Source organism: Lactuca sativa, chromosome 7, assembly GCF_002870075.4.
Source record: "Lactuca sativa cultivar Salinas chromosome 7, Lsat_Salinas_v11, whole genome shotgun sequence".
Classification (NCBI taxonomy): domain Eukaryota; kingdom Viridiplantae; phylum Streptophyta; class Magnoliopsida; order Asterales; family Asteraceae; genus Lactuca; species Lactuca sativa.
In genome coordinates this window covers 116,259,730-116,331,818 of record NC_056629.2, presented here as the reverse complement: position 1 = coordinate 116,331,818, position 72,089 = coordinate 116,259,730, and the positions used below count along the sequence as shown (strand labels likewise).

The following is a 72,089-nucleotide window of genomic DNA, read 5'->3' as shown; positions in this document are numbered from 1 at the left end:
GAGAAAGTCGTTCGTACTAACTTCCATCCGACCCGACTCTCATGATCTTCGTGCATCAAAGCTTAAAAAGTTTTCCCATGTATCTCTCGTCCGAGTGATCACCAAGAAACGAGAAGTCTACAATCCTTTCCCAATGCTGTTTCCAAAGAATTCTTAAGAATTCTTTCTGAACGCGTAGTCCAGTCTCGCATCGACCTAATCCCGGGAACTTCCTCGTAGCCAAACCTCAGTGAGCACGATGTGTGCAAGTCAGCAATCAGGGCTTGATACGATCACTACGAGGTAGTAGTGGCGCCCTTCGGTCGAACCATTTTCGTGGTCATGTAGATAAGCAAAACAGTCATACTCGTAAACCTTTCCAAAAGCTAAAACAATAAAGAATTAGTCGACACCGGGAACACCCATGGAAACCTGTCAAATTCTTGGGTTCCGCCGACTATAATCGTAGACTCATGTAGAAGTTTCTCTTAGAACCATCGGAACCTTAGTTACTCTGCCATGTGAAAGCGTACCCACTTGTTGGAAGTTCTACCCTAGAAAGACATAGTACGTCTTGGGAAGTGCGGAAAACTTAACTTATGAAACCTTAGACTCTTCGAGATCCTCGTTAGGAATCGATTCCATAGCCCTCTCCGAGCTATCTTCAGGACTCAGTAGCAACCATCTGGTATTCCGCATCTTTATTCGTAAGGCTTGCCGACCTGACGAAACCCTAGTAAATTCCTTTGAGGAGATGAAAACCAATGAAAATCGGAACCTTCGTGTATGAATCAATTGAGATCGTAGATTGAGAGGTTAACCATGCGTAACAAAGCCACATCCTGATAGTGAGGGTTCGCAAAAATGTCAAGCGGAGACCCGATTTCACTTAGGAGCTTGAAGACCCGAAGCAGTAGATTCATCCTTATATCTCTTTTCACTTCGTGATCTGTGTTCGAATCTTTGAATTTCGGGACTAAATTCCCTCTAACGGGGGGATAATGTAACAACCCGAAATTCACATCCTTAAATATAACCCTTCTCGCGACTCATTCTGATCATCCAATCGCCGTTTCCGATTTCGTTTCCGTTTCCGACCTTTTATTAAGTCGTTAATGTGGGTTTTATTTTATGACTTAATAAGTGTCTTAATACCCTTAGAACTCATTCTAACGTCTCATATTAATGATCGGAACATTTCTAGAATCAACCATATCGGGTTATGGCAAAGTGGCCGGGTGCGACCTAAAGCCCCGTCTAACGCCGGTATCGGGTAGAATTCTACCGTGTCCCGAACTTGGACACTATTTAAAGTGATCCAAGTCTCCATTTTGAAGCTTTTGCTTCATTTTACAACTTTCACTCCAACCTCTCTCCTCAATCTAGATTTAAGGGTAAAAATCTCAAGTTTAAGGCTTCAAATCACCAAGGTACCTTCCCTAATTTGTTATGCAACCTCTCTAGCCTTCAAATTCGAGTTCAAACCATGGATTAGGACCATTACCATGATTTTACGTCCCTAGAACAGTCCTAGGACGTAAACTCATATAAAGGGGGTTTTTGGAGCAACAAAACCCTTCCAAACCTCAATTGGACCTTGTATATAGCTAGATGACTTTATGAAATGGAATTAGAATGCCTCAAACCATGATTTAAAGCTTTATATATGAGTTTATGGCCCTGGAAGGTGTCTAGGCCGTAAACACATATTTAAAGGGGTTTTAAGCCTTTTAACCCTTCCAAGACACAAACAAGACTTAGATATGACTTTTAGAATATTGGAAATGGACCTAGAACACTTTAAACATAAATTTTGAAGGGTTTGTGTGAGTTTACGGCCAAGGCTTGTTCTTGGGCCATAAACTCCATATACAAGGGTGTAAACTCATTTTCAAGGTGTTAGAAAGCCATCCAACACCACCAAAAGCCTTGGAATAAATCATAGGACCAACCAAAAATAGTTTAAGGGCTTTAAACACATCAAAACTCTTCATTTGAGAGTTTACGGCCATAGAACATGCTCCATGGCCGTAAACTCCTAAAAGTGTGTCATTTAGTGTCCAAAAATCATTTCAAGGCTTGTAGGAATTTTTAGAATCACATGTGATTAATTTTGGGACCTTAAAAACAATTATTCAAGGAGATATGAGAGTTTACGTCCATAGGCCCCATGCCAAGGCCGTAAACTCCCTAAAGGGTTGTATTTGGTGATTTTAATTCAATCCAAGCCTTAGGTAAAATTATTCCAAGCATTTCCAAGTGTTAATATCCATTTGTGACCCATTAAACACCATAAACCACCCCACCATGAGTTTACGGCCGTAAACTCATGGGGAATGGGTGTTTAGGCCGTAAACTTCATTAGGGAGTTTACTCTTGGGGAGTAAACTCAAATTCCAAGTCCCTCGCTTCAATTCCCGTCCGTAGATGTCACCCGGATCACTCCAAACACCTGTTTTAAGGTGTTTTCGTCCGTTGGAGTGTAACTTCATATCTAATTAGAGTTTATGAATTTAATTAGATATATTTGTATTCCATTTCATATTACATAGGAACCTCGCGTGTTATCAGGCCTCGATTCGACGTTTAGCACCCGAAATCGACACACTTTCGCGTCCGGTGAGTTCATACCCCTACCCCTTTTTCAATGGTTTTTCAATGTTTTCAGGGGGGGAATACAAGCAAAAGTACAAGAATATCTTGTACTTAAACTTATGATTTCAGTCAAATGGTTTCATAATTGTACATTTTAAGAATTGAAAACCTTTTAACAAACTGTTTTAACTTACAGAGTTGTTTGTTTTAACCCGATTTTCAATTCTTATTACACTTTGTTATATTGTATACTTTACATTTGATTGTTCACATTTAAACTGATAGAACACATAAACCATTGTAATGTCTGTAATAAAACACTAAGGTTCGAGTGTAAAAGACAGACACCATTAGAAAACATAAAACATTTGTACGTCCTTAACAATACACCTAGGTTCGAGTGTGATAGATAAATACCATCATAACACACAAATCACTGTAATGTCCTTAATAATACACCTAGGATCGAGTGTAAAAGGACAGTCATCATTAGATAACACCTAGGCTCGAGTGTAAAGGACAGGTACGTAGAACATATCTAGTCGTAAATACTACTTTCCTAGTCGAAAAGTAAAGAGTAATCTTAAAGATTGGAGACACGTCCTTGTAACACTTCCATGGCACGAGATAGTGGAGGACTAACCCTGTAACTAGAACCTCCGTTCGTAGGAGAGCGTGGCTTGAGTGTATAGATCTATACGGGACTGACAATCCCACACCTAGTTGCTAGCTACAGCCGAACCGAAAGGTTCAAGGGTGACGAAAGTCATAAAAAGGATACTGGCCATGGTCCGAGTCATATCCAGTCTGAGTATGGTTAAGGACTCGCAATCAGGATTATTAACACTTCACGAGTTTTTATTAGTTTTATGTATGTAATAAAACTAATGTACGATCAAGGATGTCAGGCACACATACACAGTCAGGAAAATATGGGGTTTTCCTGTGGAGAACACTGAACATAACCAGAACCAGTAAAGATCAACACAGACACAGTCAGGAAAACATGGGGTTTTCCTGGGGAGAACACTGAACATAACCATAACCGGTAAAGATACATACACACACAGTCAGGGAAACATGGGGTTTTCCTGGGAAGGACACCGAACATAATCAGAATTGATAATAGTTCACACACACACAGTTAGGAGAACATGGGGTTCTTCCTGAGTCACAGTAGTACGTAACTAGAAAAGTGTAACAAGTTAAACAACTGAACTACAATTCACAAGAACAATCATATTTTCATTGTACATCGTTTACTTTACTTTCGGATTTGGAAACTAACTTTACATAAGAAAATATGGGATTTTCTTGGATAACCACTTTTTCAGGAAACCAAAGGAACTCGTACATTTTCAGAAAAACTAACCGCTTATGAACTCACCAGCTTTATGTTGATTTTCAAACCGCTTGTATTCTCAGTTTCACATTAGACAGGTACCCGACGATCTCTTTTGGCGAAGACGGAGTTCTCAGAAGACTCGTTTCGTGTTGTTTATATATACTATGTATCACATGTATAACTTTTGCTTTTGAAACAAATGTAAAACTTTCATATATGTAATGTAATGGTTGATTTACTTTACTTACTATGTACAATGGATTTGATACTCAATGTGGAGTCAACCCCGGAAATGTTTCCGCCTTCGGTTTTCGGGGTGTGACAAAAGAAAGAGGAGAAAGAGAACAAAGTGAAAGATGAAGCTTACTATTCGGAAAAGATTGAAGAGTTGCGTGCAAAGACAAAAGGAATGTCACTAGTTGCGAAGGGTGAGTCTGATGAGGAAGAGAGTGAAACATATCAGATCTGGTCTTCAGGATCTGATGACGAAGAAATGACGCATCCAACTCATGGAGCTATGTTCGCAAGCTTTGAAGACAATTGCGAAGAGGATGTTTCAGGTCGGTGCTTCGTATCCAAATCCACAGACAAATCTCCAATGACCACCAAGGTACGTGCTATTCTTGAATCTTTTAATATTCCTTTATCTGCTTATGATGTTGAAATTACTTCATTTGATGATACTATGGCTTATTTTGATTCTGTTATTCTGTCTGCTAGTACTGAAGCTCAAAATTTAAATATGCAACTAGGTGAGACACGAAGAGAATTAGAAATAAAAAGAAGCAGAGTAGACAAACTTGAACTACAAATCAAAAATGTAAATTGTGATAGGGACAATCTTGCAAATGAAGTTAGGTTGTTACTGGCACAAAGAAACATATATTGTAATTTTGCTAAGCGTTTGTATGCAAAATTAACAGTTTTACATCATTCATCTGACATTAGCAAAGAATAACATAGGAAACTTTTACCTTTTCTTGAATATGATCATAAAAAAGTTGATGTTGTGTCTTATGATTGCGAAAACACAATTGCTCAATTTGACAAAATACCTGATGATAGATTCGCATATGGTATTGTCAAAATTGATGACTTTTTGAATGCTGATGAATTGGTTAGTATTGTCAATGAAAGTTTGACAAAGAATGAACAAGTGAAAATTTTAAAGAAAAATGAAACTTCAACTCTTGATTCTCAACATAATTATGCTGATGTCATTGACAATTCAGATAATTTAAGTGAAATCAGTGAGATTGAAGAGAAAGAAAAGGTTGATTGTTCTCAATTGTCTATCATTAATATCACATCTAAGATCAAAGGTAAAGAAATTATAGTTGATTCGATAGTCAAAGATGAAATTGAAAAACCCTCTACTTCGCAACATTGTAATTTTGATAATGTGGAAGTTGAAAGCTGGAAGTCTGATGACACTGGTGAAAACAAAGAAGATGTGAAGGATTCACATGAAATACCTCCACGAGTTGTGGTTGATCAAGTGTTTGGAGATACAAAAGAATTCGACAAAATTCTAAGTGACAAAGGTGCACATTATTTGGAAACTAACACTGTGGTTTATCCAAATTTTATATGCACTGATAACACCATTTTTCCAAATCAAGTTTTTGTCACTACTGGGAATGCTGAGAAAATTAACCTTGAATTCAACAAAATGGTTGAAAAAGATAATCAAAGGTCAACTACTGAAGGTTTCTTCGCAAATCAAAACATAGTAGAAAACAATTTAACTCAAAATTCTTATGTTTTTCAAAGACAAAAATCATCACAAAAATGGGTGGTTAAAGGTGAAAAACCAAACAAAGTTTTTGAAACAGTTGAAAAACCAAAGGTTGAAGTGAAATTAAATTCTCATGAATTCAAATTGATGGTTGGAAATTATTAAACAGAAAATAATGTCTCAAAAAGAAAAGCAAGAAAAGCAATCTTTTGGCAAGTTGTGTCCAATGATAAATCAAAAGTTGAAAAAGAACAAATTTCAAAGTCAAAATCATCAAAATTTCAAAGCATAAATAAACAAAAGGATACAAGTTTTCATAAACCAATAAATTCTGCTGACAAAATTCCAATAAAAAATAATTATAAATTTGTTTGCAAATATGACAACAATCGAAAATTTGAGACTTTGCAAAAATTTGTGAAAAATCAAAAGTTTCATAATGTTGGCAAATTCACGAATAATTCATCAACTTTGAATGTCACAACTCAAACAAAAATGAAGTTTTCACCTAAACAACCAAATTTTCCAAATCCTTCAGTCTCAAAACCTACCAAAGTTTCGTATACAAAAGGAAAATTTGATGTATGTATGATCAATCGTTGGCTTGGAGGGAAAGGAAAACAATATCAAAATGGGAAGTTTTCAGAGCAACAAATAAAGAATGCATATGACAAGTTCGCAAATAACTCTTCCACTGGTAGTTCATCATCTTATGATTCGCAAGTTCTGGTACAAAAATGGAAACCAGTTATCAAAGTTGCGAATGTCGTGAAAGATGAGATGAAACTCAATGAAAATCCAAAACTGTTGAACAACTATATTTCAATATCTCGATCTGATGATGTTGATATAATTGATAGTGTCACAGACAAAGTGAAAACATGGTTTTTAAAATCAACGAATTTGTTCAAAAATACATTAATAAGTCTTGGGTTCATAATTTTTTTCAATAAATGTAGGTGATGTGTGACGAGCAATATGATGCGAAATGGTATATTGATAGTGGTTGCTCTCGTCACATGACTGGAAGAAAGGAAAACTTGCGAGATTATCGAAGTTTGGAAAATGCAGGAGTAGTCAAATTCGGAAATAATCACAAGTGTCAAGTGAAAGGCTATGGGAAAGTCACAAATGGACAATTCACTGTTAACAAGGTTGCTTATGTTGAAGGTCTTCAACATAACTTGATTAGTGTTTCACAACTTGTTGTGGGTACTGGAAATCAAGTTATGCTTAATGAAGAAGGAAGTATCATTTCAAATGTGAAGACAAATGAAGTACTTCTCAAATCCAAAAGATATTGTGACATGTTTACACTAGACATCAAACCAATCATGGGCAAACCTGCAGTGTGTTTACTATCAAAAGCTTCTAATGATGTTAGCTGGCTTTGGCATCGAAAACTTTCGCATTTGAACTTTCGCAATATTAACAAACTTGTCACTGAAGATTTAGTTCGAGGTTTACCTATACTAAAATTTGACAATGATACTTTGTGTGCAGCTTGCGAACAAGGAAAACAACATAGAAAAGGTCATCCAATTGTGATAGATTCAAAAATCGTGGAACCATTGGAACTTCTTCACACTGACTTATGTGGACCGTCGACTATTACTACAATCAATAAAAAGCGGTACATTTTAGTTATTGTTGATGATTTTTCTCAATTCACATGGGTATTTTTTCTCAGGTTAAAATCTGAAGTTGCTCAGACGATGATTGATTTTATCAAAAAGATTGAGATTAGTCTTAAAAAGAGTGTTCGCAAAATTAAAAGTGATAATGGTTCTGAGTTTAAAAATCAAACAATTGATTCATTTCTCACAGGCAAAGGAATTTCGCATAATTTCTCATCACCATATACTCCACAACAAAATGGTGTTGTTGAAATAAGAAATCGATCTCTATGCGAAGCAGCCAGAACCATGTTAACATATGCGAATCTACCTCAATATCTTTGGGCTGAAGCAGTTTCTACTGCATGCTTTACTCAGAATCGATCATTCATTCATCGAAAATTCAATGTTACCCCCATATGAAATAATAAAAAATAGAAAACCTAATGTCAAATTCTTTCATGTTTTTGGTTGCAGGTGCTTTATAATGAATCTCAAAGATACTTTGTCCAAGTTCCAAGCTAAAGCTGATGAAGGCATATTCTTAGGATATTCGCACAATTCAGTTGCAAACAGAGTGCTCAACAAACGAACTAGAAAAGTTGAAGAAACTTTCAATTTAACATTCGATGATTACTATCTTAAACAAACAGATAGTAAATTTGAAAATAAATCAATTCTTGTTGATTCAAATACTCAAATTGATAATTCTGAAATAAATGATTTTGATTATGACTTAATTTTCGGAATACCTGACAGGGAAATTGATGCGGAAACTAATGCTCCTGATAATCAAACATCAGAATCCTCAAAACATACTGATAATTCAACAATCACTACAAGGTCAATATCTTGCGAAAGTGTGCCTGAAGTTCGTATGGAGAGGGAGCATACGATTGACAATAAACACAGACAGCAAACTTTCGAGGGGGAGAATGAGAATATGAATCATCAAGTTGAGGCGGAGCATTTGCAAATTCAACAGGATCATCATTTTGAGGGGGAGAATCAAGATGAAAATCCTGATGAGGAGCAGCATGATGCAACAGAACAAATTAATCTTGATGAAAATGATGAATTTCATGAATTAAATGATAATTTTTCTGTTGCAGGATCTGAAAATGAAGATATGTATGAAGATGCACCATTGGAATTTGATCCTAATTTTCCACCACTTGAGAAATGGACAAGGAATCATCCAAAAGAACAGGTAATTGGGAATCCACAAGATGGTATGTTGACAAGAGCTCAAATTCGTGCGAAAAAATGAGGTACTGAATGCGAACCAAGAACTGTGTATGCTTAATGTCTTTATTTCGAAAATAGAGCCAAAGACAGTAAAGGATGCTATGGAACACTCAGATTGGGTTCTTGCTATGCAATCTGAACTGGCTGAATTTGAACGAAACAAGGTTTGGAGATTAATTCCTAAACCTTCTGATGTTTCAATTGTCGGATTAAAATGGATTTTTAAAAATAAAACCGACAAAGATGGCAATATTATTCGCAATAAAGCTAGACTAGTTGTTAAAGGCTATTCGCAACAAGAAGGAATAGACTATGAAGAAACATTTGCTCCTGTTGCAAGACTCGAAGCAGTTCGCATATTTTTAGCTTATGCAGCTCACAAAGACTTTGATGTTTTTCAAATGGATGTTAAGTGTGCATTCTTAAATGGAGAACTTGAAGAAACAGTTTATGTTGAACAACCACCAGGATTTATAAATGAGGAACATCCAGATCATGTGTACATTCTAGACAAAGCAATGTATGGGTTAAAACAAGCACCAAGAGCCTGGTACGCAACACTTACAAATTTCTTAAAACAATCTAAATTTAAACATGGATCAGTTGACCCCACTTTGTTTCGCAAGAAAGTTGGGAATCATCTTATGCTTGTTCAAATTTATGTTGATGATATTATTTTTGGCTCAACTGACCCAGCATTGTCAATTAAATTTGAAAATCTAATGAAGAGTCAATTTGAAATGAGTATGATGGGAAAAATTAATAATTTTCTTGGATTGAATATAAGACAGAACAGGGATGGAATTTTAATCAATCAAGAAAAATACACGAAGAACTTGCTTGAAAAGTTTGGAATGACCAACAGCACGAAACTGATGGCAGTGGGAACAAGAGTACCAATGGCAGTGGGAACAAGACTAACTCCTTCGTTAGATGCTCCTGCTGTTGATTTAACATTTTATCGAAGCATGATAGGGTCTTTATTGTACTTAACTACAAGTAGACCTGATATTATGTTTTCGGTATGTAATTGTGCTAGATATCAAGCTAATCCCAAAGAACCTCATTTGACTGCAGTGAAAAATATTTTTCGCTATCTTAAGGGGACAATTTCGTTAGGACTTTGGTATCCTTCGAAATCGGGATTTTTCATTCAAGCTTTTTCAGATTCTGATATACGAGGATGTACATTGGATAGGAAAAGTACAAGTGGTGGATTTCAACTTTTGGATGGAAAGTTGGTAAGTTGGCAATCGAAGAAGCAAACTTATGTTGCTATATCAACTGCTGAGGCTGAATACATTGCAGCTGCTGCTTGCACTTCGCAAATCATTTGGATTCAGAGTCAACTTCGTGATTATGCTATCAATATGAAAAAGATTCCTTTGTATTGTGATTCTCAAAGTGCGATTCGCATTTGTCATAATCCAGTACAACACTCAAAGACAAAACACATTGCTCTTCGATATCATTTTATCAAAGATCATGTGGAAGATGGGAATATTGAAATTCATTTTGTTAAAACCACTGAACAACTTGCTGATATTTTTACTAAACCTCTTGATGAAAAATCATTTGTAAGAATTTTAGCAGGTTTGGGAATGATTGATGCGAATTCAATTCCAAAATCAATAATTCAAGAATGAAAGGTCCATTCATGTCACACCCCAAAACCACGAACGGCGGAAACGTTCAGGGGTGGAGGGCGTCATGTACAGTATCACAACAGTGTAATATAATAAACAAGCAACAACATCATCCATTGCATTATAAATAAAGTTTTATACATGTGTGTTCTTTCATTGTAATAAGACACCAAAAATATACAATCAAAATAAAAGACGAGACTTGACTGCTCCGTCTTCTCAAAACCTGTCCTCCGTACCTGTCTACTAGCGACCTGAGAACACAAGTTATTTTGAAAGAGAGTATCAGCTTTAAAGTTGGTGAGTTCATAAGTATATAAGTGTCATTGCTTTGTTTGTGAAAATCTGCTATGAATGCCATGTAAACCTTTAAGTGAAAATGTTGAGGTAAGTATGAAATCCCTAGAAAAACCCTTATTTTCTATAAGTATGAAATGTAGTCTTCTACCAAGACTCGAATGTTTTGTATGTATGAAGTGTAGTCTTCTACCAAGACACGAATGTTTTGTATGAATGAAGGGTAGTCTTCTACCAAGACTCGAATGTTTTGTATGAATGAAGTGTAGTCTTCTACCAAGACTCGAATGTTTTGTATGAATGAAGTGTAGTCTTCTACCAAGACTCGAATGTTTTGTATGAATGAAGTGTAGTCTTCTACCAAGACTCGAATGTTTTGTATGAATGAAGTGTAGTCTTCTACCAATACTCGAATGTTTTGTATGAATGAAGTATAGTTTTTCCTTTCTATTGACTAGTACTAAAGCACTTAGTCTAACTCCTCGTTTATGTGAAAGTAATCACAAAATAAAGTAAACAGGGAAAATATAATCATGTAAGTGTTATTGTCTTGGATTACCAAGACAAACACGACATCGCTGAAGCGAAAGATAGACCCTAAGGAACATCCGAAGAGTGTCCCCTCATCCTCTGTAGCAGCAGCAGGATGGAAGGAGGGTTATTCCCTGTATCGATCTCTTGATGAAGATCGTCAACCTAATGATCCTCCGAAGATTCACATCTCATCCACTGTTGCAACAGTGGACAGAGGGATAGTTAGTCCCGTCACTGACTACAAATCAAGTGACTACCTTAGACATCCGTAGACGTCATCGACCACTGGTGCTAATCAGTGAGGTTCGGAATGGTAAGTCCCGCCGAAACATCCCATTGAACGGGGATAGGAAAGACAATTTACACAGTAAATACTAATAAATCATCCTCTTAGATCTAAGTTCAAGTATCCAAGGTAAGTAAATACAGGATAATGCACCTATGAAGAAGTGTCCCTGTATGGTATTCATGTAAGTATGTTCATGTAACAGGTAAGTATATGTAAACATATTCATGTATCATATAATCCTAAGTACGTGTACTCATGGATCATGTAAGGCATTAGTATAGACTCATGAATGAACTGACTCTTGTTTGATATCTTCTGACTATCCCTATGATAGCTAACTGGAAAGTATGTGGTTGTTCAAGTAGGTTTATGCACCCTCGCAACGCCAGGGTGCGGGAAACTGAACGAAGGATGAAAACTATAATCTCTAACATATAAATGAACATATACGTATAAGTATAGTTTGATTCAAAAAGGTAAAATATACTGGTTTTGCAAGATATCTAGGAGTTTTGAACAATAATTTAAAGTGACTTGAAGTCATTATACATTTCAAAACTAATACTTCTGTTATCCAAGTATTTTAAGATAGAAAACCATTTCATGTGACTCCCTTTGAAATATGTGAAATCTACTGAGTGAAAACACAGTTATAAAATACATAAAATTGATTTAATAACTTATTGTTTTCTACTTGTATTCCCCCCCCCCCCATTAAAGCATTTAAAATCCTTTAAAACATTGATTAAGGGGTATGAACTCACCTGTAGTTGGTGATTGGAATGAACTGAACGGTATCGGATGGCTAGGTGTCAAGCGAGGACTTGTGCACACACTATGATCCTAATGAACATATAATCACACATATATGTACTCAATTAGACTCAAAAGACTAATTGATAATGTTTAAGACATCCTAGACATAGATAACACTTTATATAAGTGTTTTAAGCCGTAAGGACTTCATCTAAGCTATTGTGGGACAGGGTACTTGAGTTTAGGGTTTCCAAAGGACCCTACAAGAGAGTTTACTCTCCTTAAACCATCACACATGGAGTTTATGGTTGTAAACTCTTGATTTTACGTCCGTAAACTCCCAACCATGTGTGTTTGGTGTGTTTTGAAGTCCCATATGCTTTCTAGAATTATTCTAACCTAGTGGCTATGTTCTTGGAAGGGTTTAAGGTCTAGAAGTACTCCAAATAGGAGTTTACGGCCTCAAGGACATTTCCCCTTGGAGTTTACGGCCGTAAACTCCCTTGGGGTGTTTCCTTTGTTGCTTTCAAGCCTCTTGTACTAGTGGGATGTGTTCTAGACTTTTAATCCTAGCATGTGAAGGCCTTAGGCACACCTTAGTGCCCTTTTTAGGAGTTTACGGCCCAAGAACCATGTCTTGGCCGTAAACTCACTTGTTTAGGTGATTTTGGTGTGGTTTGGTCCTTCCATTTAGTGGGTACATTTTCTTGTAAAGGTCTAGGCCCTTAGGTGTCATGAAAACACCCTTTGTGACCATTTACATGGAGTTTACGGCCTAGGAGAGTTTTGGGCCGTAAACTCACTTTAATTTGTGTCATTTGATGTGTTTAAGACCTTAAGCTACTTGGGGAAATAACCTAGATGCAAGTCTTAAAGTCCTTAAGTCCTCGAATCACCATTTAAGGCTAGGAAATGGAGTTTACGGCCTAAGAGAGTTTTGGGCCGTAAACTCCCAATCTTGGGTGGTTTTTGTGTGTGTTTTCATGTCCCTAACATGTATACCTAATGTTCTAAGGCCTTATCCTAGCACCAATGTCAGTTTTGGCTTTGTTTCGAGAGTTTACTGCCCAAGAACACCTTGGGGAGTAAACTCCTAGATCTCATGATTTAGCCATCTAAATCATGTTTTAAGCATCTAATATGTATTCTAACACTACTAGAAAGAGTTACTCACAATCTGGGATAAAAACCCGAAGATCTGTCAGAGAGAAAATGGCTTTTCTCTAGCTGGGATTTTGAATAATGAATTAATTTAATTCAGAAAACTATTTATAGTCCTAAAATATTTTGACAGAAAATATTTTTATTCACGAACTTGGACTGTAACATTATGAAACTTGAAATGTCCAAATTTCACAAACTCAGGAGCATCCACTCTCCTGATATCTCCTAAAGTGTAAGCCCTAATGTACACAAACTTGTTCAGAAAAGTCCGAAAATTACTGAAATTGGTTTGGCTTCTATTGAATAGATATTGTTCGTACAAATGGAAATTTCGGGTTGTCACAATTCAATAGCTCTGAGTCGGAATCGTTCAGAAGTTACTGTTCATTCATAGGCTTCGCATCCACATTTCTTCGCATTCACACACATGATAACTAAGGTTGAGTTTAACGTTCCTTTTTGTGTTTTAACATTTTTTTATTTTGATTCTTTTCATTTTCGAAAAATCAAAAATCCAAAAAGATTTTATTTTGTTATGTTTTTATTTTTGAAAAATTCAAAACTCACAAAAATATTTTTTTGTTTGTTCTTTAAGCATTGTGTGTTTTGAGTTTAGTCCAGGGCTTAATGCGAAGAGGTCATGCTTATATGTTTCTATGGGAAGGTATCATTTCTTTCAACTTTGTACTAGTTAGGATGTCCCTAGAAGCATGCTGCAGCATGTTGACTCAAGCCTCATATGACTCTATGTGAGAGAAAAGAAAGCCTTAATGAAATTATCACATGAAAATTTCTTCCCAACAAGGCTTGTATTCGCATTAGTCAAGAGAGCTACCTTACTCTTCTCATATGAGTTAAGAGTTTTCTGTTTGGTCCACAAATAACAGAGGTACATTCGATCTTATAACCAATCTTTTTCATCACAAAATTCTTCACACAAATCACACACAAAGATGTATGTCCGAGAGGTCTCTAATCAAACCCATCGAGACTTAGATATACAAAAATTTTGTGTTTATGATCTGACATCATGAATCCGTGATGAAAGTGAAACCCAAACATCCTACACTTTAAGGAATTGACGGGGAACATTGTTCAAGAAATTGACGAAACTTTTGTTTCTGTACCACAATTCGAAACTCAAAATCATATTCACTTCGCATGCATGGTCTTGATCAAACATTCGCAACCCAAGATGTTTGTTACCCAACAAGATCCAGTACAACAATTTTTTTTGAATATGATTTCAGTGTGAGTTTCATTCGCATATCCTAGTCATGATAAATATTTTCAAAAGCAGACTTGTCACTGACTACACTGGTCATACAAGTAATTTCAGTTACAATTTCTCACTTATGTTAAGGTTGATATGTAATGAAGTTTTAAACCAACCTAACACTCACTTTTTAAAAGAAGCCCTTTGATACTTATCAAAAAGTATTTGATTGTAATTCACAGGAACATACACAAGTTGTTGATCATCTCTCGTGATGATTAATGAAGCAACCTTTGTCTGGGGTTTTACTACCTTTGTGTCAAATTGTATTTTTGACATCACAAAATTCCAAAAAAAAAAATTAACTTGTTTCTCATCTTATTTCTTTGACTCACATGCACTCACGAAATCCTTGAGGTTCTAAGTAATACCAACTTAGGCTGAAGATTTCGCAAGTCTGGCATATGACTTCGCTTCTCATCCCAAAAGCAAAAGAGCCTAGCCTCCATGCGAAGGGTCATAACGGTTACAATTCCATAAAGCAGATATGACAGGCTATGTATACGTAACGTATGGTATTCTGCCCCATTTTCTAGGAGAAGTGACTATTGCTTTTTGATGCATGGTTACCTTTTGCAGTAATGGTCCGATTTTCAAGGTGCCACATCGGATATCATTAAATGCATCCCGCTTTAATTTCAAATTGATTCGGGTTACCTATAAAAGGGGGTTCAAGATCATTGTATACGGTTACGCGAACAAACAAACACACTCCTAAATTTCTTCATCTTCTTCATCTTCATCTTTTTCAAACCCTAAAAATGGCTGGTACTCAATCCAACACTGATGAAGTTCTCTCACAATCTCTCATGAAGATCCAAAGCACCAACTATCAAGTCGATCCTAATGTCTCATCCTACCCATAAGGATTGAAGATGTTGATAGTTGCACTAAAAAGATCTCCACTGTCCACCGCCATGTTTAGTTCTTTCTCAGTTCCGATGACATGGTTGTCCATGGCAGCATTAACGGCATCCTACAACTATGCCACTGACGTGATTACATTCAACCTGATGAACAACAAAAGGGTTCGACTTACGAAGAAAATGTTCATTGAGTTCTTGAACATTCCCAATAAACCTCCATTTTTCAAACCCATCAATTCCCAAATCATTTTCATGTTTAATGAAATGGGACATCAACCATCTCTTGAGAAGATCAGTGATTTCAGGAAGTCTGGTTTGCCCTGCATATGGAACTTTCTCTTTGGTATTTTTCTAAGATGCTTAACAGGGAAAAATGTTGGTCTTGACAGGGGTCGTATGGAAGTTTATGCGATGGTAATGAGTCTCTACTATGATATCAATGTTGACTATGGCACTCAATTGTGGAAGGAGTTTGTCAAAAGTCTGGAAAACATCAATGCTGAGAAGGGATCGTGTGCTCGTTACTGGAGTTTAATTCTTCAAAAGGTGTATGAAAAAGAAGGAATCTAGGTTCCTGATGATGGAGAGGTTGCAGAATTTTCATTATACCAATTTCCAAAAGTGGTTGAAGATGATGAAAATATCTTCACAAACATAGCATGCATTCCGGATGCGATGCTTCGCAAAGTGCCCTCCACACACAAAGTCTTAGTGCGCTACATGCAAACATTTGATCTAGCTGTGCAGACTGGAATCTTGTTGGAAGTCACTGCCGAAACCTCCAAGAAGAAGAAGAATACTAAGAAGGAAGAGAAAGTTCAATCTTCAAAACAAACTCAAGTCGAAGAGGTTGAGAAAGAAGAAACTTCGACAAAATCGAAGAAGGAGATTATACCCTCCAAATCTGGGGTACTGAAGAAGATTCGCAAATCTTCTCCCATTCACAAAACCGAAGTAAGCAGTAAGGGGTGACATTTCGCAGTGTTCCATCTCTTGTATCTCTAGGATCAAAGAGGAAAAGAGCTCAGGATGTTGCGAAACATATGCAACAAACACTTTTAAAGAAACGAAAGGTTATCATTCGCAATGAGTCTTCTGATGAAGAAATTGTTCTAGAGACTCCACCTGTTTCTACACCGGTAACCGATTCTCTTCCACTCGTTTCAATTACACCTACTTCGCAAATTTCTACCACACAATCCATTCTACTTGAAATAGTCACTACCAAATCAGGTTCTGAGGAGGTACCTATTTCTGATAAGGTTGTCAACGTATCTGATATGGGGGCACCTATCACAAGTGTTGAAACCAACCTGCCCATTAGCCTATCTGCTACATATCCTATTTCATTTGTGATAGTCTCTACTTTCTCACCACCGTTTTCACTTCCAACTCCTACACTTTCTACCTCATCCATTTTTGACCATCCTCTACAACATCCATTCACAACCTTATTTCCATCACAATCACCCGAAACTCCTCAACCTTCGCAACCCATGTCCGATGATGAAACCGAAGGAGGAGGTTTTGGAGGAATGTTTGAGGCTTTACACTTCGATTCAGAGGAGGAGGAGATACCTGATCATATGCTTATGTCAGGAAAGCAATTCAAAATCCTGAATCGAAAGTTGAATGCCATTATTCAGTCACAAGCTGATTCTGGTACAAAGTCTTCTATATCATGATTGGAGGTTGAAGCTATGATCAAAGCTGCTAAAAAGAGAATACTTGAAAAAGTTGATCACTCAGACAAGAACAATGAGCTTCGCATTAAAGCTCAAGGGAGTTCGTTCAATGAAGTTGTCAATGAGTTGAAAACTGTTACAAAAGAACGTCATGTTCTTTTTGTGCAGGATGTCAAGAAGGTCAGGGAGGATGTGAATCTTAAAGTTGAAGAATTGAAGAATGAAATTGCAAAAGAACTTCAAGCAATTAATTCTCAACATTTGGAGGTCCAACAGAAGGTTGATGTAGTTGCTACCGATCTTCACAAACTACTTGCTGATTCTCAATCTCCTGCTCTGATTCTCGAAGCCAACCAAAAAGAAAACAAGGAGAAATTTGATCAGTTGATTCAGTTGGTGACTGAGTTGAAAACTTTGGTTTCGCAACCTACATCTCAGACCATTCTCACTCCTGAATTCTTGTCTCTCAAATTCAATACTTTGGAACAAGCAATTCAGAAGGCACTTGCTCCTATTACGAACTTTACCTCTTTACTACCGAAGAATGCCCCACCTGCTTTCACAGGGGTTCAAGGGGGAGAGAAGAATACAAGTAAAGAGGATGATGCGAAGACTGTGGGGAAGGTGATATCCACTCAACTCAAAACTACTTTGCCAGTATTCACGAAGCCAATTTCTTCAACTATAACAACAACAAGACCAGTTACCAAAGGTATTACAATTGGGTCAAAAGAAGGAGGAAGCTCAAGTGCGAAACCTTCAACAGATGATGTGGGCAAAGGCAAAGGGATAGCGTATGAAAAATCAAAAGAGGAAAAGAAAGCAGAAGCAGAGGCTGAGATGGAAAAGTTGAGACAGGTTCAGAGCATCATGAGGCAGAGGGCAAGTGATCCATCAACGATGAATAAGGGAGATCCTGTGAAGTTATATTCATATGAAACAATTGAATCCAAAGTGTTGGGAAATCACTTGTATGAGTTCGAGAAAAAGCCAAGGAAGAGTTATGATGTTGCGAACTCAGATAGAAGCCAACTTGATTTTCCAATAAACGAAATGATGTTTATTACGGCGCAGTACAAAATAAGTGAAAAGTTTGATAATGTTGATGAATACACTTATTTGAAGATAAGATTTCATGTTGTACTAGCGAAGGATCAAGAGGAGGTGTGGTCATTAATGAAGATCAAGAAAGTTTTAACAATTAAGAAGGATGTGATGTTCGAAGACATGCTTCAGAACTTTCGATATTTTGTGGTTCGATCAGACAACAAGGCATTCGACTTCACTATTGCTGATTTTCCCTTAATGAATCTTAATGATCTCATTCAAGTGGCATCCATTCTCAAAGACATGCAAGAAAACAAGCTGAAAGGACATGATACTGATGTGTTTAGATTTGGTTTTGCACATATCAAAATTTTCATAGATAACTATTATGATTGTTTGGCATTGACTGATGAAGAACTTGCAGCGGGTCTTGGAAGAAAAGTTACTGTTGCTTGGGAATCAACCTTACCTCAAATAGAGTTAAGGAAGTATGTTGATGGAGAAATCTTCCTGAAACCTTTTGGAATGGTTTTCGCAGGAAAGGATACGAAAGGGAAGCCCAATAAATTTTTGTTCAAGGTCTCGGAAATTGAAAGATATACTTCTTCGCAATATACGAATTTTATTGTTCGTATGAATAACTGCAAGAAGAACAATGAAGGAGACAAGAAGGAGCTTAAGAAGATAATTACTTGGTATTCTGAAATTCAAAGAACAATGCACTCAGCTATTCAACATCTTACGAACTGAATAGTTTCGACTGTTTACAAAGGGGGAGAATGTAGAGTCTAAGTGTTGTAAAAGTCGAAATGTTTTGTTTCTTTGTTTTCGCATGTTAGTTATTTTACTAAGTCATATTTTGTGCGAAGCGTATTGGTCTAGACTTAGTATATTTTTTGTACACTCAGGTTTCCTATAAATAGGGACTAAGGTTAGAAGTAGAAAGAATTTTTTTTAAGAGCTTTTAAACTCGAGTATTCTTTCTGTTTAAAGCATTGTAATCAGTCTTCATCAATATAAGATCTGATTAATATTTACTCGTTGTGTTCTTACTTTTCAATCATTTCAATCATAATTGCTATCATAATCTCGATAACAATTCTCTTCAATGTTGTTGTTCTCGTTCGTGCAGCCTTCTTTTCTCCAATTCGTTGTCTGTCACTCCACCGGTATCACCAATTGGTAGCATCATCGCCGCTAGCGCCGAATGTTAGCCCCGCCACTGCCTCTGCTTCATGTCACTGCCCTTTCATCGTCCCTCCGATCGTCGTCCTCCACCAAGGTTGAGGTTGCAGCTGCATTGTAGGTGTTTCCGCATGTGTGTGTGCGTGTTTCAATATATGCCGGTGTGTGTATGTGTGTTTGTTTGCCGGAAATCAAATAGGAACCCACGATGGTTGCCAACCATGGTGGTTGTCGCCGTCCTACTGCCACCAGCCACCACCTCGGGTGGTTGTATGCGTGAGTGTGTGTGTGTGTGTGTGTGTGTTGGATTAACGTTTCATGTGAATCGGAATGCTTTAGATATTATATTGGCTTAACAATTTATAACTCTTGCCATTAAAAGTGGTGGTTGTCGCCTCCCATCGCCAACCACCACTCCCCGAGGTGGCAGTGGGTCGTGCCTGACTTGCTAAACATTAAAATTCCTATGCATCTAACTTTAGTCCGAGTGGTATGTTTTGGGGTTGGAAACCCTAATTAGAGTTTAGAAAACCCTAATGTCAAGAAAACCCTAGTTTTGGAATTTTGTCGGGACCTATGTTGAACTGTTAATTGAACTTTCATTATACTAAGTAATGCCCTACGATTAACTTAATGCATTATTGGACTTAATGAATTAAGTCCTTAAGGGGTTAAGTTTGGAACACTAACCCTAGTTATGATTTTATGTGGAAAACCCTAGAATCGGGAGCTCTATTTTGGACAATGATCGGGCGCGTATTTAGGCTATTGTTTGGATTATTATTATACCCGAGAGTGACTAAGTCAGACCTTAATCAGTCCTACCCTTAGGTGATTAAGTTCTTAATGGGTTAAATGTCCTTACTTAACCCTAATCGTCATTTTATGTGGAACCCTAATCGTCATTTCATGTGAGGTAGTCACTATTGCAGGTGACTATGACCTGTGATCGGGTCTAGACTCAAGTATATTCCTATAGTTGATTGGAAGTAAGTTGAAGATGGTAGAGTTCTTTGTTGCTACAGTGGTTACCTACACGCATATCGAGGTGAGTTTCGCCTCATTGTAACCGTAGGTCGAAGGCACCAATGTTGTCCCACTAGTCTTGGTTATCTGTTAGTAAAGGGATGCCTTAGGGACTGTATATAGTCATGTAGGGTGGACTGAGGACTCTTGATCTAAGATCTCTTACATGTTCCTTGTTTGGTTGTGGTTCTAGAGAATGATCACATGTCCGAGTGACTATCTCACCTCTGAGTATATACGGCGATGCATTCCTTGGATTGTTGATATTTAGTATGTTGCTATGTTGTAGTGACCTATTAGATCTGTGTTCTAGTATCGAGTATGATACTATGTTGTAGTGATATGTTAGATCTGTCTCCTAGTATTAAGTATGTTGCTTTGTTATAATAATCTGTAGAATTGTATGTTATATGTGCTTGTTGATTATCATCTATGGAGTGCCCTTAAGGACTATCTGTGGTCATGTAGGATAGTCTGAGAACTCTTGGTCTAGTCTCTCTTGCATGTTTCTTGTTTGGTTGTGGCTTTAGAGTAGGATCATCTGTTCGAGTGGCTATCTCACCCATGGTTACTTATGGTTACGCATTCTATAGAGGTTAGCTGGTAGCATGACTGTATGTTGTGAGAGTATTAGTAGGAGGTAGTAAGTTGTATGATTGTTGTTTTCATGTATTATGTGCCTACTTAATCCTGATTGTTTATATGTCGACATTTCGTCTTTGGTTTGGGTTGAGGCGGTCCTTTTTTGTGTCATTTGAGTGGCTATCTCACCCCTGGTTACTTATGGTTACGCATTCTATAGAGGTTAGCTGGTAGCATGATTGTATATTGTGAGAGGACTAGTAGGCGGTAGTAAGTTGTATGATTGTTGTTTTCATGTATTATGTGCCTACTTAATCCAGATTGTTTATATGTCGACATGTCGTGTTTGGTTTGGGTTGAGGCAGTCCTTCTTTGTGTCGTAGCTCAAGATACCAGGTGTGGTTCGGCTATAAGCTGAAGGCACGGAGGCTTGGGAAGAGCGATTGGGGTTAGGCGATAGGCCAACAAACCCTGGGTATTCCACCCCGATGGTTGATTGGACCTACTATATATTGGCATTCCAACCTGGTGTATTCCATCCCGGTGATGACTGGACCCAGAGGTTAACTGGGCCCGAGGTATTCCAACCCGATGGTTGACTGGACTTGACATGTTTGATTATATATGTTATTCATTTGTCTATTGTTTCAGGTATCATCGGTGGCTATGGGAAGGTGAAGGCGGGATTATACACACTCATCAACAGCATTGAGGATTTCGCATTTTCTATGATACTCTGACTTTTAACAAATGTAATTTGGAATAAACGGTTTTCTTAATAATGGATTTATAAATTGGAAAGTTTTACCTTAATAAAAATGAAAAATTTTGGTTGTGAAAATGGGACGTTACACGGACCCTCAATCTACGACAACCATCAATCCACCCTTTTTAAGCTTTGCCAAACATTCGTTGTCCACGCGTACAGAGTTTGAACGACTTAGTAATTGTGTAATCAAACTACCTCCTGATGCATTACTAAATTGTTTCCACTCCATATTACGATCTAATATATAACATGAACTAGCCATCCTTCAACCCATTAATATTAACCAAGCCACCGCCCTCGCGAAGCTAATCAAGTACAAAAGCAACAACATATGTTTTAGTCCATGATACACTAGTAGTCCCCGACCCTTCAACTTTTCTATTTTCATCCCTATAACCACCACTCCAACTCCATCACCATCAACCGAACTATTATCGACATCAACCAAAACACCAACAACCTTACCATTCACAAAACTCTCCCAGAAGCATTGCAAAAAAGTTGTGTCATCGGCTTATGCTTTCGATGCCCGGAGAAATTTCACTGAGGAACAAATGTAACCCTCCATAGTTCCTTTTAATTGTAGATAATGAAGGCAACAACTATACATCAGATGAGACACTTCTAAGCACCACAAATCTACCTTTGAACTCCACCTTCACAATTGGAAAAAAATACTAGTTATCACCAAACTACCAACCCACCGTAATTCTTATCCATATCGTCGACGGCTCTATTAGGGCTAGAATCTCCCAAATCCCTCCTAGTAACAAAGATTATACAAGATGTAGAACCCATTTGACGATTGGTTAGTGAGGGATGTGAATAATCAAGAAGTTTTTTATGTACAAATGATTAAGAAGTGAGTCTAACTAATGTCTACGTACAAAACAAATTACCACATCTCCACTTTATATACTAGGGGATATATTTTCATACAGTAAACTATTCCTTTCTAACTATCACTCAACATTATAGAGCATTCCTACTCCAACAATCTCCCTGAATGCTAGGAAATGATAAGGGTAATAAGCAATGATAAAATGTGGAACATCCGATAGGCAGGCTCGCTGAGATATCTCGGAAAAACTAAAGTTGTTGTGGTCTAGGGATCTGGGCAATAGAATCTCGGAAATCGTAAGTCTATTAAGCATTATTGCTTATGCTTCTCTGATGTTGAAGAATAAATCCTAATATTTTTACCGATCAATAATCCAAGTTGATCAAGTTTCAAGATCCCATAATTAAATCACACAAAGGCTTCAACATTCTAATCTCGAATCATAATGCACCAAAATCTTCAAAAGAATTACATGTTGAAAGTGTGAAGAATCCTAAAGTAAAGCTCGAATAATGAATAATATGGATCTTGAAGAGAGGTCAATGCCAAAAATCAGTGTAATGTCGCATCACCAAAAAAATCTTTGTCTTTTAAATATCAAAAATCCAAACTAGAACAATCATAAAATCTTATATGGATGCTAACACAAATGAGACATCCAAAGATTTCTTGTAACAAATCAAAGTAGAAAATACCTAAAAAAATTGAATCCAGAACTGGAGTCTTTTCCAATATTTCCCCCGAGTATTTATCAACTCATAAGGTGTAAAATCATACTTCAATTAGCACGAATATTACCATATATATAGATAATAGACCAAGACTGGTTAGACTAACTGAATACTAATTGATCTCCTTTCCTAAATTTCTTCAAAAATCTAAACTCTAAAAGTCACAGTTGATGGCAAATGATTCTCACCATATTTTTTTTTATCAAAATGCAATAAAGATAGAAAAAATTTCATGAAATCGGGCATGAGAATCTCTCGGATCTGATGGATCATCGCACGCTCCCCTTTGATGTGAGCTTGTATCCATAAAAACAATGATATTATTTTCAGGTCATAGGTAGATTGGTGATGTTTTTGTTGAACTGAACAAACACCGAAAAATAAATCTGATAAACCGTTGCTGAAAATTCATAATGTTAAACTGAAGAGTTGTTGATAAACCAAAATGTAGACCCTGTCTTCTGAAGCACGGGCATTGATTCGTCAATCAGAGTCGGAATAAACAGGTCTAGACCTCTAATCCGAAGATCTTTGGTCTGGAAGTGGTCATGAGGCCTTATTTAACCAGACATAAGGTAAAAAATGCAAACCTTAGAAAGATCAAACATCGTAAGCATGCTGTTGATCAAACAAGTTCCAAACAAACCAAAGGATATGAAGGTTCTGAGGAACATAAGTATGAGGTTGCAAATACGGATTGCCCGGTAGAAAGAATAACACAAAATAATTTCTATAACATTTATGACTTCACTTCAAATCAACAAGAAGATAGAAGTCTTGAATCAGAATTTGTAGCTTGAATAAATCTCTAAATAACTCTTGATTAGAGAAATAATTTTGAAGTCTTGATGTGTTCTTCAATAAGATGCTGCTAATTAGTAGATGTTGTGGGTGAAATTGGTGTTAAAAAAAACAAATGGTTTTAAATAAAAGGGTTAAATGGTTGAAAAAAAATCGGTTGGGCCCGTTATAACGACTTCTCGATACTGCAAATCCCAGTCCAACATCAAGGTCAAACTATCATCTTGTCCGGAGAACCATTGGCTTCACAAGCAATATCTAGCACCGTTCATCTACTCATACAAAAACAAGTGATTGCATCCATGCACACTTTACTATTCGAACCTCAACCACGACCCTCCAACCCAAACACGACACGATTTTCACTCCTAGTATTTATTGATATAGGCATCCCTATACCCACCAACCCGAACACAATATGATTGTCACCCCTAGTATTGATAGCTACAAAGACCAAGTCCAAGATACAAGACCTCTTCTCCGAGTGATACTCTTTCCAGGCACAATAATAGGGCCACTAGCCTTAGTTTCCTTTGTTTACTTTTCAGTTAAGCTATTTCTTGTTGCTTAATTCTAGGATATCCAGTTATTTTCCTTAAGTATTTAACAATGTAATTGTTTTGAAGAAAGTATGCAGAAAATTGCTCCACTCAAAGACCCAGTCAATATGAAGATTAACGGCTACAAAGACCAAGTCCAAGATAGAGGACCTCTCCTCCACGAGTACTCTTTCCAGGCACAATAATAGGGCCAGTAGCCTTGGTTTCTTTTGTTTAATTCCAGTTTAGCTGTTTTTTGTTCCTTAATTCTAAGATATTCATTTATTTTTCTTAAGTAGATAATAATGTAATTGTTTTAAAGAAAGTACACGGAAAAATTGCCTCACATCTATTTCCTTCATGTTTAACTTTTGCTTGGAGATTGACCATCTCAAATAGGTCGTATCACATGCTATGCTAGTGGTACTATCCTCAAGTTTGGATCGTATTGGATATTCTATAATGTTTGGATTTTTATCCAAAACAAAGAATCTATGGGAAGAAAGCAGACACTTGGGAGTTGAGACAACATAGAGAAGGATGGGAAATGTAGCGTTTGTTGTGTAGCTTAGACATAACACGTGTTACAAAGTTAAACATGATACTCCATAATCTTTTATCCAACTTAATATAGAGGGAAATGGTCCATGTCTGAAGCCTTGAGCCTTTAGATTGAAAGAAAGAGCCCAAGGTTGCATGAAGTTGGAAGTATGAACGGCTAATTGGCTATCATCATCATTCATCAATACTCAACAAAAGACAAATCAACGGTTTGTTTATCCGTAGATACATTCACGCCTATAAACCGTAATGCTTTCCTCGGTAGATAGGTAGGAAGGTATTAATTACCACTTAAATAATTACACAAAAAAAAACCCCGAGTGAAAGGAATGAAGCACAAAATATAAAACATATATATAGATCTATATTATATTTATCAGCTGCAGCAAGTTTCGGTTGGTGCTGTAATCATCATCATGTACTTCAGTTCCAAAGGCAGATATCTTTATAGAAAGATGAACAAAAATAAAATAAGTTTATCTTTATCCACCACCAAAAAAGCCTCTATGACTGACTATCTTAGTCCTCGATTTCTTGAACCCACGCTAGATCTGTCATCATTCATCATTCATCAATCATCAATCAAATCAAGGTCAGGAGTCAGGACATATAACTGCCATCAACCAACCAACACTACAAATTCAACACTCTTTTCTAAATTATCTATACTACATTATAAAGTAAATCTTACTATTTCTAAAAATAGATTCAATATAATAATAATATTTTTTTAAGACATTCAAGTCATTAAGCTAATAGTACAAGTAAGCATTAATAAAATAATAATATTTTTAAGTTGTACAAATATATAAGCTTAAAGTATAATTATCTCTTATTAAAATAATAATTAAAAGTTAAACTAACTATATTTTGAAATCTTATCCAGGGAGATTTTAAAAGCACCAATAAAAAGTCAAAATCACCCATTCAAATACACTTTTCAAAACTATTTTCCCGTTTATTTTAGAGTAAATTATAGAAATGACCCTTAAGCTTTGGTCTGATTAAAGTTTTGGTCCCAAAGTTAAAAAGTTAATAAGTTTTGGTCCCTAAGTTAAAAAATTAATAAGTTTTGGTCCCTAAGTTAAAAAATTAATAGGTTGTATCCTTGTGGTTTATATATATAGCAGTTTTGGTCCTTTAGGATAAAAAAACTAACTTAATCTTTCTTTTTTTTTTTCATTTTCTTTTAACAATTTATTATTATTATTATTATTATTATTTTTTAAGATTAAAAGCAAGAATATATTAGTTGTTTTATACTTTATTTTTATTTAGTTTCTTATTTAAAAGCGTCTTGTATAAAAATTATATTAACCAAAAAATAATATAAGTGATAATAACAATTATTTTTATTATTAACTATTTGGTACACTGATCGACTTGTATAAAAATTATTTTTATTTAGTTTCTTATTTGGTACAGTGATCGATTAACCAATGTGGTAACTGTTTTTTGGAATATGTTCTCTAATAACAAACTAATCTTTTGCCACCGCTTTGCGCGGGCCAATTGCTAGTGTGTGTGTGTGTGTGTATATATATATATATATATATATATATATATATATATATATATATAATCAATTTTATCCTATTTAAAATTATAAGAGAATTTATTTGATTTATAAAAAACCACCATCTCAACCATTGATTTTTAATATAAAAAACATTGAAAATTAGATTACGATATTACGAAATTTCGGATTGTATTTGAAGACATGCCAATGATAGTCTGTATATCTTCTAATAAAAAATAAAGCTTAATTTGAAACGAGAAAAATATATACAACCAAAGATTAAATGAGGAGCCGCATGTAAAATAAATAAATAATGGCCAGCCATGGTTTGGCCATCTGTCCTTGCATATTATTATTATCATTTTCTTATTTGTGAAAACCTTGGTTGAGAGAGAGAGAGAGAGACCTTGAAGCACAGAAGGTACTACTGCATTTGGAACAAGAAGTCCAACAATTCGTTGAGCATCTTTCGTTGTCTCAATGCGCACAACACGTATCCGTCTATGACTTTGACGGGCCTGCATTGCATTCAATACAAATTAAACAATCATTATATATATATATATATATATATATATATATATATATATATATATATATATATATACACACACACACACACATACACACCGAAGCAAAAAAAAGCTTAATAAAAATTCATCATGCATGATTATATCATAATAGTATAACTGGAAACCTGTTTGGATAGGGCCTTCTCAATTGTTCCCCAAATTGGTAGAATAAGACCACCAAGTACATTCACTTCCTGTATTCTTTTCCCCACAGTGCAAAAGCTTCCAAGCTTACAATTTGGACCATGCATGCACTGTGCCAAACAAACAAACAAACTCTCTTCACTCCCTCCCTCCCAATCAAATATACGAATGATTTTAGAATTTAGATTGGGTTTTATGTGATGAAAACTGTAATAAAATCTGCTACAGCATTTTTCATAAATGAAGATGTACATGTATGATACCTGCTTGGATGAAACTTCATACTCGTCCTTCCATCCAATATGTGCCTTTTCTAATGATAATGTTTTTCTGTATTTGTCTTTCAGCTCAGCTATATGCATTTCCCTGAAAAAGTAAGTAAATATTAATAACAAGCGTCAAATGTCAGAGGGACGTTTTTTTTAATTTATTTATTACCTAATGGCCTCCCCAACAGCAGGGCGGAAAATCTTATACATTCCAGAAGAACTGGAAGAAATACATACGAGTTCCTCTTATTAGCTTGTGCTTTGTGCGTGTGAGTAGAAACTAAACCGGATTAAACAAACAAACTATATTAATTAATAACCTTTCGATTGCCAAAAGGTAGTGCCTTCTTCCAAGCCACTCTCTTTTTGATTCATAAAATCCAATAGCAGAAGAACCAGACACATCTTTTTGCTTCTCACTAAGCAAGGCACATGCCGCCTGTGAAAATTAAAAATAATGTAATTAAACAACACTGCTTGCTTGTAGTAGTGTAGAGTAAAGAAAATGTGTGCATACCTCCCAAGTAATGCCACGATCCATAACAAATGTAAATAGTACAGTGGATGCTCCAGACATATGATCTGTATGAACAGTCTGCCAAAAGATAAGATGTTAATAACAAGAATAGAATACACAAAGTTTAGTAGTGTAAGTGTAACCTTACCTTTGGAGATCCTTGTAACTCAATTGTGTTGGCTTTCATATCAACAATCCCAGTATCTAAATGGCCTTCAAGGCGTGCATTTTGAAGAAGATGATCAAGAATGCGAACAAACAATTCAAACAGCCTGCTAGTAAGTAATTACTAACAAGTTCAATTAAACTACAATATATATATATATATATATATATATATATATATATATATATATATATATATACTCCCTCCGTCCCAAAATTATTGTCCACGTTTGACTTTTGAAGTCTTTCCATGTCAACTTTGACCATAAATAACTTTATTTGTGTTATATAATTTTTGATGAAACGTATAACAAAGAAAATACATTTAAAAAACAATTTATTCATATATCTTGCATAAAAAATTATATAACAAAAAGTAAATTATTTAAGGTCAAAGTTGAACAAAAGAGACTTAAAAAGTCAAACGTGGACAATAATTTTGGGAAGGAGGGAGTATATATTAAATTAAAAAGCATAAGCTAAGCGTAACCTGTTTTGGATCTCTGGTGGCAGTCCTAAAAGCCGATTGAGAAAACGTCCAACATCATGCATGTCTGAATCAACTATGCGGCCGGTAGAGAACTTTCCAGCATCCTTGCCATTTCCTGCAGCATGAAACCGACCACTCTTAATCCGATCCACTACCACTATAAGCTTATTCTTGGTAGTATAGGTGTACTCAAACGAAATACAATAACAGGCAAAAGATAGTATAGTACCAACAACTGTGTCCCTAACTATGCCAACAGAAACAAGAGCAGCTTTTCCCTTTTCAATAAACTCCCGGATTGTAGCAGGATTTTCAGACAAACAGTTTGGAGGTAAAACCGGAAGAGAATCCTGAGAAACAAACCTCTATAGTGTAGTTTGGTTGCTTTAAACACGTGTGTGTATATATATATATATATATATATATATATATATATATATATATATATATATACATATATATATATATATAGAGAGAGAGAGAGAGAAAGAGAAACCTGGTCCATGATTCCCCTGTACATCAGGAGCAAGGCCTTTTTCCCATAAGAACTATCATAATTGTAGGCGCTAAGAGATGGTCCAGCCCTGAAATGAAAGGATATGTTTAATTTTACCATTTGCTTTTTTTGCTTTTCTGATCAAGGAAAGTGTATCCCCAAACTTACCGGCGATCACCCTGTGTTAAGGCTCCCAGCGACTCCAGTCTCTTTGCAACAATAGAAGCAAACCGCCGCTCCCCTCCAAGATTTGTGAACAGTATCCTATACAGACACAGCTTTCTCTCAGTGTTTTTTGGAAATCAATATACCATACCCATATAATACAACACAAAGCCTAGCCTACTACTTGGTTATGCTGGATTGGATTCATACTTATATCTACCTGTACTCGGGTGCAGAAGCTTGATTTGAACGGTGAGTCCTCCCAAATTGCTGGATTGCACGATCAGCACTCCAAGGCAGTTCTAAAGTTACATGGACCCTTCTTCTCTGATCCCAAAAAAAAAAATCACATTAAGGATGATGGCTGCAAGATAGATAAATCATGCAGGCATTTCATTTAGTATTTAGCATTTACCTGGTTCAAGGCTCTCCTATCAGCCTGCAACGAGACGCCTGCAGATCCAGCTTCAGAAATGATTGCAACCAGTTTCTTACCATCCATGAACAGTTGTTTCTCATGCATGTTCACCATTTCCATACTCACATCCTTCCTGTATCACAGACGATACATTGTTAATAATATAACATCCTAGACCAACTAAACCAAATCAGATCTTAACTTAAAGTCCCAACAATAATAATAAACTCACGTGTTTCGTGCCTGATAAGTCACTCCCTTTCCACTCGAGGCCCTTACAAGCATACCTCGTCTCCCTGTTATTTCCGCAACATTATCAGGGCCTCCAAGCTGCAATTAGTGCAAAACATTAAACATAGATGATTACATTACATATATCATATAAATATATATACAGCACAGAAAAACCTTATTTACCAGATCAATAATGTCATCCAATGGATTGTTTGGAAGCTCAAAAGTACGGATTATGTCCAAAATCTTTGACTTGCGCTCTATGGCTCCTTCATATCTAACACATTCCACATACCAAAGGTTAAGCAGTAATCACATTCAAACTATCATATCAGGTCAATTCAGCTTTGTAATGTATTTTCTTCTGGCAAAAACAATGTTACTACAAAAAAAAAAAAAAAAAAAAAAAAAAGCAACCTCCGTAGTAGTTCAGCTACATATAGATGTCTTGCTTGGAGATACTCCTCTGTTTTTTCCTTGCATGAATGACAAGACCAAGTGGCAGATATTGCATCCGTCTCTGGTTCGGGTGGGACAACACATGCTGGATGTACAAGTTGACCACAACATGAGCACTGGAGCAATTTCTTTCTTTCCTACATACATACATGAAAAGATAGATTAGATTGTATAATCAAGAGCATGTTAACATATCAACAACAAAGAGAGGCAGGCACATACCGCTTCTGAATTGCATATGTTACATATCTGAAACTCATCATCTGATTCCATAGATTCCCGCCCAGAATCAGCTGTTTGGTTTAACAGCAAATTAGAAATACCATTAGTTACAACCCAACTTGAGCACACAAAGAAAGTAGATTGCTGGCTGCATTCTGCATAACTTACATTCGGAATCTTCATCAGTCTCATCATCACTTGAGGGTTTCCATTTTGCAGCTTTCCTGACCCTCCCTTTAAATGAAACATCAGGTGTTGCTGAGTGCCTCTTGCGCTGAAGTTCCTTCACACTATCCTCTACTCCTACCAGGGATAAAACAAAAATCCTAATATTAATTAGAAAAGTTAAAAACTGAGGCATGCATAAATCATAATCGAATGAACACCTGGGAGAGATTCAGGCTCTTCAGGCAGAGGATAGTTTTCTTCAACAAACTTAAGCAACAGCTCACGAGGTCCAGAAATAAAATCATCAAGTTCGTTGCCCTATTAATTATAAGTGTGCACATACATACATACATCAGAAATCAGAATACAATACATGCGAATGCTATTTTTGGTTTTTTAACATGACATGCAAAGAAAAAACACATGCACTAACATATCTTGTGACTGCGTCTTCTGTTCTTGCCTCCCCGGTACTTTGAAGACCAATCACTACACACTTATTGTCCATCAGTGCCTGCTTCGCAAGCTTTACAACAGCAGGTACCTTGGCTGACATGCAGACATACCTAAAGAAACGCTAGAATATAACAGAAGCAACAAAAATTAAAGCAACCACGGAGGAAACATAACATTCGGGCACGCACACACATATAACATATATATATATATATATATATATATATATATATATATATATATATATATATATATATATATATGATGTTAATGTTAATCTGAAAACCTGATGGTTGGCCCAATATAATCTCCACAACTGACTGGAACTAGGCTTCTCATCTCCAAGGAATGCACTTGCAGATAGCAATTCCACCCTCAATTCGGCCCAAAATTCAGCTGCTTTTTTGTATACCTCCTGGCATGAAATAAAATATTAAGAAACCTTGTAGCTGCATTTTTTTTACTTGCAAAGACAGAAAACTACTTGGTACCGTCATTTTGGCCTCCAGCGGAACCTCAACAACTTCAAACTCTGCGCCTTTATAACTCAGTGTCCGACATACATACATCCCTCTGAAACGAAAAATAACCCTCATTTTGGTACCACAGTAATCAGCTAAGCTATACATGATGAATGATAAATGCCAACCGCGCTTTCATGTCCATGGCAACAAGCTCCAGTGCTCCTACTCCTCCTGAATCCAGAGCAACTGCATGGTAGGAGTGTTGATGATGACTTATTAAAGTGGGTGCACACTAAAATATTGGTTTATATGCAGAGAGAATTACAAATGTATAAGTATTATTACAAGTGGCTGAGCAATGTAATCTATAATTTATTTAACCTTCTGAAAGTTTCATAAAGCATGCATTCTATGTGAATTTGCAACTGAAATACAGATGAGATGACCTAGGAATTAAGTCATTTCAGTAACTTACTTTACCCTCACCTTCACTGACGCCTACAATGATTTAAGATGCATTATTGGTCAACATTACGTCTTGTGTGGTAAATTTTATATCAAAACTTCACATTGCCATATTGGTGGGGTGTAACACCATTATTATTATTATTATGGGATCCTACTGTAACATTGTAAACTTATGGGAAAAACCCACCCAATGCTCAGAAAAGTCATTATGTTGCTCATACTTTTGTCCATTACAACCATTTTATGTTAAGGTCTTTGCCTAAATTAACACTTTGTGACCATTTATGTTCTGATTTTTTAAAGAAAGTTTAAGATCAGCCTCAATGAGGTCATGGTACAGGTTTTAATGCACATTTGAATGAAAGCACATTGCTATATTCTGGTTTTAATGAAAGTGCATTGCTCTAAAATGGCCATGAATGTTTTTAGAGCAATGGTTTTTGAGCATTCGTAGATAATACATTTGGTTTTCCCTAAATTTTTTGTACAATATGTGTTGAAATTTTGATTACAATCCAGTAAGATAGGAGCCTAGGAGTAGGTTGTCTTTAGAGGTAAACATAGCATTGGGATAAGTCCTTAGGAGTCTAGTAGTTATAAATAGGTGACCAGCTGATGCATCTTATTAAATAATTTCATATTTAGAAAATACAAAACCCTTTTTATTTTGGGATCCTATACTCTAACTGACAATGTTTAATTTTCCTGAACTAATGCTACAAAAGCCTAAGTATATGTGATTGGTACTGTATGAAACATTCCTTCTCCAATGAACCTGAAGATGGAATTAAAATGAGTCAACTTTTTAAAAAACATCCCACAAGGTTTCATGCATGAGGATCGTACAACTAAGCTGTATCTCAATATATAATTTCATTTAGCTATCCTGCCACAGCCACACCCGCTATGCTACAGGTACAGAATACAGTCTACCTCTAGCATTTCTGCTTCATAGCATATCCCTGTCATCTAAGTTAACTAACTACACAGGAGGCATGACATAACAGCTTTTTATAGTATGACAAAGAAAAGAAAAATATATGAAATAATACCTAAAAAATCACGGAAATCCTCAAAGGAAGTTCCAGCTCCCCAAAGACCAAGGCGTACCATATAACCCAGATTTCGAGGTTCTGATGCACCAGTGGCTGAACAATACACAACGCGCGCTTCAGGAAGTCGTGCCTGTTGTACACATACATTCAAACCAGGCCTCTTAGCCTTCTCAAGAGAACAAACAATATCTCACTAAATATACATATATATATATATATATATATATATATATATATATATATATATATATATATATATATATATATATAACTGCAAGAGGCAATGTATACAATACAAACCAAAATAAAAGAAAACTCAGAATCAGCAGAAAACAAGACCTCGAAAAAATCAACTATCATACCTATTAAACATTTAAACTTGATATGTTAGCAACAGCAATTAAGCCCCTTAAACTGTTACACTTTTTTATGTTCTTACTTTTGTTGCTTTTCTGCCACTTCTTTAATGTGTGCCATAAAAGATAAGAAATTGTACTCCAATAAAATTAAAATCTCTTTTTTAACAGTCCCACTACAAAGATCTGATTTGCACCGCATATATATATATATATATATATATATATATATATATATATATATATATATATATATATATATATATATACACACACACTAGTTGTGAGACCCATGTATTACATGAGTTAATTTAAGAAAAATAAAAATAAATATAAAGGTCAAAATATTTGAGAGCTTTTGATAGGCCCAAGGACGTCCATGTCTACAAAAGGGGAAGGAACAAACCACATCAGCCCACTCTATCTTAGTCCTTTTCTGCAGCCCAGGCTTGTTATTATTTCATCTTGTTTTTTGTCTTATAGTTTGTGGTCCCCTTCGTTGTTATGCTCCTCCCACCACGTTCTGGTCCGTGGGGATCCTTCTAGTGGGGAGCAGGGTCTGTGGTTTATTCTGTTTTGTCTCCAGCTGTCTTATATATAGTCCTGGAGGATCTTTTGTTATTTTTTCCTTATGAAAAAATCAATGAAACAGTTCTTATGAACTTGGGAGAGCACCCACCTCTAGAATTGTGGGAACCTATCATTTACGTTTGATTTATTCTGTTGTGAATTGCAAGTCTAAGCTATCAACTGGTATCAGAGCGATAAGATTCCATGGGGGGAGCTTCCAAAGAAGCAGCGGCGGTGAAGAAGGTTGAAGAGCAAGTGGGGTTAATGCAAGTCCATCTTCAATCTCATGGGACGGATATCCAGGAGATGAAGCTAACGATGGATAGCCTTCTTCAAGGCCAAGACCGAACAAATCAACGACAGGATGAACTGCAGTCGACCTTGGACAAGGTTTTGGAGAAACTCGAGACTGTAACAGGGACGCCAGGGGGGAGAACCCAAACACCGGTGGTTCTCTCAGGCAACAATACTCCTTCTGGACCTACAACAAACAAGAACAAGGGAGTCGCGAGTTCTGTGATTAGCGGTACGTTACCAGGCAGAGGAGGTTCTGGCGGACTTGGAGGAAACGGCGGTCCTGGTGGAAACGGCCTTGTGTTTGGGACTCTTTACCAAACTAACAACAACACCGGCGGTGGGAGGTACGAATTCCGGCATAGAAAAATTGACATGCCAACCTTTGATGGGACGGATCCAGACGGATGGATTCTTCAGGCGGAGCGCTATTTCGCAATATATCAACTCTTAGATGAAGAGAAGATTACGGCGGCTGTCCTCGCACTTAGTGGGGATGCTTTGTCTTGGTATCGTTGGTCCAACCAACGAGCTGAGATACGAACATGGGAAGTAATGAAGGAGGTGTTCCTGAACAGATTTCGCCCAATACACGGTGGCGATTTGTACAAGCAGTGGGCTGCCCTAACGCAGACCGGGACGGCGGAGGAATACGTCCGGCGATTCATCGAATTGTCGGCTCCGCTGGAAGGGTTAACAAAAAGGGTGGCGTTGGGAAATTTCATAGATGGACTATCGGATCAGATCAAGACAGAGCTACGACTTTGGACCCCCAGAGATCTGGGCCGTGCCATTGACTTAGCCCAACAAATTGAAGAAAGGAACAGGGCCTTATTCGCTAGCGGGTTCGGATCCCTGGGAATTCGGGGCAATCAAACCGGAGGGCGTAGTATTGGGGGAAATCCGACCCATTCTACCACTTTCTCTCAACCAGGAAGATCGGGAAGTAATGCTCGACCTCACCGAACACTGACTGAGGCTCAAATCCAAGATAAGAGGAGCCGTGGCGTATGTTATCGTTGTGATGACAGGTGGTTCAAGGGACACGTCTGCAAATCACAGGTTAACGTGATTCTTGTAGATGAGGAAGAACAGACACCTGAAGTTCCCCCTGACGAGGTCGACCCCGCTACTCTTGTTTCCACGGAGGTCAGCCCTGAAGTGGAAGTATCCCTCAACTCGGTAGCAGGCTTATCCTCCCCAAAGACGATGAAGGTTAGAGGGGCTATCGGGAATCAACCGGTGGTAACCCTAATTGACCCAGGGGCCACGCACAACTTCATCTCTTCACATCTGATCCGCCTTGGGACTTCCAGTCGACGAGACAGAGCCTTACGGGGTGAGGATGGGAACCGGTGATAGCGAGAGGGGAACTGGGATTTGCAGAGGGATCTTACTTCACCTTAAGGAGCTCGACATCACTGAGGATTTCCTTCCCCTGCGGTTAGGAAGTTCTGATGTCATACTGGGAATGCAATGGTTAGAGACCCTTGGGGTGACAAAAACAAATTGGAAAGAGCAGACAATGGAATTTGATGTAGGAGGAAGAAAGGCTAAAATCAAGGGGGACAAATCTTTGGGAAAATCCCTAATCTCTCTCAAGGCTATGACAAGGACGATTGGGAAGGAGGGCAACGGCGTATTTCTCGAGCTCTGTAACACGGAGGCTAATGTGATTCAACCCAGCAATAGTCCCTATTCCAGCCCGGTCATCCTAGTGAAGAAAAAAGACGGGTCCTGGAGATTCTGTGTAGACTACAGGGCCTTAAATCGAGCTACTGTCCCCGATAAATTCCCTATCCCTGTTATAGACGAGTTGTTGGATGAACTTCATGGATCGGTCATTTTCAGCAAACTCAACTTGAAGTCGGGGTATCACCAAATCCGGATTCGAAAGGAAGACGTTCCCAAGACCGCGTTCCGAACACACGACGGGCATTATGAGTTCAAAGTAATGCCTTTTGGTCTTACTAATGCCCGGGCCACTTTTCAAGCACTTATGAATGATGTATTCCGTCCCTACCTAAGGAAGTTCATTTTGATTTTCTTTGACGACATCTTAATTTACAGCCCAAGTGAGGAACTACATCGAGAGCATGTGCTCACAGCTTTCCGAAAGTTAAAGGAGCACCAACTCTTTGTGAATTTCAAGAAATGTGAGTTCGGAAAGAGGAGACTAACATATTTGGGGCACGTGATATCAGCTGAAGGGGTGTCTGCTGAAGACAACAAAATCCAAGCAATGCAGGATTGGCCTACCCCGAGCAATCTCAAAGGGCTTAGGGGATTCCTCGGACTCACCGGGTATTACCGGAAATTCGTACAAGGGTATGCTAACATAGCCAAACCCCTTACTGAACAGTTAAAAAAGGATAAGTTTGGCTGGAATGAGGAAGCCAACGGGGCATTCTTACAACTGAAAAAAGCCATGACCACAGTCCCAGTGTTGGCTAAGCCCGACTTCAACAAACTCTTCGTTGTGGAGACGGATGCATCCGGTCATGGACTGGGGGCCGTGTTGATGCAGGAAAACCGGCCGATAGCCTACTACAGTTCCACCTTGGGTGTTCAAGCTCGCCTTAAATCTATTTATGAGAAAGAACTCATGGCAATTGTCATGGCAGTCCTCAAATGGAGACCCTATCTGCTGGGAAGAAAGTTTGTGGTGCGCACCGATCAGCTGAGTCTCAAATACATTCTGGAACAACGGATGGTGGGAAGTGATTATCAAAAATGGATTTCGAAACTCATGGGTTTCAATTTCGATATCCAGTACCGGCCGGGAGCAAGCAACCGTGTGGCGGATGCCCTTTCGCGAAAGGAGAACCAGCTAGATTGTAACTCCATTTCCGTGGGGGTCTGGAAGTTTTGGGATCAACCGAAAGAAGAAATGGCCCGGGATGAATTCATACAAAAAGTTAAGGTTGACTTGGAGCGTGATGTGGAATCACACAAAGGGTATTCCACGTACCAAGGTAACCTTCTGTTCAAGGGAAGGCTAGTGGTTCCCTCCTCGACAGCCCTCTTACCCGAGATTCTAGCCATGTATCACGATTCTCCAATTGGGGGGCATGCAGGGGAGAAGAAAACTTACATGCGAGCAGCAGCGGAACTGTTTTGGCCTGGAATGCGCACCACCATCATGGAATACGTGAGGAACTGCAAGATTTGTCAAACCCACAAAACTCTCACTATGTCCCCGGTGGGGCTGCTTCAACCCATCCCTCTTCCGACGCAAACATGGGACGAAGTGACTATGGATTTTATTGAAGGCCTTCCGAAATCGAGTGGCTGGGACACTATATGGGTGGTGGTTGACAGGCTGACAAAATATGCCCACTTTATCCCTCTCAAACATCCCTTCACAGCAACTGCGGTTGCCAGTGAATTCATCAAAGAAATTGTAAGGTTGCACGGTTTTCCCTCTTCTATTATCAGCGATAGAGACCGAATCTTTGTGAGCCAACTCTGGAGCGAGATGTTCCGTTTACATGGGGTACAACTGAAGAAAAGCACGGCCTACCACCCTCAAGCAGACGGGCAGTCTGAGGTGGTGAATCGTTGTCTGGAAACTTACTTGCGATGTTTTTGTTCAGAAAAACCCAAGAGTTGGGCACGTTGGCTTTCATGGGCGGAGTTATGGTATAATACTTCTTACCACACCTCCATCAATTGCACCCCGTTCAAGGCCCTGTATGGTCGTGACCCACCTCCCATCCTCCGTTATGAGGGACAACACACTACTATGGATGCAATCGACCAACTTCTAGAAGATCGGGATGCCATCCTGGATGACCTTCGAGTGCATTTGATCAGGGCTCAACAGAAAATGGTTATGCAGGCCAACAAGCATCGTCGAGAAGTGGAGTTCAACGAAGGAGACAAGGTCTACGTGAAACTTCGCCCATACCGACAACAAAGTCTTGCCAAGAGGAAGTATGAAAAATTGGCTCCTAAATACTATGGACCCTATCGCATTAGCCAACGGATTGGCAAAGTAGCCTACAAGTTGGACCTACCTCCAACACCTACCATCCATCCCGTATTTCATGTGTCTCAATTGAGGGCAGCCCATGGCGAGCCTACTGTTAGCAATGATCTGCCTCCACAACTCAATACAGAGATGGAACTAATCCTCCAACCGTTGTTGCTTCGAGGGGTACGGATTGGAAAGGGCAAGGATCAAGGAAGAGAAGTTTTGATTCAATGGAAGGGGCTGTTAGAAGCGGAAGCCACTTGGGAAGATTTTAACAGGTTCCACCTCCAGTTTCCAGAATTTAACCTTGAGGGCAAGGTTCGAGTTTGGGAGGCGGGTATTGATAGGCCCAAGGACGTCCATGTCTACAAAAGGGGAAGGAACAAACCACATCAGCCCACTCCAGATTAGTCCTTTTCTGCAGCCCAGGCTTGTTATTATTTCATCTTGTTTTTTGTCTTATAGTTTGTGGTCCCCTTCGTTGTTATGCTCCTCCCACCACGTTCTGGTCCGTGGCGATCCTTCTAGTGGGGAGCAGGGTCTGTGGTTTATTCTGTTTTGTCTCCAGCTGTCTTATATATAGTCCTGGAGGATCTTTTGTTATTTTTTCCTTATGAAAAAATCAATGAAACAGTTCTTATGAACTTGGGAGAGCACCCACCTCTAGAATTGTGGGAACCTATCAATTACGTTTGATTTATTCTGTTGTGAATTGCAAGCTATCAGCTTTGAATTTGTAAGAAAATAAGAAAAAATAATGAATTATTATAATGGAAATGTTTTTTATCTTTTAAATTTAAACAAATAATTTAAATAAAAAAACTAATGAGCTTTAATTTTGAGAATTTTGAAATTAAAAGGTAAGTTCATTAATGAAATTCATATCAATTTATTACTACATTTATTACAATTATTACATTAAAATATTATGTGGAATTAAATAAAATAGAAAATTCATAAAATGACATGTGGAAAAAAAAGTTAATTCAAAATAACCACAAAATGACATTTGGCAAATTGAATGAGAGTGCGACAAGTGGCAAAAAAACCTTCATTTATTAGAGAGGATATATATATATATATATATATATATATATATATATATATACTAGGTGTGAGACCCATGTATTACATGGGTTTATTTAAATATATATATATATATATATATATATATATATATATATATATATATAAAATTTTAACAATTTAAAAAATTTGAATTTATAAGAAAAATGAGAAAAAAATTTGAATTATGAAAATTAATGAGACTTTAATGTATTGAATACATTGCATATATAAACTCTTTCTAATAAATACCTTACATATATATTACCATACATATTAAATGTGGAATTTTAATTTAATAAAATGAAAAATACAATAAAATGACAAGTGGAAAATAGAAAAATTAAAAATTCTAGAAAATGACATGTGTCTAAATGAAGGAGAAGATGACATGTGGCAAAAAAACTTTCATTTATTATAGTAGATATATATATATATATATATATATATATACTAGTTGTGAGACCCGTATGTTATACGGGTTGGATAAAACAAAAAATTAAATATAAATGTTTAAACAAAAATTTATTTAAATTTGAAATTTAAAATTTAAATTTAAAAGGAAACATATTAAATACTATATGAGTAGTAATATTGTAATTTATTAGTTATTTTCAATTAAGGCAATTATTAATTGAGGTGTAAATATGATGGGTTAATTAAAAAAAGATAAAAAAAAAATGAGAAAATGACAAATGGAAAAACATTTATTCAAAAATACCAAAAAATAACATGTGTCCAAGTTAATGAGAGTGTGACATATGGCAAAAAAAACCTTCATTTATTAGGGAGGATATATATATATATATATATATATATATATATATATATATATATATATATATATATATATATATATATATATATATATATCCTCTTGTAAGCATCTATTATTCATAAAAACACAGTTATCATTCTACTGCGTGTGTCTTTCTGTTTCTTGGATACAACACATCTAAGGTATAATACAGATAGCTTTCAACTACAAGTGCCATGTATTTAGATTATTAGCTACGTATCTGCAAACATAGACAGTTGCTGTTTCACGTTTATTAAACTTTCTACGATTAAAAAGTGTTTTCTGTTTGAAATAATTTCCAACATCACTAAAAACCAAGTTGCATTTTCAGTCTCTAAACTTCATCTGTAGTAAGCTAGCCCCCTAGATGCTCTTGAAGAACAAATTTGAGCCAGACAGAAACCCAGCTTCTCCTTTAGGTTCAATCTCTTGTGCCATCTTTATCATCACTCAGCCCAATACGACACTAATCTCCCTCTAGCCTTGTTTCCTATTCCTATCTCTCTGACCACACATGCTAATTAAAGAGAAGAATGTTTTAGGAACTAAAACCACCTGCTAAACCTATTTAGACCCACTGACTGACCTAATGGAAAATGAGGCAGCACTAGCAGTGTACCAAACACGACCACGAGGATTACTGATAATAATGATGATGAATATACCTACTACCAATTAAAATTTAAAACAGCATTTTAGCCTTATCTACTTATGCAAATGGGTGTTCCACTTCCACATACAATATAAAACTGAAAGCTCTACCAAACAAAGGCTTTGGGTTTGACCACCAGGAGCAAATCAACATTAACCATTCAAGTCATTTGGGCAAGCTCTCCCTGGTGGTGCCTTTGGGTTATGCACCTTATGATTTCAGCAAATACATAATAGGCCCTGACTTACGTTAATGACATTTTGGGAGAGATATGGATAGCTTGCTTTTTCACTCTAGTTACTATAGTACTATATATATTAAATTAATTGTAAATAACAACCTTGAAATTCTATCTTTTATTTACTCTGATCTACTTGAGATATCTGGTTACTTCAGCAGAACTATGTTGTTTTAATCCTCTCCATCAGAAAGACAAAGGGTGCTGCTTGCAATAACAGCCCTCTTGACAACACACAAAGCTAATTAACAATAATAATAAACAACAGTTTCATGAATAGATTAACAGGTGAAGAGAATAAACCTGAATTTCAAGAACTGCTTCACCCGTTCGTGTTGGTTGTCCTCCGGCTTCGGGTACCAAATTTTTGGCCTTGTGGCACTGCAATCAAGCAAACACCACTCAAGCACAATAGATTTTTTATTTATTTTTCTCTTTTTTACCCTTCTAGATACCAATCAAACACATTTTTATCATGTAACAAAAAACCTTGTCTGACCACGTTTTCATCCTGAAAATGTTACATAAATGTGCACACATCATAATACTTGGATTTTTTCTCTCTTTGATTGAGTCTTAAACGGAAGACCAGATGATTACAACTAAAACGCATGCCCACAAGGAAACTGGTGGTGCCATACATAGAAAGTAAAGCCATAGTAAGGGGGGGTGAGGTGATGACAACATGGGTTTTAGAGGCAGAAATCCATAGTAAGGTTGGTGTTATATTTTTATTTTTATTTTTATTTTTGAACGGCAAATATAGTCTGCTCCTTAATCCACTTATGTCCCAGACAGGACTTGAACCCTCAACCTCAAGGAGCAAGAGCAACACCTAATACCGCTAGGCTAGAAGCCCTTTGGTGTTTGTTATATGAGGGAGGAAGGGTTTGTGACTAGGTGGTCTGAGACCAGAGTCGAAGAACGCGGTTGGTTTTTAACTTCTAATGAGAAACTAAACACAGATCCAAAAAGCAGCAAATGAAGTGTTCAGAGAAAATAGAGAAAGCATATATCAAAATGAAGACATGTGGGGTGTGTAACACAAGGTAAAAAGGCTACTAATGAGATGTAGAGATGTTGTAATTAAATTCTTAGGAATGTTAACATCAAAGTAAATTTATGTTTGTGATCTTATACATAATTCCTTATTATATTTACAGTTACACCTCCAATTGGCTATTACTATGCAGTGGCCAGTGAGGATGCCATTTTTATTCAACAACAAAAATGACGGGAGTTTTTCATAGTGACAGCTTCTAAGTTCTAGCTAACTCACAGAACTCGTTGCATGCTAGCTATGGTCCTGCTCCTGCCAACCTTAAAATTCAATTAAAAAATGAACAAACATCCAATTTAAAACATATATTTTTTATCTAGAAAAAAATCCAAAAGACCATTCTAGCTAGCAAGTTAACTTACGGTCAGATTAAATCAGCCAAAATAGACTTAAAAATTGCAAAAGGAGTCTCTAACTTCAGTGAGCAATGAGTAATAAGCATATTGAATTGGTTAGCTGCTACTTGAACAGATAGGATTATAACTCAATCATACAAGTGGTAGGCTGTATTTAAAAAAATAAAAAAAAATAAAAAAAAAAAAAAGGTTGGTACCTCATCAAACACGATAAGCCCATCATATTCTGATCCATACCACTGCACAAGCTGTTGCAATCGAGAGCGTCCCCTCTCAGAAGAAGCTATAAGGCTGCTATATGTCAAGAAAACAACACCCTCTTTAATTCCAACAGTCTTGGAATCAAGCTTGGAATAAGGGAGTTTGTTCAGCGCATGCACTGCAAGCAAAACATAATTAGTGTAACCATGAGCAATACCTTTCAATTCTAACCATTAAGGTTAGGAAAATAGAAAAAAAAAATCAATAGATCCTTATTACAATCAATTTTTAGTAGCTGTCTCATCGTCCTAATGAGAACTTCACAAGCAGCCAACAATGTCACACGTGAAAGGCAACCAAAGGCGCACTTAAAGGTCTCATAGTAAAATGGTTGACTAGAAAAGAGAAAATAATATTTGCCCCCACTTTATTTTAGATTTTTGGAGATTGAAACTGGCCTACAAGCATCCATCTAGTTCTATTGTGCAAGTCGACATATAAACCGAAACAGTGAAAAGATCATGCAGGAGAAAGAAAAGGAAAATCGAAGTCCAGGTCAGTTTGCGTAGGCATACACACACATGTTGGTGATTTTAGTAGTGTCACCAAGACATTTTAGTGTAATAATGGAATTTACAAGATTACCAATGAATGGAGTTAGAAACTTGATAACCAACAAGATTTGGAGATTTAGAAAAATTCAAACTCTCTATGCGTATATGCCTAGACTGAAATTGTTCTTGATAGGACTATTCTGTAATTTGAATTTCGGGCATAGGGGAGAAGAACTATGAAATTCGGAAAAGTGTTTAAACGATCCCATCAAAAATCTAAACCAATTTGTGATTCCGGTAACCACCCCACCCCGTCTTTCATTCATATACTCTAACAACACATATATCACAGATGCTAAAAAACTATTCAGCTAATAGATGGATATGGTGCTCGTCCAAACAAACGTAAATACATCAATACCTTCAACACACGTTGCTCCCACATCATCCAAATCTCTTCTTGCATCAAACTTCAAGTCTGAACCAACAGAAATCCACCTAAAACCATATCATGATTAGCACAACTGCATTGCTTAATGATCAAAGATCACTCATATGCAAAACCATCAATCAAGTGCTTACAATGCTTTTCTCCTCCCAAGGTGCCAATTTTCCCAAATTAGTCCTGCAATTGTGCGTCCTTTGCCAACACCAGCTCCGTCTCCAAGGAAAAACCCTGCCCTGGAGCCGTTTTCAAGATGTTGCAGGTGTCTCTGTCAAGAAAACAAACAATGATGCACATCAAGCATAATGAGGTTAGAAGCTCATACTTAAGTCAAGAAAGCAACCTGACAAGCATAAACTAGTGTTTCAATCTGCAAGCATGATAATGCTTTTGAAGTTTCCAAGTGACCCTTCGTTTGAAGATCATATGTGGGTTCAGGTGGCTGCACTGCAGATAAGGAAGAGGTTTCCACAATGGGATCTGGATGTGGAGGACCAATAGACAGCTTTGGTGGGCGCTGCATTTCAACAAAGTATATATATATTATAACCCAGACAAGTCTATTACAGCACCTCAATAGAACGATAAAGACTCACATAGTCTGTAAATGTTTCTCCCACAATGCCTCCACCATCTTCCTCTCGTTCCACTTCAATTGCTACCTGAATAGGTTTAACTCATCATGTGAGATATAGTGAGAGGTGTAACAACAAATCCCAAATTAAAGAAACCAAATTGCAATTCTAAGGGGATTAATTCCCATCTTTGAGAAGACAATTAAATGGCAATAGAAATGAGTCAACTTGCTTCAGCAAAATCTCTGCAATTTGCTACCAGTGGACAGGTCAAGGGCCAAACAAAAAAGTAAAGCACATCTAATTTTCTACTATTTGTTCCCTTTCTATGTTCTCAAGAAGCAGTTGACTGAAAATATATATACCAAGTCATGAGCCATTCATAACGATATAATGATAGACTACACTCCTATGACTAGAAGACTTGAAGAAACTAGTGGCGTAAGGCATGGTAGGAGATTTCACTTTGCAGAAATATGAATGTGTAGGGAGCAAATTACTAAAATAAAATGAATTTGTCTCTGAATGACTGAGACAAGCAAATTAGGTCAAAATTAAAGACAAAAGTATGCATACATCGTAGACAACAAAACTTGGCTGATAGAGATTAAGAGTGACACAATGGAAAAGATGGGTGCATCTTAAGAATGGAAGAGCAAACCTCGTTGACTTCCTCAGGAGGTGGGGGATAGAACTGCTTAATCCGAGAGAGATCAACGGCAAGTTCCATTTTGCACTGGGGGCAGGAGAATCGGGATAGACCATGAGGGACGTTAAGGATGGCCTTGCAGTTAGCGCATGGAAGCTGGATCTTACTCGGATCGATGCCATGGGCCGGCACCTGAGAGGGAGGCCGCATCAGCTCCGGCGGCAACATCTGGGGCAACTGGCATGTAGGACATACAAACTCGGTCAGCCCCGGGCCAACCGTCAATATCATTCGGCAACCGGCGCACCGAACTTGGCAACCGCCAGTAACAGCGGAACTAAGAAAGGCCGGTGGTCCTGGTCGTGGTGGTGGTGGGACGAGCGGGAGAGAAGGTGAAACTGGTGGCTGCCCCATTTCACTCGGCCACTCTACCTTGATTGGCTATTGCTGCTGTCTGTTTCCAATATACATATGCCGGTTAGCGCCGTTGAGCGGCGGAGGAATCGTTACAAGGGAAACGGGTGGGGGAATTGAGGAGGGGGGAAGGGAATGGGAAGGTGTTCGCTGGAAGCGGCAAAAAGGTTTTGTCTGTGATCTAATTGGCGCCTCTCTCTCGCTCGCGTTAATGCGCCCAAAGTTACATTACAATAGAGCATCCTTATATCTTGGCTTCGCAAATTTCCCTTCCTTCATTTGAGACCATATGTATCAAATACGATTCTGTTCCATTATTTGTGAATTTTGTAACCAAAATAAAGAAAAAATATTACTAAATGGTAACCAAGTTTATTTTATGTATCCCTATACCTATTCCCTCGAAAAAAATTGGAGTCTTAACTTCTACTTTCTTCCTTTTCCTATTTTTATGAAATGGCCATTTTTCTACTTATATATTTTGGTGCGACTAACATGGAAGTGATATAGCAAATGCTGGTGTTTGACATGTAATGACGTATCAACACATTTGAGATGATTTTATTAAATGACCGGGTGTTGCTCATTGAAAGGCGAAATCACCATATGATAAAATAAATCCTAGTATAATTTGAAAATGGAAAACATAGTCAGTCACTTTGTATTATTTAAAACCAAGGTGTCTGTTCGTACGTTTCACATAATTAAAATTAGTTGTGAGAATCATGTACTACATGAGTTTGTTCAAAAAAAATAAAAATAAATATGAAGATCTAAAAAATTAAAAAGTTTGAATTGATAAGAAAAAAAAATTAACTATTAAAATTGAAGTGTGTATTTCTCTTTTATATTTAAACAAATAATTTAAATAAATAAACAATTAAAATAACTAGATTCAATTTAGAAATTCATAAATTATAAATAAAGTTGCATTAATCATCTCTTCTTAATAAAAGAGTCTTTAAGAGGACATGTGTCCTTTTTTGCATCCTATTGCTTGTCACGTGTCAATACAATAAACATTTACACAATATTTTTCCCGTCTAGGGAAAATACTGCATCATTTGACCATTTGACCATCGTTTCATAAAGGGCACCATTTTAGTTTTGATTAGTTAGATGATTTATCTCATTGCCGAAATTACCTGCATCAAAACCATAAAATCAACAGTTATTTTAAATTTAATCTTTTACCTAATATATACATCCATCATAAAAGGAATTCGACAGTGTTAAAATATCAATTCTTATCTCATATCCGAAAATGCAATCAAATTAATTTTAGAACTTATCTCTTCGAATACAAAAATTCAAAAATATATAGATTTCGTTTGACTAAATCATTTCAAATAAACTTTCGGTATTTTGAATTTTGATTTATTATATCCCTTAAAAATTTGCATTTATTTTTAAATATATTAATCTTATACCAAATATACATCATTTCCGTTTATTTGACCGTGTTATAAAACCGAACCCCAAAACCAAATTATTTTCTCCTTTAAATTTTTTCTTCTTCTGGCCTTTTTCTATTTTCAGTCTTCACATGTTCTATGTTCAATCCATCAAATATGTTGCTTTTTATTTTATTAAAATGCAATCAGAAGTCTATTTTATATCATTTTATATTTGTGTATAATACAAACACTAACTATGTTTGAGTGTTTCTGTGATTTGAATGCTTTATGTTATTTTCTTTTTGTTATTGGTATTGCATGTCTTTGTGTGAAATTCATAAATTCTTTTATTTTTTCATATTTTACCTTTTTCTAATCAAAGGCCAATAAGGGCACGGTAGACAGCAACTATGTTTTGGTTTTTTTGAGATTTGAATGCTTTATGTGATTTATTTTTACATTTATAGCATCATACTTTCTGTATGAACAATTATATAACATAAATTTGTATTATTTCAATTTTCCACTCAAAGGTAAAAAAAGATTTATTTTATGTTGTCTTATTAATTGATAATTCTTTATGTTGTCTTATTAATTATGATTTGGATTCTTTCTTCATTTATTTTTTTCGTATTTTACATTTTTCTAATCAAATACCGAAAAGGGTTGTTTACTTTTATTCTGAAATTCTTCCTTTATTTTTTCATATTGTACCTTTTTCTAATCGAAGGCCAAAAAGGGCACGGCAGACAGCAACTATGTTTTAGTTTTTTCTGAGATTTGAATGTTTTATGTGATTTATTTTTACATTTATGGCATCATACTTTTTGTATGGACAATTATATGACATAAATTTGTATTATTTCAATTTTATGCTCAAAGGTAAAAAAAGATTTATTTTCTGTTGTTTTATTAATTGATAATTTGGAATCTTTCTGATGTCTTATTTATTATGATTTGGATTCTTTCTTCATTTATTTTTTTCGAATTTTAAATTTTTCTTATCAAATGCCAAAAATGGTTGTTTGCTTTTATTTTATAACATATATTTATTTATACATTTGTTTTATGTTGTCTTATTAATTAATGATTTTATAAGATAATTTTTTTTCATTTATAGCATCTTACTTTCTGTTGCAACAGTTGTATAACACAAAAGGCCATTTAACTTTTATTGTAAATATTTTATTGATTTTGATTTTTCTTTGCAGACCGGTGGTAGAGCCAAATGTTATTTTGATTGCAGATTTGGATGTACTTAAAAGATGATTCGACTATCAAAGTCAAAGTGATAAACCTATGGAACCTTTTTTCATTCTATAACAAGGACGAACTTTTCTCCATTGAATTAATCTTACTAGATGAGTAGGTATCTTACAATTTAACAGTATATATTCATTCCACATGCAAAATGTAATATGATTAAATTATAATTTTATATTTTCTACTTCTTTTAGGGTATCAAGATCAAAGCAAATGTATTAAGAAAAAGCATCTATTGATTCAAAAACATTCTAAAAGATAGCTTAACATTTTACATAAATGGTCCAAGCTTTGCATCTCAAAGGATGGGTTTTGAGTTTTGTCCATGAAACTGTTGTTACAGAGTGTCATGACTTTTCTGGACCTACATTTGGTTTTGAGTTTGTTGATTATCAGTCTCTTATCTCATTGGTCCATCCTGAAAACATCGCTATCGGTTAGTTGCATTTTATTATTTATTAATTATGGTCAATTTTATTGTTTGAATAGAAATAGAATATCATATTTTATGTTTCATAATAATATTTAATTTGTAAAATCCCATTTAAAATGTAATAATTAAATAATAAACCTGGAACCCCGATAAGCAATTATTATTATTATATGTTGTTATAATTCAAAATTAGATAATAATTAATAAAGTGTTGGTTTCGGGGTGCCAAATGATATACTTTTGATTTTTGAGGGTTAAAAGTGCGAGTTTCGGATTGGTTTCGTAATAATTATGAAGGCGGGGACTATTGGGTAATTGTTAGGACTTAATATGAAGAGATGTTGGAAGCTAATGGCTAAATGGTAAATTTCGGACTCAAATTGTAAAGAGTTTTGAAGGCAGGGGTTAAAAAGGGAAATTAAGGATTTGTTTTGAAAGGAAAAGGAGAAGGAGGGGTGAGTTGTGTCAATATATAAAGAAGTTTTATGTGTATCGGGTATTTAACGTAACTTCTAACCTTAACCCTTAAGGATGAAACAGCCGACACCCTCACTCCCTCTTCATCCTACCAGCCGCCACCCTCTCCCTCCTCCATCGTCTGACTGCCACCATCCATCCTACCGGACTTGCTTGCTATTCCGACCAACCAGGACCGCCATTGACGTTTGCCATGGCCAGAGATAACGAAGATCGACGGGTGAACCGGGAAGATAGCCGATGTGGTCGTTTCTGGTGGAGGTGCGACCACCACAGTTGAAGACCAAGACCGCCGAACGCGCTGTTGCTTCGCCATCATGACATACGCTCCCCTTGACGCCGCTAATCTCTTTATCGCCTCTCTCTGCAGACATCGTTCTTCTCCCTTCGTTTTCGCTCGAGACCGCTGCTAGCCGCCGTCAACCTCCTTCAAGATCGATAAAGAGTTGCGGCATGTGTTTTTGCATGTGTGTGTGTGTCGTGGTTCTATGCATGTCGACGTGTGTATGCTTTTTTAGGCTGGCCGGAAAACGATTGGAACCACCATGGCAGCCAACCATGGTGGTTGTAGGCCAGATGTTACTCTTCTGCCACCATATACCACCACCGGCCACCATAAGTGTGGTTGTCTGTGTGTAATATTATTGTTGTGTGTGTAGCTTTGTGTGTGTGTTTTTGAGATTTGCATTGTAAAACTGTAATAGAGTAGGTATAATGAAAAGAAAAGCTCAAACCACCACCGTAGGGTTGTGGTTGCCGCCTCATCCCGCCATCGGCCGTCATGTCAAGTGGTGGTTGCCGCCTCATGCCACCACCGGTCGCCGTGTCGGGTGGCGGTGTGCTTTGATTGCGTTTGGACCTCGTTTGGGGGATGTTTGGACAATGTGGGCCCAAAGAAACCCTAGTGGGCACAATGGAACCCTAATGGGCCAATAAGGCCCAGTGTGACCTGAAAGCCCAACCAATGGACTAATGAACTAGTATTGGGTTGGAAAACCCTAATTAGGGTTTGGAAAACCCTAAGGGCATGAAATCCTAACTTGTGGAAATTGATCGGGACACACACACGGAAATTATTTAATAAACTTGAAATATTAAATAACAATCATTGGCAAAATAACTTAAGGCAATAATGAACTTAATGGATTAAGTCATTAATGGGTTAAGTAAGAAACACTTAACCCTAATCATCATTTCATGTGAAAACCCTAATTTTGGGAGGGCTTGGAATTATCGAGACCCACATTTGGGTCATTGGAATGGAATTGTGTATTAAGCCCAATCGCACCATATGACTTATTTAGTAAAGTAAGGGACTTAATGGATTAAGTCCTTAATGGGTTAAGTGAGAAACACTTAACCCTAATTGTCATTTTATGTGAAACCCTAATTTCACTTGGGCTTGTATTGGGCCTTCCTATTGGGCTTTGGCAATTGGACTATTGATGGGATTTAGGATAAGGCCCATGTGAGGACTTGGGCCCAATTTGGAAAATTGGGCCATAAATGGTGTAACAACTCGAAATTCCGTATCATTGTTTGTAACTCTTTTTGTAATCCAATTCGATCAACCAAATCGTCATTTCCAAATTCGTTTCCGATTTAATCATTTAATTAAGTCATTAATTTGTATTCATCTAAAATGACTTAATGGGTGCCATAATGCATTTAGAAATCATTCTAACACCCCATTTTAGTGATCGGATCATTTCTAGAATCGACCATATCGGGTTACGGCAACTTGGCCGGGTGCGACCAAAAGCCCCGTCTAAGGCCGGTATCGGGTAGAATTTCACCGTTTCCAAATCCCGAACACTATTTAAAGTGTTCTAAGCCTTCATTTGAAGCTTTTGCTTCATCTCACTACTCTCTCTCTCTCTCTCTAACCTCTATCCTCATCCTAGATCAAGGTCCAAAATCAAAGATTTAAGGCTCCAAATCATAGAGGTAACCTCCCTAGCTTGTTATTCAACCTCTTAGGCCTTCAAATCCGTGTTTAAATTATGATTTAGGACCTGGAACATGTGTTTACGGCCAAGGAGCATGCTTGGGCCGTAAACACATAAAAATGGGGTTTTTGAGCAATTTAACCCTTCCAAATCATTGTTGGGACTTAGATACGACTTTATGGCTTACAAACCTGGACTTGGAACACCTTAAACTTGCATTTTGAGGGATTAACATGAGTTTACGGCCAAGGCATGTGCTTGGGCCGTAAACCCCTCAAACATGGGGAGTAAACTCACTTTTACATGTTAGAATGCCTTGTAACTTAACCAATAGCCTTGTGGTAAATCCTAGAACCATCTAAAAATAGTTTGGAGACCTTAAACATAACAAAACCTTACATATGAGAGTTTACGGCCATAGAATATGCTCCAGGGCCGTAAACTCCTAATTATATGTCATTTGATGCCCTAATTTCATACCAAGGCTTGGAAAATTAACTAGAATCACATGTGATTGTCCTAAGTATCACAAAATAAGCATGGATTGTGCTTGGAGGAGTTTACGGCCATAAACTCCATGTTTACAGCCATGAAATCCCATAATTAGTGTATATTTTCATATAATTCATTCCAAGGCATTTGAATAATCCATTCTAGCAATCTCCATGTCCATTCAAGCCATTTAGCACTCAAAACCACCCAAACATGAGTTCACGGCCGTGAACTCATGTATATAGGGGTATATGGCCGCAAACTCCATTAGGGAGTTTACTCTTGAGGAGTAAACTCAAATCCCAAGTCCCTCGCTTCATTTCAAGTCCGTAGATGTCACCCGGGTCACTCCAAACACTCGTTTTGAGGTGTTTTACCTCATTGGAGTGTAATGTTCCATCTAATTAGTAATTGTAAATCTGGTTAGATATATATGGACATTATTTCATTTTACATAGGAACATCGTGAGTAATCAAGCCCCGAACCAACGTTTAGTGTCCGAAACCGTCGCATTTCCTCGCCTGGTGAGTTCATACCCCTACCCTTTTTCACTGTTTTTCACTGTTTTCAGGGGGGAACACAAGCAAAGTACAAGGGATTACTTGTACTCAAAACTTGTTTTCATGTGTGTGTGTTTCACATTTTATATGCTTTTAACACTGATTGATACAACTGATAACCGTTTGAACATGCAGATCACGTAAACATATTATTTGTGAAATGGGCTTATAAATTGTTATGTTTTATATATTTCACAAATGGTTTCCACATTTTATCAGTTAAAAGCATGACATTAGAACTTTTGAAACATAAAACTTGTACACTGTATATCCTCGGTAACACTCCACAGAGATACGCGAGTGGAGGATTATCATATTATTACTAGTAAATTTGTTAGTCCTGTATGATTGGAGACACGTCCTCGGTGAACACTCCACAGAGATACGCGAGTGGAGGACTGCACCCGTAACCAAAATCTCTCAGATTAGAGAGCGTTACTTGAGTGTATAGATCTATACGGGGCTGACTACCCCACACCTGGCTGCTAGCTACAGCCGAACCGAAATGGTTCAAGGGTGACGAAAGTCATAAGGTGATGTGGACTACTTATTGCCACATTTAGTCTATCGTATGGTTATGGAACTCGCAATTAGGATAACAGAGATTTACTTAATAGTAATAATGAATAACATAATACATTTCACAAGATAATTAGGTTTCAGTATACATCTTTCACATTGGTAACCAACATTCAGGAAAGTATGGGACTTTCCTGGGGAAACATTGAACATAACCATGTTTTACAGAATACATCTTTTACATTGATAACCAACATTCAGGAAAGTATGGGGCTTTCCTGGGGAACGTTTACATAACTAGAAAACTGTAATAAACCGGATAACTTTACATCTTTCACAATTGATAACACACAATCAGGAAAGTAAGGGACTTTCCTGGGGATACATTGGTACGTAACCAGAACAGTATAACAAACCAGATAACATAACTGTACATTTTCACAAGAGTAAACGTGTTTTTAGTGTACAACTTTACTTTTCATGTTGAGAACAAAAACCAACCTTTTTAAGAAAATATGGGATTTTCTTGGTGTGTGTAACATTTTCAAAAACAGAAAGGAAACTCGAACATTTTCACAAAACAAAAACCGCTTATGAACTCACCAGCGTTATGCTGATTTTCAAACCGCTTGTGTTCTCAGGTCAGCGTTAGAACAGGTACCCGAAGATCATTTTGTTCCAGGTTGGAGTGCGCAGAAGACCAGTTCGTTTTGTTATTATATACTATGTATCACAACTGTATAACTTTACTTTTGAAACAAATGTAAAACTTTTCTATATGTAATGTAATGGTTGTTCTACTTTACTTACTATGTGCATTGGATTTGATACTCAACGTGGAGTCAACCCCGAAAATATTTCCGCCTTCGGTTTTCAGGGTATGACTGGTTGATATCAGAGCCTTTGTTTATAGTGAATAAAGTATACCAAACCTTACATGATATAAAACTATAAACACTAAATGGGCCTAAGTGCTCTGAAATAAAAGTATCTTCAAACTATAAGTATTTTCAAAAGTATATAAGTATACCGAACCGTCGAGATCCGTAAATACAAGTAGAACAAAACATAAGTAAATGGGTGTTGTGTACTGTGGTTAAACCTGGGCAGTTATGTAGTCGTGTCTAGGATCAATATAGCCTGGCCAACTATATTCATTCGAGACACGACCAACATGTGCTTGGGAGTGACTGTAGTATGCGGCATGCCTAAAACTTACCCTAATACCACAAACATCGAGCCAGTGTCGTAGCGAATCATGAAATACTATGTGAGTATTTCTCGAGCCAATTCTTTGTAGAAATCCTCGTTCACATATAGATCCTTGATCATTCCATTAGCGATAGTTTACCTGCTTTGATAACTCTTTCCTGCTTTATCGCTTATTCGGAATATATCTATCATATCTCTCGATTCAATTCAGAGGACTTATCATCCTCTCTTTCTTGATCTTATTAGATCAAGATGCCTCCCAGAAAGAGACCCAGCTCAAAGACCAACAACCCTCTGCCACCACCTCATCCTGAATTTGACCCCGTGGTATTTCAGGCAGCTGTTACCGCCGCGGTGGCAGCTGCTATTGTTAGGGTGCAAAGTCATGCTTGGATGTAATGTTTTAGGCTTTCCTCTTTGTATGTGTAAATGGGTTGAGTCTATTCCTATAAATAGGAAGTGAGTGACTCCCATTATGTAAGAGTCCATTTTGGAGTGTTAGACTAGAGAGAGAAATTGTATACAAACCCATTTGTATAATCTTTCTATATCTAATAAGAGCTTACAAAGATTTATTTACTCCTTGTGTTCTTGAATTTGTATGATGAATCACTAGATCTTTCTAATTCCGCACATGCCATCAGATTCAACACCACTACAATTGGTATCAGAGCGGGTGTTCTTGATTTTCATCAAGATTTGATCCTTGATGACTATTTTGATTTGGTGATTCTTATTGTTCATTGATCTTCGTGTTTTAGAGAGTTTTTGGATTCTAGAAATCGAATTCATCTTTGATTCTATTCATAATTCGATTTTCTTCACTAGAATTTAAGTGATTTTTATTTTCTCTCTCTAGAAAACCCATTCAAAATCACTTTCTCTCTCTAGAATTCTTCAAGTTCTTGTGATCATGGTGGATTTGCCATATGATTCTTGGATTGTGATCGTTAAAGATGTGAAATACAAAGGCAATGAAGATCAATTTTATGGGTTGTTGTTAAGCAAATTGATTTCATGGGGTAATTTGGTTTCTTATGGAGGTTTGAAGGATGATCATGGAAGCTTGGTATCTCAACCACTTTGTAAGATTGTATGGTTGAATAAAACTGCCTTGTCCATATTAGTTCGTAGTAGAAATCAAAAGGAAGGAGAAGAAAGAGATTTGTTCAATAAGAAATATGTTTCTCTTATTGAAGACCCAAATGATCTTCATGCTCTTAAGTTTGTTGAAGTTCTTGACAATGAAGTTCAATGTGATGTTCTTGATGTTCAAGAAAAAGGAGTTCAAGTTGATTCTCATGATGAAAAAGTTTTTTGCTCGATTGGAGTTCAAACCGATGATATTTTGTGTTCTTGTGATTCGTTTGAAGGAATGATTCCTTATCGGAAGCCGGTGATTCATGAAATTCACAAATATCAAACTCCAAAAGATTTGATTCAAACTCAAAATGTTCATGTTGTTGAAAGTGGGTTTGTTCATGAAGTCAAGTCTTCAAGATACAAAAAGATGAGAAAGAAAAAGAAGAAGAAGATGAATCGAAAGAACAAGCGGGTTTACTCACAAAAATCGTCATATGTGTCACACCCCAAAACCGGAACGGCGGAAACATTCTGGGGTGGATGACGTCATGTCAAGTATCACAACACATGCATATAGTAATCAAAGTACAACAAAACATTTCATTAATAGTAATAATTTTACATGGTTTCATTACATAGTATCAAAGTATTACAAGCAACATATATATAAAGTGCAGCAAGGTACTTAGGCCGTCTTCATCAGCAGCTCCGGGGATGTACCTGTCTAATTGCTTACCTGAGATTACAAGTTATTTGAAAAGCGAGTATCAGCATTTTTACAAATGCTGGTGAGTTCATAAGCATTTAGTGTCATTTAGTCAAATAACTTTAATAAGTGGTAGTTTAAGTGCTTTCAGTGCTTCAGTGTCCTTTCCAGAAAATCCTATATTTTCTTTAAATAAAGCAGCCTTCTACCCAAACTGTTTCAGTGCATTGTGGTAAGAGGTAGTTTTCCCTTAATTGACATTGTTATCAAAATACTGAATTTGATTATTTAAGAAAGCAGGAGACATCAGGGAATAACATATGCCTCACCAGTGAGGACTGCTGACTAAGGCAAAGAATCATAGACTCCAGGAGGGTGTCGAACTGACGACACGCCTGGTTCAGTCTAACAAAGGGGAGACATAAACCCCAGAAGGTACCAAACGAAAGGTACAGCTGGTAAGGTCTAAACCAGTAAATATAGTCCGAAGACGATACCAAATGAAAGGTGTCTCTCACAAGGTCAGAACAAGACTACGGACCCCAGACAGTATCAATTGAAAGATACAGCTAGCAAGGTCGAAACAGAGACTATAGACCCCAGACAGTATCAAATGAAAGATACAGCTAGCAAGGTCGAAACAGAGACTATAGACCCCAGACAGTATCAAATGAAAGATACAGCTAGCAAGGTCGAAACAGAGACTATAGACCCCAGACAGTATCAAATGAAAGATACAGCTAGCAAGGTCGAAACAGAGACTATAGACCCCAGACAGTATCAAATGAAAGATACAGCTAGCAAGGTCGAAACAGAGTGACTATGAAAAGTGACATCAGCATACAGTGTAAATTGTTGACAAAAATACCGTTACCTTAAAGCCATGAATTATAAGGCAACCCAGGATACTCGTAACCATACTGACTAGAGTTCCAGACGCCCTACAAGCATCTATATAATATGACATTTGTCACCCCTTGGCTTGGTGGGCCGTGGACTGTAGCTAGCAGTCAAGGTGCGGGGTTGTCAATCCCGTATAGGCCTATACACACAATGTCCGCTCTCCCTACAGGAGACTCTGGTTACCAACTAGACGACGGAGAAGGCCGCGTCCCGAAGATGCATCCCAAATAGAGAATAGTGTGTTTCTTGAGGGGAGTGGGTTTCTAATACAAATGATATACTAGAGGTAGAGACTTCCAAACAGTGGGTAGTGTGTTTCTAAAGAAAGTGTAGAATAGATGAAGAGACTCTTAATTGACTTGACTAGAGAATTCCCTATATGTCCATACCCATATACATAGTATTTAACTAATGGACCAAACGACCTTCGGACGGCTACCCGATCCCACCAGACCACATCTCAACGAAGAAAAGGAAATAGGGCCGATGAGCCTTCCTAAGTCTTTCAGTCATTACTTATATATACTTATATAAGCACGGACATACATCTAACTATGACTAAGTGTATATCAAGTGAAAGTGATTCTCGTGAAGTAGGAGTGTCTAATAAGTGAAGCAAGAGCGGTCGCAAGTGAAGTATAAGTGTCAAATAAGTATAGGCGCATCGCGAAGTAGATATGACCACAAGTGAAGTAAGAGCGTATCAAGTATAAGTGAAGTAAAGTCGATCTCAAATACAAGCGAAGTAGGATCGTATCACTAAGTAAGAGGGTAAATAAGTATAAGCGTTATCAGGTATAAGTGACTTCAGGTATAAGCAAAAACATTACAGAGTAGGAGCATAAAATAAGTATAAGCGAAGCAGTGGTATCTAACAATTAAAAGTATTCATGAAAACCCTTGAAGACTTTATTACTTCGGAAAATCGCATTTGTATTCTTTGATAAAATAAGTGTGAAAACCTTTAGAAATCTTTGAGAATCTTTTATAAATCAGTTGAAAATGAATCTTTGATAAGCTATGAAAGTAAGAACTTGAACAATTTAAAAACCCTTTTTGAAAGCCATTTATAGTGCCCTACTCGGTAAAACAGTGTACAGTGGTAAAATCTTGTGCATGCGGGTTATCAATCACATGTGATTGATATGATAACTGGCATGTTTAACTTGTAATCCCCCCCTATGAAAACATTTAAAAGCATTAAAAAGGTTCATTCAGGGGTATGAACTCACCTGGTATAAGTAGGTCCGACGGTAGTGCCGTTTAGGCGTTCGGGGTCACGCAAGGACTTGAACACACACAAGGACCTATTTTAACATATGATAACATATGTTCACATACAATTAGCATATAATATACTAATAAAACAATTATACACACTCAAAGGAGTGGAAAACACTTTTGGTTGAGTGTTTGGGGTCCCGGGTAGCGTTTAAGGGTGCTAAGGGTCTCCTATCAGCTGTGGGACTTTGCTATACTCAAGTATCCAGTGTGTAAAGGGGTTTTAAGCATCAATATGGACCAAACAAGGAGTTTACGGCCCAACCTAAGGGAGTTTACGGCCGTAAACTCCCAAGGTCATGTTCTTGGGGTTTTGATGCTTCTAGCTTGTTCCTTGATTTATTCTAAGCACTTTTCATCATAGGCATGATTGGATTTGAGGTTCCTAAGGGCCTTATAATGGAGTTTACGGCCTAAGAACAACTCCTAAAGGAGTTTACGGCCGTAAACTCTAAATCATTGAGTTTGGTGATGTTTCAAGCCCCTAATGCCTTTCTAGTGATTTCTAATGAAGTGTGATGCTATTTTGGAGGATTAAAACCAACATTTGAGGGGGTTTTAGGGGAGTTTATGGCCTAGATAATGCTTGGGCCATAAACTCCAAGAAATGTCTCATTTTTCTTGTGTTTAAGCCTTTAATTCCATTCTAGCATTTTATGGTAAATGTCTAAGGCCATTAGGGGGGACAAAAATCACACTTTTGGGCATGATTTAGGGAGTTTACGGCCTTGACTATTCATGGGCCGTAAACTCCTTTCTTTAATTCATTTTGGAGTGTTCTAGTGTCCTAAACTCAAAGGAATAAGTCCCTAAAATATGTAATAAGCCCTAGGATGAGTTTGGTGCACATTTGGGACCCTAACTTGTGGAGTTTACGGCCTAAGCATGTGCTTGGGCCGTAAACTCTTCTTTGAGTCTTAAATCCATGCATTTTAGTGTTTAAACACCCCTAGGCTATATCCCCTAATAGTTTCTAAGCTCATGGTCAAGTTTAAAGGCATTTTTGACACCTTTTTAGGGGTTTACGGCCCTAGAATGTTCCTGGGCCGTAAACTCCTTATCTTATGTCTTCTTGGATGATTTTTGGGCTATAAACATAAATCAATACGCTTAGAATAAGTTAGGGTAAGCGGACTTACAATTTGGAAGCGTTTGGTTGCGAATTCGGGGCGAAAACGGGTCTAGAGAGAGAGTATAGAGAGAGAGTGTAAAAAGTCTCCCATTTGACTCCACTCACCCTTATATAGGTTTCACAGTCGGGGCTCAGTGGAATTTTACCCGATACTGTCGTTAAACGGGGCTTTTGGTCGCACCCGATTTAGTGGTCGTAATAATAAAACTTGACATTTCCTCAATAAATGGAAATGTGTGTCTTGAGTTTTTATTCCCTTTTATCACGACTTAACGACATGTTAAAGGTAACCAAATGGAATGTTTATTAAATTGATGCCCTCTAATTAACGGAACTTTTATAAAGTGGAATATTCCGTTAACGGTAACGGGGAAATGTAACGGGACAACTTGGGTTGTCACAATATGTTGTGAAGCCAAAATCCGTGAAGCAAATTTGGGTTCCAAAGCAACAATCTCCAAGTGTTGAATTGAATTTGAAGTCAAAACCCAAATGTGTTGGTGGTTCTTTTGAAGATGTTCTTGGCTTGATGAAGAACACGAAGAACGAGTTGTACATCTCGCATGGTGGGTGGTACAATGTTCGATTTGGAGATTTTCTCATTCCGACAAAAGAACCAAGATCTTCCAAATTTGATTCGTTCGTTGAAAATGGATCTCGATTCGTCAAAAAGGTATCACAAATTCTCAAATGGATTCCAAAACGTCCATGATTTCGATTCGTGCTTTGCGTTTTTCAATTTTTGATCGATTTGCCTCATTGGATCTAATTCATTTCAACCCCATAGTTGATCCAATTATTTTTCTTAGATCAAAAGTTCAAAAATAAAAATCAAATTCAATTTTTTTTAGTACTGTTCATCAATTAATTTTTAGCCCATTATATCGAAAATCTAATGTTTGTTGAGTCCAACTTATTCGATCACTATTCATTTCTTGAGTCCTATAACTGATCAATATTGAGTCTATAAACCTTTTGACTTACTTACAGTTGTTAGTTCAGCATCATACGCATAAAGGTGTTGTACATTCATGGACTTCTTTGAAATCGGAGTTCTTGTGTCTCGTATTTCAGTTCTCACTGTGAATTGAACCTATGATCTTGTTCAATAGGTCGATTATTGAATAATGTTTGAAGTCGATTGATGATTTCACTTTTCGATTTCACTCTTTGACAGATTTTGATTAGGTTACAAGTTCTTGAAAATCGTTTTTTTTCGATTTAATTTGATCAATAACAGATCGGTATTGATTCTACTTGTTTCTTGTTTTCGATTTATACTTAAGACGAATTGATCGATATCATTCAACACTTGATTCAATTTTATCTTCTGTTTGATCGTTTTTCCTGAAAAATGTTTAATCTGTTCTTGAAGTTGAATATAAGGTCAAATTAAGAAAGTCAAAATTGAGTGTTTGGCCGATTATTTTGAAATCGAGAGTGCTGAAGTAGTATTTTGATTCAAGAGGGTTAGAGTTAAAATCGACGGTCGTTTGTGAATCTGTGATTATCAAGAGTTAATTTCGAATGGTATTCTTTGATTTTAATTGTTGATGATTTGAAATTGAAACATTTGGAATCGATGGAACTTTGGGGTTGATTTTCTTGAAAACGAATATTTACTGAAACTGAAGGTCGATGATTCACAATTTTTAGGTTTGAATTTGATTAATGAAGAATAGTTGAAGAACCGATTGCGAAATCGATGTTTGGAGTTTTGATTTTGGTTGTCAAATAGCCAAGTGGTCGAACTCGGTTTACTGATGGTCACAGTTTGATAGTTGATTGAATATTGATTTTGTGATTTTGGGTTTACTGGGAGTCGATCTTGCGAAGATGATTTGGGAATCGAGTTGCTGTAATGAAAAAAAAAATTAGTTCGCATATGAAATAACCTGAATTCGCATATGGGTTTGCATTTCAGTCACATCTGCAATGTTTGTTCACTTCGCATTTGGTTAATCAATTTAGAGATCAAAATCGGGTTCGCATCTATTGAGTTCGCATATAAGGAAAACAAGGTTCGCATTTGGTTAATTCGGATAAAGAAGCGAAGCATTTGTAAGGAATATGCGAATCTGGAACATGCGAAGAAGTCTTTTACAGTTTAATGAGTGGGGAAGAAAGCAAAAAGTTTCATATTTGACCCCTGATTTTTCCACGAAATGACAAAATTGACCCAACTTCGCAAGTTTGAAGGACATGCAGAAATTTTCAAAAAGAGTACCTACAGTTTCACATTTTTGGCAACAAATACCCAACTTTGCATATGGGTAATAAAAGCTGAAAAAATGCAGAATTTTCAGTTTTGGTCCTTGCAGTTTGTGCGAATTTACGCTTTATGCCCGGTTTCGCAAATGGGCTACAGTTTCGCATATTTGGTTGTTTTTGGCGCAACAGGTCCCTGCAAGTTTTAGAAAGTGATAATTTCTACCCGGATTTTGAAAAATCTTGCAACTTTCACCCAAAAGGTCAAAATTTTTCATAAATTGGAAATTTTTTGTTGCTTTTTCGTGATTGTTTTTCCGTGCAAGATTTTTGGTGATTCATTTTTGGTACACATCAAGGGGGAGTATCGTGAAGTTTATTCCTCGGGCGCTTCTCATCCTTAGTGGGTTTTATAATCAATTTTTGATTATAAAAAGGGGAGAATGATGGGTATTCGAAGCTTCTCGGGTTTGTCGAATATTCATTTGCGGATTTGAAGACCGGTGTTACTTCGAGGGGGAGTTTGGTCTTAATCACGCTAGCTCGTTGGAGATTAAAGCCGGACATCCAATCCTAACTTTGAGGGGGAGAATGTTAGGGTGCAAAGTCATGCTTGGATGTAATGTTTTAGGCTTTCCTCTTTGTATGTGTAAATGGGTTAAGTCTTTTCCTATAAATAGGAAGTGAGTGACTCCCATTATGTAAGAGTCCATTTTGGAGTGTTAGACTAGAGAGAGAAATTGTATACAAACTCATTTGTATAATCTTTCTAGATCTAATAAGAGCTTACAAAGATTTATTTACTCCTTGTGTTCTTGAATTTGTATGATGAATCACTAGATCTTTCTAATTCCGCACATGCCATCAGATTCAACACCACTACAACTATGTCTCAATTGAACACCGGTGGTTCCGGTGGTTCGGGAGGTGGTACTCAAACTCAAGATCAAGAAAGCAATCCGGAACACCGAAAAGAGGGTTCCTATAAGGACTTCATGAATGCAAAACCAACATCCTTCAATGGCACTGGAGGTGTCATTTCCTTATCCCGATGGTTCGAGAAAATCGAATCCATCTTTGAAATCTGTGCATGTGCGGAGTCCGATAAGGTCAAGTTCGCAGCTTGTACCTTCATTGATAAAGCTTTGACTTGGTGGAATGGCCGAGTCAAATATCTGACCCTACCTGTAGCCAACGTCATGGGCTGGGAAGCCATGAAAGAACTCCTGATAGCCGAATACTGTCCCCGTGGTTAAATGCAGAAACTAGAGCACGAGCTCTGGAACCTGAAAATGAAGGGTTCCGATATTGCAGCATACACCTCTCGATATGATGACCTCGCACTTCTCTGCCCGGGATTGGTCACTCCTGAAAGTAAAAAGATAGAAAAGTTCATCTGGGGGCTGACCCAGCCAACAAAGGGAAATGTTTTAGTTGCACGTCCGGATACCTATGATAGTGCCAAGATTTTAGCCCAAACCCTAATTGATCACAGTGGTGACATCGAGGAAACCACCACCGCTTCTGAGTCGACTAAAAGGAGTGGTGAGAAGAGAAAGTTCTGGAAGAAGAAGAAGGGTCAATCTTCCCAAGGATCCTCCAAGAGACAGCAAACTGTAGCAGTCCATGCTGCTGCTACTGCCTCCGTTGCTGTTGTTTCTGTTGTGGGATCCACAGCTCCAACTCCTACCAGCAAGTATGCTGGTAATCTTCCTCTATGCGACAAGTGCAAGTACCACCACAACCCCGGCCCCTGTCGAGAACTATCCTGCACCAATTGTGGTAAGAAGGGGCACACGGTCCGATTCTGTAAAACTCCGGCCCAATCGGCCAATCAATCATCTGGAGCAGGCGTTGGTCAAGCCTGCTATAACTGTGGAGAGGTTGGGCACTTTAAAAGGAACTGCCCCAAGAATTCAACAGCCGATAACACCGGAAGAGTCCTAGCCATAGGACGGGAGGAAGCGGTCGCCGATCCCACTGTTGTCTCGGGTACGTTCCTTCTCGACGACTCATATGCTAGTATTCTTTTCGATTCGGGTGCTGAAAGAAGCTTTGTTAGTCATTCGTTCAAACATAACCTAAAACATAATCCTCAACCTTTAACTGAAACGTTTACCGTCGAGATGGCTAACGGTGAGAAAGAAAGCGCTAACGAGATATTCGTAGGTTGTATCCTTACCCTGAATGACCATTCATTTCCTGTCGATCTCATGCCGGTTTCCATAAAGAGCTTTGATGTCATCATTGGCATGGATTGGTTGAGTCCCAATCATGCTGATATTCTTTGTTTCGAAAAAGCCATCCGTCTCAACCTTCCTTCGGGTTTGACTCTCGTAATCTATGGCGATAAACTCAGTTCCAATCTTTGTATCATTTCCTGCATCAAAGCTCAGAAGCTCCTGCGAAAGGAGTGAATTGCATTCTTAGCCCATGTAATCAACGAGAAACAGGAAGTTAAAGACATCGCGAGCATCCCCGAAGTCTGTAACTTTCCTGATGTGTTTCCCGAAGAGCTTCCAGGAATTCCTCCCGAGCGTCAGATCGAGTTCTGTATTGACCTAATTCCTGGAGCTACCCCCGTAGCGAAATCTCCGTATCGTTTAGCTCCAGCAGAAATACAGGAGTTATCCAGCCAACTCAATGAGTTGCTCAGTAAAGGATTCATTAGACCGAGTTCCTCACCCTGGGGAGCTCCGGTTTTGTTTGTCAAGAAGAAAGATGGATCCTTCCGGATGTGTATCGACTATAGCGAGCTGAACAAGTTGACCGTCAAAAACCGATATCCTCTTCCGCGAATAGATGACCTCTTCGATCAACTCCAAGGAGCCAGTTACTTCTCCAAGATAGACCTTCGGTCAGGGTACCATTAGCTACGAGTTCATGAGAGTGATGTGTCCAAAACAACTTTCAGAACTCGGTATGGACACTACGAATTCGTAGTGATGCCCTTCGGTCTAACCAACACACCGACAGTGTTCATGGACCTGATGAACCGGGTGTGTCGTCCTTATCTGGATAAGTTTGTCATTGTATTCATTGATGACATACTTGTCTACTCCAGAAGTGAAAAAGACCACAAACAACACTTGAGGTTAGTGTTGGAAACCCTTAGATCCGAGAAGTTGTACGCGAAATTTTCCAAGTGTGAGTTTTGGATTCGGAAAGTAACTTTCCTCGGTTACGAGGGTAAGCGAGGAGGGTATTCATGTAGATCCTTCCAAGATTAAAGCGATAGAGAATTGGTCGGCATCGAAGACACCCACAAAAATCCGGCAGTTCTTGGGCCTCGCCGGTTATTATCGGAGATTTATCCAGAACTTTTCTAGAATCGCCAAACCTTAACCACTCTAACACAGAAAGGTGAGTTCATAAGGATTTAGTGTCAATTTATTCAAATAACTTTATAAGTAATAGTAGTTTTAGAGTCTACAGTGTATTAGAGTTCTTTCCAGAAAATCCTATATTTTCTAATTAAAAGCAGTCTTCTACCAAGACTGGTCAGAGTTGTGTTGTAAAAAGTAGTTTTCCCTTAAACACTATCATTATCAAAATACAGGATTTGATTTTAAAGAAAGTAGGAGAATATCAGGGAAAATAACATATGCCTCAACAGTGAAGACTGCTGACTAAGGCAAAAGGAATCATAGACTCCAGAAGTGTATCGAATGAACAACACGCCTGACTCAGTCTAACAAAAGGAGACACAGACCCCAGACGGTATCAAATGAAAGATACAGCTAGAAAGGTCTAAAACAGTGAATACCGACCCTAGACAATATCAAATGAAAGATACAGCTAGTAAGGTCTAAAACAGTGAATACAAACCCTAGACAGTATCAAATGAAAGATACAGCTAGTAAGGTCTAAAACAGTGAATACCGACCCTAGTCAGTATCAAATGAAAGATACAACTAGTAAGGTCTAAAACAGTGAATACAGACCCTAGACAGTATCAAATGAAAGATACAGCTAGTAAGGTCTAAAACAGTGAATACAGACCCTAGACAATATCAAATGAAAGATACAACTAGTACGGTCTAAAACAGTGTAATTCCAAGAGTGTGTTTCCAGCATACAGTGTTAAATACCGTTACCTTAAGACCATGAATTATAAGGTAACATGGAGATACTCGTAACCATACTAATCGACACTAGAGTACTTGACACCCTACAAGCGTCGGTGTAAGTATGACATTTGTCACCCCTTGGCTTGGTAGGCCATGGACTGTAGCTAGCAGTCAGGGTGTGGGAGTGTCAATCCCGTATAGATCTATACACACAATGTCCGCTCTCCTTACAAGAGACTATGGTTACCAACTAGACAACGGAGAAGGCCGCGTCCTGAAGATGTATCCCAAACAGTGAATTCTGATGAAAGTGCTGGACTAGTAGTAGAGACTCATAACTGAACCGATCGATGTAAACCCATATGTCTATACATATATACATGATATATAATTAATGATCAAACGACCTTCGGATGGATATCCGATCCCACCAGACCACATCTCAACGAAGAAAAGGAAATAGGGCGAACTAGCCTTCCTAAGTCCTTTAATCATTATTTATATAACTATACATGCACAGGCATACATTTAACTAAGTGGAAACGTATCGTGAATTAAAAGCGTATCATGAAGTAGAAACGTATCGTGAAGTAAAAGCGTATCGTGAAGTAAAAACGTATCGTGAAGTAGAAGCGTATCGTGAAGTAAAAGCGTATCGTGAAGTAGAAGCGTTAATAAGTATAAGTAAAGTAGAAGCGTATCAATAAGTATAAGCGTTAATAAGTATAAGTGAAGTAGAAGCGTATCACTAAGTAGAAGCGTTAATAAGTATAAGTGAAGTAGAAGCGTATCACTAAGTAGAAGCGTTAATAAGTATAAGTGAAGTAGAAGCGTATCACTAAGTAGAAGTGTTTCACGAAGTAAAAGCGTTATCAAGTAGGAGCATTAACTAAGTAGAAGTGAAGTAGGAGTATCTTAACCAAGTAGGAGTATAAAAACATGGAAGAAAACTTTGATGAAAACTTTGGAAAAACCTTTATACTTAAGAAAATCACGACATTGTATTCTTTTGTAAAATAAGTTTGAAAACCTTTAGAAATCCTTTGGAAACCTTTCATAAACAAGTTTTAAACGAAACTTTGATAAAACCAATATAAGCAAGAGTTGAACAAGTAACGACGTTTTAGAAAACCATTTACGGTATCATTCTTGGTAAAGCAGTTAATAGTGTAGTAAATCATTGTGCATGCGGGTTATCAATCACATGTGATTGATATGATAACTGGCATGTTTAACTTGTATTCCCCCCCATAAAACATGTAAAAACATTTAAAAAGGTTAATTCAGGGGTATGAACTCACCTGATGTAAGTGGATACGACGAAGGTGCCGGTTGGGTGCTCGGTGTCAAGTAAAGACTTGAACACACTTAGTGACCTATTAACATATGATAACATATGTTTACATACAGTTAGTACATATAATACTAATTAAACAAGTATACGAATCCTAAAGTGCGAAAAACACTTTGATTAAGTGTTAGGGGTGTCCCGTGTAACTTTTAAGGGTGTGTATGGCTTAAATAGGGAGTTTACTCTCCAAGAGTAAACTCTTTATAGAGTTCACGGCCCTAAGACCATACCCCCCATGAGTTTACGGCCGTAAAATCATGGTGAGGGTGTTCTAGGATGCTAAAAGGTCTCATATCACTTGTATATTTATGCTAGGTCCAAATATAATGCATATGAAGGGGTTTATAGCTTTAAATGGACCATTTGAGGAGTTTACGGCCCTAAACAAGGAGTTTACGGCCGTAAGCTCCTATATACTCATTCCTTTGGTGTATTAGGGTCTTAAATGGTAGGAAATAAAGTTCTATGCATTTTCCAAGTCAAATGAAGGAGTTAGGCCATCATTTGGACACTTAATGGGAGTTTACGGCCCATGGACCAATTCTATGGGGGTTCACGACCGTAAACTCCTATTCCCTTGGTTTCTTTAATGTTTAAAGCATTTACTTCAAAGGGGTTTGCTTCTAGACATTTTTCCAAGGCCATAGGAGATGTTTGAGGGCATTTCTAACACTTGAAATTGAGTTTACTCCCCATGAAGAGGAGTTTACGGCCCAAGCATGTTCTTGGGCAGTAAACTCAAGTTTACTCCCCAAAAGTTAAGTTAAATGTGTTCTAAGTCCGTTTCCATAAGTCATTTAGCCATATCTAAGCCTTAGGGGTAATTTAGAGGGGTTTTGGGGCTTAAAAACCCCATTTAATGGTGTTCATGGTCCAAGAGTGTTCTTGGGCCGTAAACACATTAATGTACCCCTATTTGATGTTTTAAACACGAATTTGCATGTTAGTTAAGCTATACAACAAGTTAGGGTAGATGGCTTACTCGTTTGGGGCTCGAAACGGACGTTTTTGGCTCGAAAAATAAGTTGTAGAGAGAGGGTGTAGTGAGAGTGTGAAAAGGGTGGAAATGAAGTCCACTCCCCCTTATATAGGGGTTTGAGTTGGGGCTCAGTGGAAATCTACCCGATACTGCCGTTAAGCGGGGCTTTTGGTCGCACCCGATTTAATGGTCGTATTTTGATTTGGTCGAAACTAAAATTTTCCAAGGGATTAATGAGGGTGTTTCTAATTTGTTTAAACCCTCATAATGTCATTTAAAAAGTCCCAAATTATTTAACCAGTCCAAAAGTTAACGGACAGTTAAATAAAACGAGACTTATTAACGGAAAGGGGGTTAAAAATGACGGAATAAATTTCGGGTTGTCACACAATTTGTGGGGTGATTTTGCTTACAAAATGCAAGGCTTTCTTGATAACAATCCACACAATGTCCGTATCATTGTTATCCTTCAATTTGCAAAACTTAGTATTTGGAGAAGTATATTGTATTATTTTGTTATTAAATATTATTTTTTAATCATTATAATAACATTTAAATATTTAATAAAATTTTTTTATAGATTGTCCCACAATGAACACCTACTTTTCCGTGTCAAAGCTGTTCATTAACAATGACATTGATGAAATCAATGTTTTTAAGAAAAGGTAATTGATGTTATATCATTCTAATTTTTACAATTAACTTTTATGTGACTAATATTAGTTTTTTTTTAAACAATATGGATGGAGATAATCGCCCTGATTCATCCACAAATACATTGACACGTATGAAGTCTAATAAAGTTTCTGAACATGATGATTTCATGGTTAAGTTTCAGTTGAAGACAACTATTGAGGTTTATGAACTCGTGGAAGTGTGGTTTTTATATATTTTATAGTAAATATAAACCTACTTTTTTTTGTTATATATATTGAATTATCAAAATAAAACTAATGTGCAGAAAAATACATTCATTATCGTGGGCACTATAAAGGGAATTTTACAAAATGAACCATGACATTATTTGGCATGTACAAATTGCAACTACAAAGCAGATCGTCCTCCTAGTGCAGACGATCAACCTAATGCTGATGGATTAACTAATGGTATTGTTACCTTAATCATGTTTGAAAGGGATGAAAATTATCTTTTGAAAAAATCAGCCAAGGATCTGTTTAATAAAACATTACAGGTGGTACACCTTAATTAAAATTAATTAATACATTCACTTAATGTAATTACTTTAACCTAACTTTTTTTTTAATCTTTTTTTATTCTAGCTTGGTTTTAGTATTGCTTTCTATCCCAGAGAGATAAATGCACTTAAAGGTTTGAAATTGGCCTTTAAAATATCAATCAAACTCTTCAACGTCTCAAAAAGGAACAACCAACATAGTATATGTAGAGTCGGCGATGATGAAAAGTTGATTGAATTATTATTATTATTATTATTATTATTGTTATTATTATTATTATTATTTCTATATATACATAAACTCTCCTGTTTACTAAATCATAGGGTTTATGATATTAACGTTTACAGGTTTATATAAGATGTTGATATATGTTCATATAATATATATTTATTATGCAGGTTGGTACTTCACAGTCATTTGATATTGGTGAAGCCGATTTTGAATCACAAGATAATCTGATTTTGAAGGTTATATAGACATTATATTTGCATCGAATTATGTTATAAATATCACTTCACTTTATAAATAAATTAAGTACATTTGTTTTCTTAGGATGCAATTTCTGGGACAGACGACAACATAACACATGAAACTATTGATAAAAACTCAACAACAAGTCCCATGAAGAGTTTGAATACACCAACAGTTTTGAAGAGAAATTTGGAAGAAGTATTTGATTTGGAGTTGAATGAAAAGTTATCATCATCAAAAACTCCAAAAATTTCACTAGAAGGACGCATTAACCAGATTGTGAAGGTAAAGTTGGAAAAAAGTGGACGCATTAACCAGATTGTGAAGGTAAAGTTGGAAAAAAGTGGCTGAGTTTTTATTTTAAGGAGAAGTTTCATAAGGTTGTGGATTATGATTTTTAAACAGTGATTATGCATTTTATTTTTCATTCGGTACTTTGACACTGTGGTTTTGAAGTTTTAATTTTTTGTTGGGGATGATTGTTTTTTTAATGGTATGTTTATCCTACATTCATAATATATTATGACTATGAATTTATGATTTATAAATTTTTGCTTTTTTAATTTATATTATTAAGTCTATTTTTCATGTTATCAATATTTTAAGCTAATGGCTATACATTAAAATCATAAGGACTCAAGTTAGCACATAAAGAGATTGTAATCATGCATATAAACCCATACGACATTATTAAGATTTAAAGAAACTTACCATGTCTCTCAATAAATCTTAGACCTTTTTCATGAAAATATGGGCCTCTATCTATGTCTTCAATAGCTAACAATATTGGACTCTCAACAACCAAATATTTGGTTGGTGTTTTATACCTCCCTACAAATAATATTCAAAATGAAGTGAATAACTTTTGAATTTAAAAAGAAATAAGTTTAAGTAGTGCTTTGTAAAGCCAACAAAGATAACAAAAAACGTTCCTTACAGCACAATTTCATACATATATGTTACAGCAGAAACTTGTACATATATGTTAAAATAATAGCACCATTGATTCTTTTTTAACTCTAATGCATATATATATATATATATATATATATATATATATATATATATATATATATATATATATATATATATATATATATATATATATATATATATATATATATATATAAATTCTTTTTGTCTTTTAAGAATAATTAATAGAATAACATTTTCTATGCAAATATATTCTGATGCTCGAAGCCTTGGGGCTTTTGTGGTGATTGTTTCCCATTTCCCAGGCAATTTCAATGTTTTTCGTTGTTGCTATGTATTCAAGAGTGGTTGTTGTAAATTTTTTGTTTTTCCATAGTTGTTTTTTAGGTTCTAAAGTTAGTCATGGCTTCCTTAAAACTTTTATTTGATCTTAATTTTTCTTGTCATTACTTTCCTCATCAAGACATTTTAACCGTTGCTATCTTCATCGATTAACTCCAATTCCAGTTTCATGGTGCTTCACATTTTCATTTATTTGTGTTTTTGTGTGTTTTATTTTTTGTGTTTATATGTTGTTTTTGTGTCAATGGTAGAAGCTATAAGTTTTTCCAATCTAAATTTATGCTTGGGTTTTATTCTTTTTTAGAACTTGAATGTATGCCTTCTATGTGTTTGTTAAAATGTCTCAAAAAATGTTTGAATACAAATTATTCTTTACAAGCTTTAAGATGTTACCTTGGACAAAAATGAAACTCATGAGTTTTGAAAAATCTCTTTTTTTTTTCTTATTAATCCACTAAACTATTATCTAAATTAATTACTTATTTGTATGAGAAATTGCTTCCGATCTCTTTTGGGTTCATAAGTGAAATTTATACTTTGTAGAGTTTTTTTAACGTTTTTTTTATAAGATGAAGCATCATTAGTTTTTTTTATATAATGTTTGAAGTTTTATTTGTATATTTATCTTATATAATGTTTCAAGTTATTTGTTTCTCGGTAACTGTCATTTTCTCTCTACCCTCTCCCTCGTCTTAAGGTAATATTCAGAGTTTTAGATGTTAGGGAGTTTTATGATTTAGTATTGTTTGATTTATGTTAAGTGGTATTAAGGGTTCAAATTTCCATCCCTAAATGTATGTTAACATGATTCCTGTTAAGTTGGATTATAGGTTCAAATCTTATGGGCCAAAATTTGTTGATATCGAATCAGGTATGTCCCAATTTCATCATTTAGGTCTTTGTTAATGTGTTTTAAAGAGTACTAATATGATCCCGTGATTAATTTTGCACTAAATTAGGTATAAATTTTAGCAAATTTAAAATTCAAAATTTTAAACAAATACTCAAATTTCAAAATTCGAACCAAAAGCATAGCTACCTGATTGTGTTTTCGTTCTTAAAGATTTTCAGGGTTTTCCTTTGAACAACTTCACTTTTCGCTAATATCTTCAGATACAACATTTATGAAGACATAAAATCAGGTAAGAATTCTTCGACATAATGTATATTCTGTTACAAAGCCTATGATTAACAATCGATTGATCAATTATTACCTTCAATCTTGCTTTCTTTAACCGCCAAAGTTGCGTTTATTCGGTCTTTGACTACAACATCGGCTATTATTATATGTAAGCTTCTCTTCACTTCACTTTTCTAATCGATTGTGGATTAGTATCTTGCTTCATCGATTTAGATTTAGAAACTTTGACACCGTTTCAGAACTCGATTGGTGGTTATGGAAATATATATTTAATCGGAATTCTAGGTCTGGGTTTCTTGTACATCGTTTGTGTTACTGACAAATAGGAAAGGGGGAAATATTGGGATACCAATAAATGTTAGGTGACGAGGGTATTTTTTATAATTTTT

General features: G+C 36.8%; 1 protein-coding gene across 3 annotated transcripts; it reads right to left on the bottom strand.

Moving 5' to 3' along the window:
• Positions 1–25,266: 25,266 nt before the first annotated feature.
• On the bottom strand, positions 25,267–45,837 carry LOC111881558 (protein FORGETTER 1). 3 transcript variants are annotated; one of them, XM_042896518.2, is made up of 32 exons: positions 45,200–45,837; positions 44,560–44,625; positions 44,307–44,480; positions 44,101–44,231; positions 43,940–44,016; positions 42,961–43,142; positions 41,651–41,728; positions 33,395–33,527; positions 32,060–32,120; positions 31,902–31,983; positions 31,697–31,825; positions 31,388–31,531; positions 31,173–31,272; positions 30,955–31,083; positions 30,787–30,857; positions 30,523–30,701; positions 30,289–30,382; positions 30,104–30,201; positions 29,869–30,004; positions 29,674–29,780; positions 29,457–29,552; positions 29,289–29,376; positions 29,022–29,142; positions 28,793–28,907; positions 28,286–28,409; positions 28,138–28,215; positions 27,941–28,059; positions 27,790–27,840; positions 27,615–27,717; positions 27,333–27,461; positions 27,042–27,153; positions 25,267–25,667 (listed from the first exon to the last, which is right to left on the bottom strand). In XM_042896518.2, the coding sequence occupies exons 1-32, from the start codon at positions 45,599–45,601 to the stop codon at positions 25,636–25,638; spliced, it is 3,741 nt and encodes a 1,246-aa protein (XP_042752452.1). In that variant the 5' UTR covers positions 45,602–45,837; the 3' UTR covers positions 25,267–25,635. The 3 variants fall into 3 exon arrangements, with proteins under 3 accessions (XP_042752452.1, XP_023733740.1, XP_042752453.1); XM_023877972.3 differs by having other exon boundaries at positions 30,955–31,089; positions 45,200–45,836; XM_042896519.2 differs by lacking the exon at positions 27,790–27,840 and having other exon boundaries at positions 30,955–31,089.
• Positions 45,838–72,089: the final 26,252 nt, after the last annotated feature.

What these genes read in the sequence shown, in the direction of transcription:
- LOC111881558 (XM_023877972.3), bottom strand. Translation starts at nt 45,601, where the DNA reads ATGGGGCAGCCACCAGTTTCACCTTCTCTCCCGCTCGTCCCACCACCA. An exon ending in GGCTTATCGTGTTTGATGAG is followed by an intron (nt 41,729 to 42,960) that starts GTACCAACCTTT and finishes GCTTGATTGCAG; the next exon opens with TGCCACAAGGCCAAAAATTT. An exon ending in ATCGTGGCATTACTTGGGAG is followed by an intron (nt 28,060 to 28,137) that starts GTATGCACACAT and finishes TAATTTTCACAG; the next exon opens with GCGGCATGTGCCTTGCTTAG.